Here is a 72,089-nt window from a genome sequence, read left to right as displayed (position 1 = left end):
AAAAGGTGGGAAACTGCCATTTTCTGAGTTGCGCCTATGCCAGGTCATTTGTGGTAAGTAAAAAATAAATAAAATAGCTTAACTTTTTTTCGTTTTTATTTGTTTGGGGCTTATCCAAATGACAATTTGTTAAGTAATTCAAATGTCACATCAGTCGTAACAAGGAATTCTTATTTGTTTCTTGTAGTGATCAGAAGTTTTAAGTTAGCAAAAACAATGTTTTTTTGCATTCACATGTCAAATGTTTGCACAGATTTCTTATGATACAAGGGACCTAAATGTGATAATTAATCAACTTTGGTCCATCTTAGGAAAATAGAAGACAACTGCAAAGTATGTTGCATGCATAGGCTAAAATATAAAACATTTTCCTTTTTAATCTGATGTTTTGATGTTTTCTCTTTAGATGCTGTCATCAATACACACAGTACCACACAATCAAAAATATTGGAGACCATGTCCAGATATCTAAAATATGCACCGGAGAGAATAGGTGGTGGTGGCCGCAGGAAGACTCTTCCCTGAAGACAAACTTTAGTTTGTTTGTTTAAAAAAATAAAAAAGGTTAAATAAATTGAGTAATACATAAGGAAACAAATACATTTCATTCAAGTTGAGATTTATGTTGACTAATTAATTGCTTAATTTAAGATTATTAGATGATGATATTTGTGTGTGTGTGTTTAAATGATACTTGAAATAATTATTATTTATTTAATTATCTTATTTTATCTGAATAAGAAATAAAGTTTGCACAAATAAATGATATAAATATTAATGTTTTTGTTTTTCTCTTACTGGTACATAGTTATGTGTAACAACTTTCCTTGCCCAAAGTGGATTTAATGTTCCCTTTCAGTCGGTCACTACGACGTCACGTCGTGACCGACGAATTGGGAACCGCTCCGCGGGTGACCTATCTACTTCGAGAAACTATAAAAACGCCAATGAACTTGGCATGCAGGTATTTGCATAATGCCGGCGCCGCCCCGCCAGGTGCGTATATAAGCCGCAGGTGCACAATACCAAATTAGCTTTTATTGCTTCGAAGCCGGCAGACATCTGCTCTCGAGAAGCTTTCTATCTGATCTTCGTAGATCCTGTTCTGGAAGGGAAGAAAATAAGATCTCAGCTTGCTGAAGTTGGTTGGGCAAAGACACCTCAGCGGAGGCTCGCAGTGTTTTTTCTCCACCCTTTCTCTCTCTCTCTCTGTCTCTTTAATTTAGGACTTGAGTTCGAGTGAGTGCGTTGCCTCTCCCTGTGTGTTTCACCAGCTCGCACAAAAGAGTGATTTCCCTAAAAGAGCAGCACGTTTGAGCTTTGTGTCTTTTTAAAGACAGCCACTCATTCGTGTCACGGTCGGGGTCGTCTTTTTAAAGATGGATTTCCGTCCGTGTTCGGTTTCTGGATGCGGTGTGTTCATCGCCCCCCGGGATGGCCACCAGCGTTGTCTTTCGTGTCTGGGGCTCCAGCACGCAGAGGCAGCGTTGCGTGATAGTTCATGCTCCATCTGTGAGGGCATGACTATGGCGGATTTGCGGAGACGGGTGTCGTTTCTCCGGGAACGGCGCCCGCCTTCCAAGTCTGGTGCTGCTAAGAGCGCAGCTACCAGACTTGCGAAGGATGATCTCCGTATAACGGTGCTGGGTCGGTCTGCTGGTTCGTCCAGCAGCTCCCAGCGCCCTGATCCGTTGCCAGCGGAGGTCCCGATGGAGACGAGCGGCCCGTGTTCTACGGTGTCCTCGCGCTCTGTCGAGCCTCCACCCGACGCGATGTCCACCGTAACATCGGAAGGGGGGTTGTCAGCCTCGGACGTCGATCCGGATCCGCTCCCGCCTTCGGGCCAGGTTGCGGCTTCTGCGTTCGACCCCGAGATGGCAGCCATGCTCGCCCGGGCGGCGGAGGCGGTCGGCTTGGAGTGGACTAAACCTCCCCCACCTGAACCGTCCCGCCTCGATGATTGGTTCTTCGGGGGTGCCAGGGCTTCTCAGTCCTCGCCCCCGGTGCCTTTCTTCCCCGAGGTGCATGAAGAGCTGACGCGGTCGTGGAAAACCCCGTTTTCCGCCCGGAACCGACCGTTTCAGCCTTCACCCCTCACCTCTCTCGAGGGTGGAGATGCCAAGGGGTACACTGGTATCCCGTCAGTGGAGCGGCCGGTCGCGATGCAGTTGTGTCCGGTCGGTGTCGCTTCCTCCTGGCGGGACCAGCCTACTCTCCCCTCACGGGCCTGTAGGCAGTCTTCAGCGCTGTCCGGTGCTGCTTACAAGGCTTGTGGGGAGGCAGCCTCTGCCCTGCATGCCATGGCATTGCTGCAGGTCCACCAGGCTAAGGCTCTGAGGGACCTGCACGCGGGAGGTCACGACTCGGCGGAGTTCTCTGAACTGCGTGCGGCTACGGATCTGGCGCTCCGTGCGACCAAGGTCACCGCACGCGCCGTCGGGCGTGCGATGTCTACCCTGGTAGTCCAGGAACGCCATCTCTGGCTGTGTCTGGCGGACATGAAGGATGCTGATAAGACCCGGCTCCTGAATGCTCCGGTTTCCCAGACCGGCCTGTTCGGCGAGACGGTCGAGGAGTTTGCCCAGCAATTCTCCGCGGCCAAGAAGCAGACTGAGGCCATCGCTCAGATCATGCCACGTCGGAAGCGTCCTGCGCCTGCCCCGTCCACGTCGGCACCTCAGCCTGCTCCTCGCCGAGGGCGTCCTGCGGCGGCCGCCTCCGTTCCTCCCCGGGGCTCTTCTAAGAAGCGAGGAACCGGTCGTCAGCAGCCCGCCCCGCCCGCTCAGCCCGCTTCAAAGGGTGGAAAAAGAAAATCGAAGCGGCCCTGAGACGGGCGACCTAGAGATGGAGGGGATCGCTCTTCGGGAGATGGTGAAAGCACCACTCCCCCCACCGGAGGAGGGCCGGTTGGGGAATCCTTTGTTTCAATTTTCTGTTCCGCCGACTTTTCAGTCGGCACCCACAATTCCACAAAAAGAGCGAATTCCACTTCCATCTCTAGGTCTTCAGATGAGCGCCGGAGACACGAGCGGGCTCATAACCCCCCCTCGTTCTCCGACTCATCAGAGGAGTACGAGAGCAACGCACGGGCTCATAACCCCATCGCGCTCTCTGACTTCTCAGGGGAAAGAAGACAATCACGGGCTCATAACCCATCGTCTTCCTCCCCCTTCGCCAGAGGGTGCATCGAGTGGCGTGAGGTGTCTTCAGCAGAGCCTCCCTTACTCACCCACCCAGCAGCGGACTCAGGTGAGTGTTATCATGCACAACACTGCTGTCGGTGCGGCCAATACGCACACACCGGCGATCACCTCCGTTGCGCCCGCCGCGGGTACACCGATCGTGCCTTTAGTCCCTCTCGCACGGTGTCTGGGGGCGTGGGAACAGCTTCCCAGCCCGTCGCGTTGGCTTTTACGCACGATTCGTCTCGGCTACGCGATCCAATTTGCCCGGCGTCCCCCCAAATTCTCCGGCGTTCGTTTCACTGCGGTGAGAGCTGCCGATGCGCACGTCCTCCGTGCGGAGATCGCTGTCCTACTGGCGAAGGACGCGATCGAGCCGGTCCCTCCAGCCGAGATGAGGTCGGGGTTTTACAGCCCTTACTTTATTGTACCCAAGAAAAGCGGCGGCTTGCGACCGATCCTGGACCTGCGTTCGCTGAACCGTGCACTTCACAGAATGCCGTTCAAGATGCTGACGCCCAAGCGCATATTTCCATGCATTCGTCCAAACGATTGGTTCGCATCCATCGACCTGAAGGACGCGTACTTCCACGTATCGATTCTCCCCCGGCACAGGCCGTTTCTCCGCTTTGCGTTCGAGGGGCGAGCATACCAGTACAAAGTCCTCCCATTCGGGCTCTCTCTGTCTCCCCGTGTATTCACCAAAGTAGTGGAGGGGGCTTTAAAACCCCTGAGAGAGAAAGGTGTGCGCATTCTCGCGTATTTAGACGATTGGCTCATAATAGCTCAAACACGTCAGACGCTGTGCGATCACAGAGATTTAACTCTAAAACACCTCGCTCGTTTGGGTCTTCGGGTCAACTGGGAAAAGAGCAAGCTTTGCCCCGTGCAGAGAATCTCTTTTCTCGGGATGGAACTGGACTCGATCAATTTGACAGCTCGTCTAACAGAAGCGCGTGTACAGTCGATTCTGACTTGCCTGAATACATTCAAGAGCAAGAGCGCGGTCCCGCTGAAACAATTTCAGAAGCTCCTGGGGCATATGGCAGCAGCCGCAGCTGTAACTCCGCTCGGACTGCTTCATATGCGACCGCTTCAGCATTGGCTTCACGATCGAGTCCCGAGGAGAGCGTGGCTGCGCGGCATTCACCGTGTTATCATTACACCTGCGTGTCGTCGCACTTTCACTCCGTGGTCAGACCGTGCGTTTCTCCGAGCCGGTGTGCCTCTGAGACAGGTCTCCAGGCATGCAATAGTATGCACAGATGCTTCGGACACGGGGTGGGGGGCCACGTACGATGGGCTTGCGGCTTCGGGGGTCTGGACGGCACCCCAGCTGCATTGGCACATAAATTGCCGAGAAATGTGGGCTGTATATCTTGCGCTCGTCCGTTTCAGCAACGAGTTACAGGGCAAAGATGTATTAGTACGCACAGACAACACTGCGACCGTGGCGTACATCAATCGTCAAGGCGGTTTACGCTCGCGTCACCTGTCGCATCTCGCCCGTCATCTCCTCACTTGGAGTCAGAAGAATTTGAGGTCTCTTCGTGCCATTTACATCCCGGGCACGCTCAATGTAGAGGCGGATGCGCTCTCTCGGGCTGCGCGTCCCGGCGAATGGCGACTCCACCCCATTGCGGTTCAGCAGATTTGGAGACGTTTCGGCAAAGCGCAGATAGATCTGTTTGCTTCCCCAGAGACGACCCATTGTCGCCTGTTCTATTCACTAGCCGACGACTCGCTCGGCGTGGATGCATTGGCACACAGCTGGCCGCGAAACATGCGCAAATACGCGTTCCCTCCGGTGAGCCTCATTGCGCAAACCCTATGCAAAATCCGGGAGGACGAGGAGAGCGTGCTGTTGGTGGCACCGTATTGGACAACCAGGAGTTGGTTTCCAGAACTCTCTCTCCTCGCGACAGCCCCTCCTTGGAAGATTCCCCTGAGGAAGGACCTTCTTTCTCAACAAGAGGGCACATTATGGCACCCGCGCCCCGACCTGTGGAACCTCCATGTGTGGTCTCTGGACGGGGCACGGAGGATTTGAGTGATTTACCGCAAGAGGTATCTAACACTATTGCTGCAGCGCGAGCGCCGTCTACGAGACAGGCTTACGCGCTTAAATGGAACCTGTTTGTCGACTGGTGTTCTTCCCAAAGTGAAAACCCCCGAGAATGCCCGATTAGTGTTGTGCTTTTATATCTCCAGCGCCGTTTGGAGAATAGGCTGTCACCATCCACTATTAAGGTCGATATAGCTGCGATATCAGCTCACCATTCACCCGTAAACGGTAGGACAGTGGGTCAGCACGACCTGGTCATTAGATTTCTTAGAGGCGCTCGAAGACTGAATCCTTCGCGTCCTCCCTCTATTCCTCCATGGGACCTGTCCTTGGTGCTGAAATCACTCCAGGAAGCCCCATTTGAGCCTCTGCATAGTGTGAGTGTTAAATTTCTTACTATGAAAACATTAACTCTCCTTGCTTTGGCTTCTGTTAAGAGGATAGGGGATATTCATGCATTTTCGGTCGATGAATCGTGCCTTCAGTTCGGGCCGGCTGCATCCAGCGTAACACTGAGACCCCGGCCCGGCTTTGTGCCCAAAGTTCCCACCACTCCTTTCAGAGATCAAGTGGTGAACCTCCAAGCGCTGCCTTTGGAGGAGGCAGACCCAGCCATGGCTTTGTTATGCCCTGTTCGTGCACTACGTGTGTATATAGACAGGACGCAAAGTTTTAGGACCTCAGATCAGCTCTTTGTTTGTTACGGTGGTCAGCAGAAAGGAAAAGCTGTCACCAAGCAGAGGATGTCCCATTGGATTGTGGATACTATAGCCCTTGCATATCAAAAGCAGAATGTGCCTTGTCCATTTAATTTACGTGCTCACTCTACACGCAGTGTGGCATCATCTTGGGCACTGGCTCGCGGTTCCTCGCTAACAGATATTTGTAGAGCTGCAGGCTGGGCGACACCTAATACGTTCACAAGATTCTATAGTGTTCGTGTCGAACCGGTTTCCACTCGGGTTCTTTCTACTAACTAGTTAAGAGTGCCGAGGGTCGGCTCGTGTGTCGGCTTGGAGCCTCTATTTTGGTGCTGCACATCTGCACCAATATGGAAGGCCATCGGGGCAAAAACGTCAAAAAAACTGTTTTTGCCTCTCCTCCACCGCCCTGATAGCTGGTGTTGCGGAGCATCCGCTGTCAACCTATCACTGATGTATTCTCTGTAAACCTGTGTAGGCTAGGCGTCCACATTTGTCCCCTACGTGGGGTTCATTTGTGTGTATACTCCGTGGGGTACTAATCCTCCACGTTTTCCTTAGCAGAGCCTGCTCTGCATCTCTCTGCATACTATGTTTTGTTCAGAGACTTTTTATGAGCAACCTATCGGTTGTTTCATATTTTTATGTCATCCATTCAACCTTCTTAGGGGATGGCTTCCGCAGTGTTCTAGCTCCGCTCAGTTTAGACGCTTCCCCAGTTCGCTGCTTCACTATCGTGGGTTAAGGAACAGGTAGTGACCGGCCTTCTGCATTTCGCCTTAGGTTCCGCCCCCTATGTGGAGGGCGGAGGGCTTTTACAGACACTGGAAGGGTTCAGCTGCAGTGGCGTTTTGGTAGGGATTCCCAATTCGTCGGTCACGACGTGACGTCGTAGTGACCGACTGAAAGGGAACGTCTCGGTTACGTATGTAACCCTCGTTCCCTGAAGGAAGGGAACGGAGACGTCACGTCCCGTCGCCACAGTTTGCTGTTCCATTGCTGTTTTTCAGGCCGGGCACTGTTGCTCGGCTTCTCAGCAATAATATAGCTAATTTGGTATTGTGCACCTGCGGCTTATATACGCACCTGGCGGGGCGGCGCCGGCATTATGCAAATACCTGCATGCCAAGTTCATTGGCGTTTTTATAGTTTCTCGAAGTAGATAGGTCACCCGCGGAGCGGTTCCCAATTCGTCGGTCACGACGTGACGTCTCCGTTCCCTTCCTTCAGGGAACGAGGGTTACATACGTAACCGAGACGTTTTCTTTTATTGATTTAGGGTTTAATGAGAGAAGTAGAAGTAAAGCATATTTATATACCGTATAGATATTTATGTGTTTATTGTGGCATATATTTCTAGCAGAGCTTTTTCCTCATACAATGTGGAATATATTTCACCCCTGCACTACATTCTTCCATAGAATTATTTTTTCCATTTAAATTATATTTAAGAGATATTGTCTTACTGCCAAGGTCGAGTTGCATTCATTAAAATGCTTAGAAAAGTGGCATACGGAAAATGGTGTACAGTGAAAACAAGCTTAATAATTCAGTGTTGTAAAGTAAGATGTTGAAATGGTTGCAATTTCAGTGTTGTTTCGTTTTGCAAAATCAATTAATTTAACGTTTACTGGACATACATTTCTGACTGGAATTCACCCACGTTGAAAGGTAAGACGGTGAAACAACGTAATTCAATCTTGGTTCGTGACGTTGATTCAACGTTGAAATGCCGACTGTAATTCACCCATGTTGAAAGTGTGACGTTGAAACAATGTTGGGAAATCAACGTTGAAATATTTTGCAAATCCGAAAGGTAATTCAACGTTGATTCACGTTGAAATGCCGGCTGGGTAGTTAAATAGCTATGTGGCTATACTGCACTGAAGCGGCAGTTTAAAATATAAATCCAGAAATCAGCGAACGTCAAGAACAAGAAAAAAGAAACAACAATCAGACCGAGACGCGGGATTTACAAAACGTTACACAGACCATGTTTACATTTCTATCTTTTTGGCCAAAAATACAAAATTTTTCACTTTGTTTGGTATTAATAAGCTGCTTATTGGAGTGCTGGATGCTCGCTGCGGTGCTGAAGACCCGCTCGGACGGAGTACTGGTGGTACATATGCATAGATATTTACGTGCAACCTATTGGAAAGTACAGAACCCTAATATATATATGTACGATGGTTTAACGTAACAAGGTATTTTAATGTTTCGTTATTATAAAATAATTATTCGTTATTTTACTTTATTACTTCCACTTAAGAAGAATTCTGCACTTTTTATTTTAATATATCTATTTAATATATAAATACTATTTTGTACTTAAAGTTATAATTTCGTTATTTTACTAACCCAACTTGACTCTTCTGCGCTTTCCAATAGGTTGCACGTAAGAGGATAAAGTATAGCTTTTTGCCACTTAAGAAGAGTTGTGCACTTTTAAACACTTTTTTTTTATTATTATTTTTACATAAAAACTTTATTCTTCTATTTAAAAGCTATAATTTTGTTATTTTACTAACCCAACTAATGACTCATCTGGGCTTTCCAATAGGTTGCACGTAAGGGGATAAAGTAGGCTATAGCTTTCTTCCACTTGAGAAGAGTTGTGCACTTTTAAACACTTTCTTAAAAAAAATATCTCTTTACATAAATACTTTATTCTTCTTAAAAGCTATAATTTTGTTATTTTACTAACCCAACTAATGACTCATCCGTGCTTTCCAAAAGGTTGCACGTAAATATCTGTGCATATGTGCCACCAGTACTCTGTCCGAGCAGGTCTTGGTCTTCAGCACCAGCAAACATGGTCTGTGTAACGTTATGTAGGCTAAATCCCCGTCTCGGTCTGATTGTTGTTTTCTTGTTCTTGACGTTCGCTGAATTCTGGGTTTATATTTTAAACTGCCATTTCAGTGCAGTATAGCCACAGAGCTATTTAACAATGAGCCTGATCTCCCGAGACACTATGCTACTAATAATTCATTTATAAGGGCTGTTTTCTTGTACTAAATTAAATATTTTAAGTTAAATGTACAGTGTTAAAACATGTAAAAAAGACCCAATCTAACAAATTTATGTTCCGAGAACGTTTTCCTAACGTTCTGTTTTGGTTGTGGGAACGTTATGTGGAATGTTCCAAAAATGTTGAAATGTCCAGTTTGCTTAACGTTGCTAGAACGTTATTTAATGATTAGAATAACGTTCCTACAACGTTCTTAAAACCTAAATATAACAAAAATATAACATTTTATGAACGTTTATTTGGAACATTCTAAGAATGTTGAAATGTCCAGTTTGCTTAATGTTGCTAGAACGTTATTTTATGGTTAACAGAACGTTCCTACAACGTTCTTGAACCCTAAAGCTAACTAAAAATATAACGTTCTATGAACGTTTATTTGGAACATTCAAAGAACGTTAAAGTGTCTAGTTTTTCAAGGTTAGCATAACGTTCCTGCAACGTTCTTCTCACCTACATTTTATCAATATAAAATTTCAAGGCCGTTTATTTTAAACATTCTGTCAACATTAAAATGCCCACATTTTTTTATATTTATCTTAAAATAATGTGTCTGAACCATTCTTTCAACATATTTTATTAACAAGGTACAAAAATGTACAAATTAATTACAAAAAGTAATTATTAACTGACAGGGCCGGATTATCCAATGTGCATTATGGGCACGTGCCCAGGGGTCCACGCGCAGTCAGTGCCCAAGCGACGGGAGAAAATAAAATGTAAAATCTAATTGTTAATTATTTAGATGAACTATTTAAGCGCAAATAATCCCGCGATGAATCGAGCGGACTGTGGGTGGCAGTAGTCTTCATAGTTTAAGTTAGGAATGAGTGAGAAAAGCAGCAGTGCACATCAGTTGATTTATCAGACAGTTCATTACTTTTCTTCATTTATCCTGAATATGTGAATGTCCTGTAAATGACGCGAATCAGTGCTGCTCTGACAGCCTGGTAAAGTAATCGTTTGTATAAGAAATCATTTGTACCCCGTATGTGTCGAACGGAGCCGTCCGCGCTTGTCCGTGGTTTGGAAGCTGCGCGGGAAAGACAGACGGGGAAAGTTTGTCGTATTTGCCCAGATTGCCCTTCCTCCTCTGCATCTGTGCGCAACAGTGAAACACACATCGCCAACAGACAGACAGGTAGGCAGGAGCTCTTCACACAGGTCGTATTCCAGCTGTGTTTTTCTTGACTTGTGGGAAAGTCAGTGGAGATCAAATGACATAACTACCAGTACCTCAGTTTTACAGCTCATTATCCAAAATACAATTGTTGTCTTGCTAAAATGACTCATAATACGTTTTCTAAAGTGTAGATAAGCCAATCTTGGCCTGAGCTGTCGACACGACAGATCTCGTCACAGTTATATTTGTTATATTTGTTGGTGCGTCCTAGAATGTGAATAGAGGCCAATCCTTGACGCACATGACTGGCCACAGATGTCGCACAAAAACTGGGTAGATGTTGTTCTAGGTTTTCTAGATGTTAAGGCTTTGTCCTTTCTGCGTCTTCGTTTGTCTACTACAGTATCAATGCGGCTGCGCTCAAAGAAGTGTATGGCAGTTTGGCACTGTGCTCGCCATGATGTCCTGTCTGCAGCCATCTCCTCAAAGTCATTTGGGTCCATGTTGCATCGTTTCAAATTGGCTTTGAGGCCGTCCTTGTAGCGTTTTAGTTGCCCTCCTTGAGTGCGCATGCCGCTCTGGAGTTGTCCATAGAATGCCTGTTTCGGGAGGCGTGAATCTTCCATGCGCACAACATGTCCAGACCAGCGAAACTGCGCAGCAAGCAGGAAGGCCTCGATACCAGTGATGCCACAGGTCTGGAGAACCTCAGTATTTGAGACCATGTCTTGCCATTTTACATGTGCAATACGACGGAGACAACGCATATGGAACTGATCAAGTTTGGCGATCTGGCGGCGATAAATAGTCCAGGACTCAGATCCATACAACAGCACTGTGAGGATGGCTGCCCTGTATACTGCCACCTTTGTGTCCAGCCGAATGCCGTGCTCATCCCATACTCTCTTGGACAGTCGACCGACGGCGAAACTAGCTCTTGCAATGCGGGCACTGATGTCGGAGTCCGCTGTCGTATCAGCTGCAAGAATACTCCCGAGGTAGCAGAATTTGTCAACGGCTTTCAGCACTGTTTCACCTGCGGTAATTACTGGTGGATTGGAATTTGACATGTTCACTGCTTGAAGCATGACTTCTGTCTTCTTTAGGCTGATTGTCAGCCCAAACCTAGAGGCTGCAGTTCTAAAACGATCGAAGAGTGACTGAGCTTCAGTAAGGGTGTGCGCCATCAGTGCGCAGTCATCTGCATATAGAAGGTCACGCAGAATTGCTGAATGTGTCTTTGTACGAGCCTGAAGCCTGCGTAGATTGAAGACGCTGCCATCTGTACGGAACTGAATTGGAATACCCATGTCACAATCCTTAAAAGCCACAGACAGCATCATGGAAAAAAAGATGCTGAATAACAGTGGAGCAAGCACACAGCCCTGTTTGGTGCCAGTGGAGATGCCAAAAGTGCCAGACAGTTTTCCATCATCCAGAACCTGACCAAGCATGCCATCATGGAATGAACGAACGATATTGATGAATTTCTCTGGACATCCAATCTTATGCAGAATGAGCCAGAGCCCGGTGCGGGGAACTGAGTCGAAAGCTTTCGTGAGGTCAATAAAGATCATATAGAGATCACGGTGTTGTTCTCTGCACTTCTCCTGAATTTGCCTAGCAGTGAACACCATGTCCATAGTACTGCGGCCTGCACGAAATCCACACTGACTTTCCGGGATGATGTCACTGTCATCAATGTGTTGTTGGAGTCGGTTCAGCAGAATTCTTGCCAAGACTTTGCCTGCAATAGAGAGCAACGAGATGCCACGATGATTGTCACAGCAGGCTCTGTCTCCCTTGCGCTTGTAGATGTGAACAATCAATGCGTCTTTGAAATCTTGAGGCACAGCTTCCTCGCTCCATATTTTACAAAATAATGCATTGAGTGCGGCGAGAACAGAGAGTCCTCCTTCCTTCAGCACCTCACTTGGGATGCCATCGGAACCCGGGGCTTTACCAGAGGGCATCTGCTTAATGGCACGTGCGATTTCCTCTTGAGATGGGATGTTGTCCAGCTCTGAGGCCAGTGGCTGCTGCACTATGTCGCCAAGCACAGATTCGTCAAAAGCAGCAGGCTGGTTCAATACCAATTGAAAATGGTCGACCCAGCGTCTGAGAATCTCAGCCTTGTCAGTAATTAGGGTTCCGTCAATAGCACGCACAGGTGTAGAACCAGCTCTCAAGGGCCCATGGACTGCCTGAAGACCGTGATAGAATGCCTTCATGTCGTGTCGATCTGCAGCAGACTGTAGTTCCTCAGCTTTTGACTGCCACCATCTATTCTTCATTTCACGCAGGCAAGCTTGTGCTGTATTTCTTCCCCGAGTATATGCCGATTTCTTTACAGTGCTAGGTTTATCATTGACCCATGCCAAGTGAGCTGTGTGCATGGTATTCAATAGGGCTTGCGCTTTGACATCCTGCTCGTCAAACCAGTCCTTATGTTGGAATGTGGTAAAGCCGAGGACTTCAGCAGCTGTGTTGTATGTGAAATCCCTGATTTTGGACCATGTCTCCTCAGCATTAATGGCAACTTGATTGTCCAGGGTGCTGAGCCTGTCTGAAAGAGTCTGACAAAAATTAGTGTGGCAGGAGTCAACACGAAGCTTAGAGACATTAGTAACAGGTTTTAGTTTAAAGTTCAATACTTTTGGAAAAAGTTTCAGTTGCTTTATTTTTTATTTTGTCAATCTATCTGTAGTTTTAATTTTTTGCAGCATTTTTCCTGTGAAATTAACAATATAGCAGCAAGCCTCCTTTTTTAGTTTAGTGTAAAGATGTGTTATTTTAACACCAAAAGAATTAAAAAGATTTACTACCACGTGCAAAATAAAACACATTATTAGTGAAACTGTACCCTCTCCTTGGCGCAGTCATTTATTCTAAATATATTTGAAACTAGTAGAACAGGAAAAATGCACATTGTTGGCAGTATCATTTGCTGTCTTCTGTTCTTGTGATAAACACTTTGTGTGAACTGATTATTTTGTAGAAATCTGTAGAGTATGAAACAGTTGGGTGTGTGTGAAGGAATTAAAATAAGGAAGTTGTGTCAATATATTTAATCTTTTGTTTAAAAAAGAATTAGGCCTAAGAGAAGTGCCCTTTTTTCACTTGAGCATCTGCCCCCTGTACAGGTCTCTGTGCAGGTCCCTGCTTGCAACAAAAATATCTACATGTATTGATATTGTCCTACAGGTAGTGATCACCGGCTGTAATGTAAATCCTGTAAAAGTAGAGGTGCTTCTAACAAAAAGAACCATATAATATATATATATATATATATATATATATATATATATATATATATATATATATATATATATATATATATATATATATATAGTTTGATTGTGTGCGTGGGGGGGCCTACAAGAAATTGTGCCCAGGGGCCTCCGAATTCTTAATCCGGGCCTGTTAACTGAACACAAAAAAATTACAAAATTAAAACTAATTAGTCATAAAATCCATAGGGATAAGTAAAAACTTGGAACAAATTCTTAAACATAGGCTTATACAGGAAACTCTTTTTTGTTTTATTACAGTTAATCGCTGGGAGTTTGTGGTGGTGCAGAACTAGGTCCGGTGTCTTCATGCTCCATCTGAAAAGTGAACAGATTAACTTGTGTTACTAATGTTGATTATTATTTCTTGAGCATTTAATAATCTACTCCCTAAAACCGCACCCAAACCTAAATATAAAATCAAAGTACCACAAAAGCAATTCCATAGCACACAGCTGTATGCTCTCTAATAGCTCTAGCAGTATTTGCCTGCGCAGCATCACTTCACAAGTCGAAAACACCCGTTTAATCATTTAACCTATTCATTTAAACAGTGGAATGTGCAATAGTTTGATCTTTTTTGGAACTCTTTATCATCAGGCTACTTTTCCTGTCAGGCAAGTACATTTGTTTTCACTTTCCTTTTTTGGCCCGCCAACACCCCACCCCCCTTCGGAGGACAACTTTATTTTTTAATAAAGTAAATTATTTACACAATATATCACAATACAGACAATAGTTTTACTCATAAACAGTGCATTAATTGTCGTACCGTAACCATTTAACCAGTATAGTGAGACCTGGGGCACATAAGGGGAGGCAGACTAAAGCACCACGTACAGAGTGTAACACATTTTTTTCACTTTCAAAATCCAATTATAAAGGAAAAACGTTACTGTTGAGCCCTGCATACATAAATATATCATTCCTAGAAATGCATTGCCAAGTCGACATAGATTGACCAAATTTATTAACTTGATGGGTACACAAACCATTGGCGGTCGGTGACGACTTTTTCGAGGACGCTTGACGGGAAGCTCATCACAACATGCATTTAGCTGTCGTGTGTGGCTCATCATTTCAAAATGTGTGTTTGCCGCCTTGTGTGAACCATGTGCATTATGTGTCTTGACAAAATAAGTGCCTGTTGCACATGCGTCTAAAGGGTTTATTATAAAAGAGACGCTCGAGTTTGCCAGATACTCGCTTAATCTCATGTGTAATCAGAGTTTAGTATTTTGTAAGTGTCTTTTGCACAACTAACTGCTTCAATACGGCGTGACATGGAGGCGATAAGCCTATCTTCAAATATTTAACTTGTGCGCAAGGAATCTTGCATATACAAAATTATTATATATTATATATATTAGCTTTTTAAATAAAACTATATTTTTAATATACAAATTTTTGAGATGCACCTGTAACCAGTTTGAAGTGGAACTCCATTACACTTCCCCCACGTTTTCTCCCCCTTTTCTATTGGCTTGCAGTAGGGCTGTCAGTGTAAACAATATGGTTATTGTTGCTCGAGCAGGACATCTGATACTTGCAGGGCATGATCCACAGGCCATCCTGCGCAGACTGACTGGGGTGTGGCATAGTTACACAAGTGCCTTTCGAAAAAGGAACCAGAGTGCATTGCAGAGCTGTGACATATTGTGCAGCAACTACTCCGCAAACAATGACCTGATGATATTACTAAGAATGACTGCGTTCCAAATTTGTAAGAGACCCATTTCATGTTGGTGTGTGCAACAAGTTATTCGATCTACGTCATCAATGTTCGCGGCGGCCATATTGTTGACATAGAACTAACTGTCAGTCTGTCAATTGACAGGCGAGGCAGCGTGGGTATTATCCATGGTATTATCGATGTAATTTTTTTAAAACCACGCAATGGTGTGTGGTGTAATACACAGCTGTTCTAACAACAGCAAAAAGAACCCCGGAATTAGTTTTTATGCGACACCGACTGTCAGAAAACATGAAAGGAAGGAGACAGAGGAGTTGAACCAGCGAAGGAGAGACTCCCAACAGCAAAGTCTGTCCCCATCATTTTACCACAGGTAACGTTAGGGATATATGCCTCACAGCCAAGTCTGTCCCCATCATTTAACCACAGGTAACGTTAGGGATATATGCCTCACAGCCAAGTCTGTCCCCATCATTTAACCACAGGTAACGTTAGGGATATATGCCTCACAGCCAAGTCTGTCCCCATCATTTAACCACAGGTAACGTTAGGGATATATGCCTCACAGCAAAGTCTGTCCCCATAATTTGATCACATATGGTTAGCTGTAAGCAGTTGCTGAAACTGCTCTTTCAAATAAGCTGCCATAAATTGAGACAGTTATTAAATTAGTATTAATAACTATATGAACATAATAGGTCTGGCATTGATACTAGGTAGGGAATTAAGGGCCGTTCACATTATAACGATAACTATAAAACATATAGTTTTGAAAATCGTTTTAACTTAAATCAAGTGAGTGTTACAAAATGTAATACTTACGAATGATCACGCTGCAAATTTCAAGGTCTTCGAATGGTTTTTACCCCTTCCTCCCCTTCATGCTGTACTGCGACCAGACACAGTTTTCTCCGACTGCCCGCAATACCCTGCGTATGGCATCTCCTGGGGTTCTGCCTCCAAGGAGGCTCAAGTAATGGACCTGTAATAAAAAAAGCAATTATTACTGTGGGACAGACAGCTGGTTGGCTAATCATTCACATTTTGTCCAGGTTTTTTTCTGTTTAATTAATGTATAGGGTTGGGTATTGAAAAGAAGATTATGCATTGTTTTTTCAAAATTTTAATTAATTTCTGTACCAGAAATGTGGTTTAGTTGTATTTATGTATTCCATTTGCAAATTAATTTGTTTGTTTCTATTTTATTATTGACTGTTTACTTGTCTTTAACACTTTAATATTTGAAATTTATATAGTGTTTTGGGGTGTGCAGCGGAGTCAGTATTTGTATCTGTATTTGTATTTGTAACAATCTCAAAATTATTTGTATCTGTATTTGTATTTGGATGGAACCGGAAGTTTGTCATATTACATGAAAATGGCCTTTTAAATGCATTTTTGCTTTGTATTATAATTATAACTCAAATAACTGTAAATATGTATTAAAACTAATAATACAAAATTTTAATCAAAAAGACAAATAAGTTGATTCTCATTATTAATACGCATGGAAAACAAACTTCTCATTTTCAAAGCCTCATACAGCTTGTGCCTATGTGCCAGACATGGGGACTTGTGACTTGGTGACTTGGACTCGAGTCGACTTGAGTCGCTATTTTTGTGACTTGTGACTTGACTTGACAAAAAATAAAATACTTGAGACTTGACTCGGACTTGGAAGTTAAAGACTCGGGACTTGACTTGACTTGAGACACGATGACTTGAATGACTTGAATGTGTTAATCACATCATGTTTTCAGTTTTAATATAAAATATATTAACTATTTAAAAAAATAAAGTTGACCCAGTTGGAGCTCAGGCTGAGAATGGCGTTGTTATGACTGAATCACGACACTATCATCAGTCATGCCCTCTCGTATTTTACGTACACCACACACCACAGAACAGATATCAACATGTCAGCCGGAGGGGTAGCGAGGGTTATCGCTTTCGGCTTCAACAAGATGGCAAAAAACGAACAGTCTGTTGCAAGACATGCAACATTAAAATCACGGGCAGCCAGACGACAACCTCCAATTTCGTCCGTCATTTGAAGAGCCATTCTGCCCAGTAAGTGCTTGTCAATTTGTTAATATCTGGTTAGTTAGTTGGTAGTTAGCTAATGTAATAATAGCTTAAGTAGCCATTAACCCTCATCATACCGTGTTACGGGACAAATAGGCAAAATAAGTTTAAATTTTTTTTTAAATACTTCCCTTGATCTGAGCAGTACGAGACTTGGCTACTTTTCTAAGTTTGCCACCTGAACACACACACACAGAGAAAAATGACTGGATTCTACAATGTTAGGGCCGGTTTACATATCGCGTCTTTTGCACGCTCAAGTTCGTTATTTCAAATGTAGGCGCATGAACGGAAGAGATTACAATTTTGTTTAATTCCATGATGTATTTTACTGAACATGAGTATTTCTTTATATCTTTATATTCTATATGTCTTTATTAAGATCAGATTCTGCAGGTAAAATTACAATAATAAGGTGACTTGACTTGTACTTGACTTGACCTACTACAGGACTTGACTTGACTTGACATAGCCTGTGACTCGACTTTACTTGACTTGCCCAAGAAAAAAAAACTTGGGACTTACTTGAGACTTGAAGGTTCAGACTTGAGACTTACTTGAGACTTGCACATGTGTGACTTGGTCCCATCTCTGCTATGTGCTATGCATCATTGTCTTGTAGCATTAAAATAACAAACTTGAGAGCACGTTGACAAAATGGTAGGTTACATCACATATAAAGTTTATTGTGTCTGTCAGCACAGTTCCATGTGACCCATTCTGTATAAATGAGTGGGAAGTTTTCATAACAATAAGTAGCCTACATTAATCCCTCATCTAGTGATTCAAATACTCTAGTAATTAAACATCTAAAATTATCGTTATTTGTACGTTTTCTGAGAGTGAAATAAATAGCCTAATACTACTTAGATGCATGTCGATCCACGTCTGACATCTTGGTTTCGGTTTAAAAACCATGCAGGAATTTGAAAATAAAATGCAGGACTTGCTTGATGTTTAAAGAGTTATTTACGGAGATACATTTCGGGGAAAAGTTATTAAGATCGACAAGACTCGCGCTGACTGACAGATTCGCAACGCACAGACACGCAAGTGCGCACTGACAGAATAGTTCAAAAACATCTGTTTTGACAAGAATTTACGAAAGCATATTAAGCACAAACTTGCTGAGCTCATTATTATTTATGTCCATACAGCGTTTGCGCGAACTAGGGATGTCAAATTATGCAATTTCCCATATTCGATGATCATTTAAATTAACGATCAATCAATCGAAAAATCGTTACCAGTAATAGTGCAATAAGCCATTACAGCAGTGGCATATAGTAAATGACTATGTGTGTAAAAGGGTGTATAAAAATGCCAGCTTCCTCACGTGAATTAAAATATTTTATTTTGTATAAATAACATGCTAGTGGGATTGTAAAATGAGTCAATGTAGTTGGTGTTTTGATAAAAATAATCATCAATTTAATCTCGTTATGAAATATAATGACTTGTAGACACAGTCAACATAACGGGCACTCCGCACAGTCGGATGAAAGTCTGTGCGTCCATGACAAAATAAAAAAGTTTCATTATCATCAAGTATTATTTTTCTAGTTGTTCATCTCACTTTCTGAGTCGTCGATACACTGCTTGTTGTAATTATATCCAAGAAGCACACGAAGCACACTTTTCCCATCGTCACCTCAGCTTTAGACCTGCGGCGTACTTTCAGCAAAGATGCTTATTTTATGAAGATTTCAACCTTCCATTAGAAAACCCGCAACAGTGTTTAGCGTGTAGCGCCTCAGCCAGTCAATAATAATGATGATCAATGATATATGTTGCGGGCGATCAGAGTGTAACGACAGTTTACATTTTAGTTTCTTGCCAGAATTTAAGTTTTACATTTTAATCTGTTTATTAAAAGCGGCTTCTGGTCTCCTTCCCTGTGTATAGCACCGTTAGCAGCATTGCTATGCTAATCTTGTAGGCTTCCCTGTAGAGGGTCTTTGCTTTCAGTATCCTTGTTTGCATTTTCGTCATCAGACCCTCTCAGATCCACTGCGGATGCCATTTCGTTGCGTTAGCAGCCAGCCTCATCTCGAATGAGGTTAAAAAAATCCAGGTGTGTGTTTGGTATCGAGCATAGTGATCATGGCTAAGTTAAGTTTTATGAATTTAATTCCTATCGACAATTAATCGAAGATCAATTAATTGTTAACATTCCTAGCGCGAACATAACGAATTGTTAAAAAAAACTTTCTTATTAATCTTCATTTAAATAAATAAATAATCAGATAGGCCTATTCGTTTACAATTTCAAATAACAGTATGCTCTATTATTTAAAAATCAGTTTTGACTTAGTTCAAAACAAGCAACATGACTTAGATAAGGTACGGTAATTAGAAATATTTAATTCAAATGTTTCAGTTGTTATTTACTTACTTTATTTTTATGTTAATTGCAATTCATGTCATAGTAATCTTCAGTTTAAATTTTGCTTTTAAAATGTTACATTTTCATACTTTTATCTGTTTACTTATATATTTTATATTCACCTAGATTGAATGAAGTATTTAAAAGATCACCTGCGACCGAAGTCACACCAAGAAACAGAGTTATTTTATTATCAGAGTGCAGAATTTTATCAAGGTTTTCTGGTCTTGTGTAATAAAAAATAAAAAAACCCTTAAAGGGTCATTTTTTACAGTTGGGTTAAAAGAAGTTTGATTTTAGCAGTGTTTTTAATATTTTAAACTTATTCCAAAACAGCTTGCGTTTCTCAATAAGGGACGCCCAGAACATGTAATTTAATGATCTCAAATTGGTCGCACTTTCGAGCCCTGCATTAAAGGCAAATAATTTTTTTAAGTATTTTCTCCCTTTCTACTGCATTCAATCTGTTTGAAGCAAAACCGTTCGTTCAATAAATTTTGAGGTTTAATGCAGACTGCCAGAGCAAGCCTCAATGAAAACAGAAAGACTTGCTCCTTATTTGTAACTTTTGCAGAGAAGGATAAAACCGTAAAATTAAAGTTCTGCTCCTTGTAATCATTTCGCACATTAAACACACAGATCTGTAAATGCCCCTGACAGGACGAGCTAAAACATTTACACCAATGCATTAGCTTAAAGTTTAAAATAAAGCATTTGCATGTTTTGGGTAGCTTAAATCACGCACAAATCACTTGGTTGTTTCCATTATTAAATTTGTCTATAGAAATGCGTTATTCCATGGTGTCATTTAACATGAATGGCGGAAGTTTCCTGTGCAAGGTGGGCATACACAACTAATCGATAATGACACTCATTATTCGATTATTATCAATTTTTTGGAATAGCTGTTGCAGCCATATATGTTAGTATATCAGATATTAGTATATCAAGTATTTACCACTACTCAGATGTCTACTGTATCTAGCTGGAGGTCGTACTGGTCTCCGTGGAGGTTCCTCGTCGCTTTCCAGGTTTGAGGTCACTGTAGCCTGTTTGGCCTTCAGTCTGGCTTCCTCATAGCTATCTGGAAAGATCGTGGCAGCTTATTGTCACCAGAAAGAGAACAGTATTAAAGGATAAGTTCACATCCAGAATAAAAATTCCCTGATAATTTACTCATCAAATATGTCTTTCATTTTGCAAAGAAATAAAGTTTTTGGAGGAAAACGTTACAGGATTAAAGTTTAAAAATGCTCTTTCAGTGTAGCTTCAAAGGGCTCTACAGGATCCCAGCTGAGGAATAAGGGTCTTATATATATATCATATATGTCACAGGTCGGGGCGGACCACAGATGTAAAAAAGTCGCTCCCCTTCCTAGTTTCCACCTCGAGGAGGTCCCAAAGTCAACCCAATGACCAGACAACACAAGCGAAAGTATAATTTAAAAAGTAACTTTATTTAATTTATTTAAAATGTATAGGGAAAAGGGGGCAAGGGTAAGTTAAAATAAAAGGTATCTCTGTCTGCTCTCCAGGTGGGCCGGGTAAAAAGGGGGAGGGAGAAATGGGGACCAAGTGCCGGGGATCCAAGGCACCACTGACGTCAAGGGGGGCAGCGGGGCAGGCTCCTACGCCTTGTTTTCTTGATCCCGTGGCGCCCTCCTTTTCTCCTGGAGGCAGATTAAAACGGTAAAGTAAGTGGTAGTTCAATGCTATGGATACCTGGGGGTCTTCCCGGTGACAGGCCGGTATGTTCCTTGACGCTACCCTAGGGTGGTATCAGGTAGGTTTCTCTCTGACAGCTAGGTTCGCACCCTCTTCGTCTTCAGACTCTCCACTGTAAACACAGAGTATTTCTTGTCAATGACCAAGGCTCTTTCTCTCTTCTAGGTACCCGTGGCAGGGTACACCTCCAACTCTCCACCGACGTCGGACTCTCTCCTTATACAGACTTCCCACGGTAAGTATCTCCAGGTATTGAATTCGGGCTCTCTCCTTCTGCAGGCTTTTAGCTGTAACACAAAGGATTACTTGGCAGACACTGGGACTTTCTCTCTCACCAGGTTGGCTCGTGGCGACAGACAGGTAAGCACTTCGCAGGTATTGTACTCAGGTTCTCTCCTTCTGCAGGCTTTAAGCTTGACACAGAGGATTACAATTTCAGTTCCAGGAACTTATACTGGTTAGTCGGGCAGCTCCTTACATAAAGCAGAGGCGAGTTAGCTTTAGCTACTGCATCTCTTCAACTTTCCTTCGAATTGTAGTAACTTTTGGTCATTCAACAAATACTGACAACATTGAATACTGCTCGTGAATGGTGGACTTGCGGTGACTGCACTTCAATCGGTTGCTAATTATACTCCAAACCTTGATATGGTAAGGCGTCGTGGTACAGCCTTCCCAGAGGCCTCTGGCACTGCAAAGGGGGAAATCTAACACCATCACGCCGAGCCTAATGCTGCCCTCTCCTCTCTTCCACTTCAGCTACAGAGAACTGGACAGGGGCGCAACTTTGAAGAGGCTCCGTAACAGGTGAGATATGATCTTCGCCGCCCTTCCTATAACAGTACGATGTTCTTCATACACACAAACACTTGTTAATATTGGTTTTACTCACAGCAGTCTAGGAAGTCGATGTCCTTCACCACCATTCCACCGAGTCAGGCCGGATCCAAGGGATGACCAAAACGGGTACTACACTTGAAGCTCCGATACAGGGACACACATAGCATATACAATGGTTGTTTAACTGGCTTCCACAGCCTCTCGTTTTCCCACGGCGAATTCATTGAAGGGAGGGGGGCTACCGACAATACAAACACAGCATACCACTGCACTAATTCAAAGTGTATTCTCACAGCAAAGGCACAGACTCACCCACAGCACTCTATGTGAACATTAAGGTCACAGCCCCGTCTTCCTTGAATTGAACCTGGGACCGGTTGGCGTTGTAAGTGTAGGCCAGCAATATAAACGTCGCTGCTGCGGCCCCGTGCTTCTCCCAAAATCGTCACTACCCGGCTCTCTCACCACTCTGCTCCGTGGCAGGGCCGTCAACCTATTTACTGAAGACTCACAACACACGTTGGACAAGATATCTCCACAATACACACTGTATCAGACACTGAGTACTCACAATGGTTTAACGATGGCCTCCTTTGTCTCCTTCTCCTATAGACTGATGTAATCCTCTTCACCCGTGTTCAAATACACCGCTCTAATCTTCTCCAGCAGCTCTTACGGTGAGTCGTTCCTCATCAATACTCAAAACACAACAGTGATGCACATAAATCCATTCATTTCTAAAATCTTCATAGGTATCACATACTCAGCCTCTGGCTCTGTTTCCTCCTCTGCTTCGTTTCCAGTAAACAACAACTCCTACCGCTACCAGCGTGACTGTGCCCAGGTCCTTACTCTTCAACACCGAAACGGTTTGTCGACACAACACAGCTACCACAGCTCCCAAAATGAACACTCTCTTTGTGTTTAAGGCCGTCTTTTGTATCCCTATCCGTCTTCACATCGTCCAATCCCCAGCCGCTGCGTTTATCATCCACACCTGTGTTTAATCAGGCTTGATTTCGCCTCGCGGCATTTACCGGAAGTTCCGGTGTTTCTACTCTTCCGTCCGGGCGGAAACGCTTCCGGGCGGAACCAATCTTCCCCATCTTTGGTTCCGCCCCCTTAGAGATCGTCACCGTATCCCCCAGAGTTAGATAAGTCCATACATACCTCTCTTATCTCCGTGCGTGCCGTAACTCTGTCTGACGCAGCCCCCCGCTAGCTTAGCTTAGCACAAAGACTGGAAGTGAATGGCTTCAGCTAGCATACTGCTCCCAACAAGTGACAAAATAATGCAAACATTTTCCTATTTATGTGTTGTGATTTGTATAGTCACACCGTGTACAAATAACCAAAAAGGTCATATGAGACGCAGCCATCTTTTAACAGTATACATACTGGGAACTATATTCTCAGAAGGTGAAGCACTGAATCTTGGGCGGAGTGTTGCACAACTCTGACCGAACTCTCTGCTCCTCACCAGGGAGCTTCTCGTGTGTTGTGAGCAAATCACTCCGCCCAGTAGCAGTGCTTCGTCTTCTGAGAATATAGTTCCCAGTATGTTTACTGTTAAAAAATGGCTGTGTCTCATGTGACCTTGTTATTTGTACAAGGTGTGACTATACAAATCACAAAACATAAATAGGAAAATGTTCGTGTTATTTTGTCATTTATTGGGAGCAGTATACTAGCTGGAGCCATTCACTTCCAGTCTTTGTGCTAAGCTAAGCTAGCGGGGGCTGCGTCAGACAGGGTTACGGCATGCACGGAGATGAGAAAGGTATGTATGGACATATCTAACTCTGGGGGATACGGTGGTGAATAAGCTAAATTCCCAAAATGTGGGCGTGTTCTTTTAAAAAATCATGAACAACCTGCATGACATAGGGGTGAGAACATTATCAGGAAATTTTTATTTGAAAGTGAACGTATCCTTTATCCATGACAGGTAATAAATATAAAACTTAAATACATCCTAAATACCTGCATACACCAGAACCACTGCAACATGTTTTGACCAGAACTTAGTATCCGGAGTGTCTCTTCTTTTTGCTTTGGCAGTAAAAAATGTTTTTGGCCAGTAGCAATATATACCCTGTTAACAGCAGATATTCATGTTAACTCTCCATAATAGACATTAGCTGAAAAAAGATGGGTTTAGTAAAGGGTCTCTACAGATATGAACAAGTAAAATCTAAGACATTTTAACCCCTTTGCAATCCTGCTATATTTTGCAAAAACGCCTAAAAAAAACATACCCAAAGTAAATTGCATACTGTTCTTGAAGTATTTGGAGTATATGCATGATTTTGATGTCTTTTGAAAGGTAAGACTCTGAAGTTTGTTCCTATACAGTCAGATTCACTTTAAGTCTTACTGTTATAAAGTAATAGAATTTTAAACACACTGAAAGAGGGGAAAAAAATATTCCGCCTACTTTTTTTTTGTAAACAGTTGCCTGCAGATGACTAATAATGGGGAGCTTTTAGCTGGAAAACACATTCAGATCATAGCATGAAGCCTTACAAAGCTTTACCAAGCAAATTTGATTACAATATCTTAGAAAATGTGTCTTTTTCACATGTTTATCCAAGTTTATGTCTAGGCGGCCTTTTATAAAGGGCACTTGGAGACACCAAATGGCCCTTTGTAACCATTGACATAAAATGCTGTTTTTCTTGAATGCTTCAATGTACAATCATATTTTTGGGCTCTAATGAAAGGTTACACTTAGAGCTACTCTATTTCATGTCCAAATTTACTGTCAATAATTGCTGACACATAGTAAATGAAGCATAAACACTTTATAGTGTTGAAAAAACTAAATTCTTGAAACTATACTTGTAAAAATAAAGATACAAAACAAGTTCTATAGTAATAAAATACTTTTAATATTAGAAAAAACACAATCTAAATATATCAATGTATATAAAAAACTATTTAGAAATTTTACAATAATATTACAGGTTATTGGCAACATGCCACTCGTTATTACACTCACGGCTTTTCAAAAAGCACAAAGGCACATCACATGAAGAACATTTTACAGTTGTCTTTGCATGGCAGTGCCTGCACCTTAGATGACCTGTGGTGCTGTCTCCACTAATATGCCAAGGCTTGTGATGTGCTCTGTGTGAAGTGGGCGATGGAGCGGGCATGTCAGCAGCCGCTACCAGCAACTCACTAGTGTCTCACTAAATGCCTTCTGGTGCATTGGCACCTCCCCTTTACCTTTAGGTATATGCTTGTAAATCAGGAAGGCATTCACAATGGCAATGTCTAAGAAATGATAAAAAAGGCCTTTACCACTTCTGGGTTTTGTGGATCACTTTATAATAGCTGATTAGGGCATTGGAAAGGTCCACACCACCCATGCACCTGTATGGACAGATAAGACAACATTGAGGCACATATTTTTTTCATTTATAATCTATATTCTACTATTTTACTTGCATATGCTACTATTTTACTTGCATAAAGTAACGCAGAATCACACACAGACACACACGCAAATACGGGCACAAATACCTGTGCATGGGCGCATACAAACACACTCGTGCATGAGATCACAAAACACGCACAATATATCACAACACGCACCCAAACATAGCTCTATTTTACTTGCATAAAGTAACGCAAAAGCACACACAGACACACACGCAAATACGGGCACAAATACCTGTGCATGGGCGCATACAAACACACTCGTGCATGAGATCACAAAACACGCACAATATATCACAACACGCACCCAAACAAAGCTCTATTTTACTTGCATAAAGTAACGCAAAAGCACACACAGACACACACGCAAATACGGGCACAAATACCTGTGCATGAGCGCAAACAAACACACTCGTGCATGAGATCCCCAAACACGCACCCAAACACAAACCTCAGTACCAACAGTAAAATATGTTTTATAATACAATAAAACACTTACTTGTCGAGAGTGAAGTCTCCCCCATCCAAAATATCTCTTCCTGCTACCGAGTCGACGGCGGAAACGCTCTCTTCGTCTGAAACGTCTTCCTCCAACAAATCACTTTCACGCCTGGTACACTGCTCGACAACTTCTTCAAGTGAAAAGTTTCTTTTACTTGCTCTTTTCGACATTGTAAAACTTTTTAGACGCTCAATGCTTTCCTAGCACAGCATTAGCAGCTTTAGCGCACGGCCCCGAGTCACCACTGGGATTTGCGCACAGCGCGCAACCCAACGAATGATTGTTTGTGCACGGCCAATCGGGTTACAGGTTGAATCTTTCTAGTCAAGCGGCATGTCATTCTTTTCAGAATCTTATTGGCTATCAGATACGCCTGTCATTTGCAAACTCTGACGCGACAGGATCGATCTATTGTCAATCAAATAGAGGACGGTCCCATCCTCGCTCAAGGGCGTTCCTTGTGTATTTCTCCCTGTTGTCACCTATGAGAAGCACCTATTCGCTCAAGTGAGGTGTCAATCAAAAGGGCAGAGTTCAGCGGCCATTTTGACATCAACACATCTGCAATGTTTACAAGTGAAGAGACGCTACACGACGGAATGCGTCGGAGATTTGGTGGCTTTGTTGGCTATTTATAAATGATACTACTATGTTCCTTGGATGTTTATTGACTTATACATGTGCTGTGGACTAAATATTTCACTGAATTGGATTTACTGGACCCTTCAGAGTGTAACTACACCGTTTTTGTTGGAATTTTATGGATCTTTGGACTACAAGAAGGCGTCATAGGTCAGTTTTTTCATTTTCATACATATTTTGTAGCTGGTTTTTTGGTTGTTGGTTGTTTGACAAACACTCTGATTGCACTGACTGTGTTGACTGGATCTTAATATGGTTTACATCGTTCGAATCACAAGAATCTCAGCTTTTTAATGATATATGATATGTTTAGGTTTGTCTTTTTTAAGTTGTTGTATTTCCCAATGTTATCAACCAAAACACATGCAGTGTGCCGCCGGCGGTACAGCGGATTCGGATCAGGTTTTAAGACCTTTTTAATACCTCCTTTTATGAAATTTAAAACCAAAGTTGCAAAGCTGGAAATACACAAAGTGGCAGTTCTGGGATCTCATTTTTAAAACTGTGCATTAGGGTTGTTGCAGTGACAGAATTTTCCCACAACTTAACCAGCGCGTGAGGGGCTTATAAATGCGGATGTGCACATTTTACTTTCACTTTTGAATTAGACACAAATGTTTAAATGCAGCGCTTGCGTATGCTGCGTTAAATCTCGTATGAATGCTCCCCATGTCGCCTGTGCCTAAATCTGCCTTTAAGTGGAAATGAACAAGCCAAACTGGGCTGTTTGTTGATGGCGTTTTATACTGTGTACAATACACCACAACAATGTAGTGACAGGTGATGATTCAATAACAATCATTTTCACAATATATTCCCCTTCCCCCCAGTCGGCGCAAGCGCACAGCCAATGTTGCCAGCTTTGCGTATCAAAACCATCCCAGAAGCATTGCAAATAACTTTTCACAGCCCAAATACCAATACCTAATTAACGAAATCCTTTCAAAATCCTTTTGGCTTAAAAAAAAAACCTGCGGAGAATTTAAACAGTAGCCCATATCTGAACTCGAAAAAAAGCTGATGACTTTGCAACGCCACCCAGCGCACAGCATCTTTTGTGGAGTTCACGGTTTTTTGTGATTAAGTGGCATAATCTTAATTTTTGGGTGTACTATACCTTTAAGATACTCAGATGTATTAGGAATTGCAAATACCTCTTTTGTCTTTTCAAGCCAGTTGGAAGGCACTACATCAACTGTATTGTCCTTTGGGAATTTTATCACTGCATATCTCTGAAAGAGAAAGCATACTGAGGGTTTGGAGCCAAAGAGGCATAAGTGCGATTAAAGCAATCTGCACTTGAAACCCCTTTGGCTCCAAACCCTTGATAGCTGAGATACTTCACATAAAAACATATACACAAGTATATAGTTCAGTGTCCCCAGTTCCTTATAGCATACTACCTATATTGCACTCCAACCCATTACCTTTAGCTTGCATTCTGCTATATACATACTATGATTCTAAACAATTAATCGTGATTAATCGTTAGCAGAATAAAAGTTTTTATTTACATCACATATGTGTGTAAACTGTGTATAATAAATATGTATATATATATAAATATGAGAACATGCATGTATAATTTTAAGAAAAAAAAATGTATATACTAAGTATTTATATTTATATATAATATAAATTATAAATAAATATACAAATGTATATACACATGTAAACATTTCTAAAACATACATGCATGTGTGTACATTTATTTATACAAAGTTATTATACACAGTTCACACACATATATGATGTAAACAAAAACTTTTATTCTGCTAACGATTAATCACGATTAATCATTAAGCATCCCTAATACATACATACATACATACAAAGTGCTATTACATTTTTCAATCATTTACCATTTAACAATTAACTAATTACAAAACAAAACATCTTTGAAAATGAAACTTTTTATCATTAAAGAACCCTTGTGCTTCAAGACCTTCTTCTATTTAGCATATAAATAGATAATTTGAAGAATAGCCAAACTGCTTTTTGTCACAAAATGAGGTAGGGAGAAGCTTCATAGAAAAATTTTATTTTACCATAAAATACTATACTAGTATTAAAGAGTACACAAGGGCTCAAGAATGAGCATTACCCAATGGCTCGTTGCCAACAGCAAAGATGCTTGGGACAATTGCTTGAAACACATCTTGGTGAGAGCCTTATAAAAAAGCTGGGCCACTAGAAAAATATCCTTAGCGTTGAACCCTGGTACACTATACCACATTATCTGAAGCAACATGAGATTTTTGCTTTAGCAACAGACCAAAACCAGTAAGGAGCAAACGAAGTCCAACTCAAACCATGGTGTTTATTAAATGATTTTGACACACAATATGGAGGAAAAGAATTCCCCAACACAAAGCAACCAGCCTCCACTTTTGAGTCTGTGCTTCTAGGTACTCTATAAACATAAACCATATCTTGGTTTGACTAAATTATCAACCTCGTCCAATATTATTTACCCCCATGTTATCCAAGTTTTTTTTAGGTTAACATTCATGGACGTTTCTCCATTTAATGGATTTCAATGGTGGCCACCAGTTTGAAGGTTAAAATTGCAATTTCAATACTACATCATAGGGGTCTAAAAAATGCCAGTCAAGGAATAAGGGTCTTATCTAGCAAAACAATCATTTTCTATAAAACTTTTTTTATATTTACACACTTTAACCACAGGATTATGTAATGTGTGAAGATGTGCATCGCAGAGCTCTCACCACAACCTGACCATACACGCGAACCCGTTTGACTAAGGCCAGAAGCCCCACTGTCGTCGTTAATGCAGGTTCAGTGGCAAACGGTTCTGTATGGCATACACAAGACCACAAAAAAACACCAAAATCGCAACCCAACCGTATGCGCCAACTCGTTTGACTAAGGCCAGAGACCCCACTGTCGTCGTTAATGCAGGTTCAGTGGCAAACTATTTACAGCAATTACCCAACAACACCGGTCTATTGTATAGGACTTGATGTTGATATCCATTAATACTTACCTGAGGCATCGTTGAGACTCCGTGGGATGGTCAGTTGAGTGATGGCACCCAGGGCTCGACATAAGGGACTGCCCGGTTGCCCGGGGCCAGTGTGAGAGAAGCTCGGGCCAGTAAATCCTATTGTCACTTGCCCGATCGGGCCAGGGCTTCACCCTCAGTCACTAAAATATATTTTCAGTCTGCGGCTATTTGTCTGTATGTACTCTTACGCAATGTTACCATCGAGACGCATTTTAAGCGGCGCGAACGTAAACTTCTTAGCAATATCATCAAGTTTCTCTTACCTTATTGGTTGTTGTGGTGACTGTTGCGTGTTTTGCGTGATACTCAGCTGGTAGAGCAAGATACGTTAAGATGGCGGAGGCGCCGGCGCCCTCCGATTATAAGGCCAAACGTAAACTTTTTTTAGCTTAGCTTAGCTTTTTTTTTACTTAGATAAAACACGACAAAAGGAACGATGCGATGTTTCGACCAGTTTTCCGTCAATTTCCAGGTATAGCAGACAAGTCGGGATCCTTTTTCGTTATGACCAGCAACTACCGCAAACAAAATGTCGAAGCCAATGAAAAAAGTCTGATAACGCTTCACCTGGAGAGTTCATCAGAGAGAACATCTTTCAGCACAATTTTGCCTGTGTAAAGTGCAAACTGTCGCAGTTCAGTAGCTTTCCACCGGTCAATGTCTTCTAGAGTGCGTGGCTTCCTTGCAAACAGGTCTGGAAAAAATGGTCTCAAACCAAGAAGCCTGGAACTGATCTCTCTTACTTGGCCAGAAGATAATCTGGTTCCAAGCTATCCACACAACCACAACACAATCAGTTTTCGCATCACTCCAAGACAGAACTGATGCATGTAATCTGCTGGAAATTGCTTAATCATGTCTATCTGGAGCATGCAAAAAGGAGACACCCCAGATGGCCGGTGGTGCTCCTCCTGAAGCTGATCACAGAGAGACGCATCTGTTCTCAGAGTAACATTTGTCGTCTCTGGGTATATAACCCGACTGCCATCCCAGATGCCTTTCTGTGTGCATTTATCACATCCAAAATAGCCTGAATATTGCTTTGTGCATTTAACAAGTGCTTTCGCAGGAGCATCACAACTGATACAGCGAAGATGTACTCGTAAATGTCCCCTGTCACTATCTAATCTGTTTAGTAGAATGTCCCTTAGGTCATGTACTACATCTGTCAAAAAAATCAAGATCTGTATGCTTTGAGACACCAAAACACAAAGCAAGAGGAAAGACAGTGGAAGGAGCCAAATTGATTTTGCACAAAACTGGCCACAGTGACTGATTGCTACTTTTGAATAGTGGCAAGCCATCAATATTCAAGGAAATGTCCAGACAGTCTAACTGGCTGACAACATCACTGGGGTACACATTTAAATACATACACAGCTGTTCTTTGCATCCAAAGTAAAAGTATTGCATCCCAGATTTCATGCCTAAGTTCACGTTCTCACATGTTCCCGGTAATGTTCTAGCAGTTCTTGGGAGCTCTGCGTGATGTTCACCAAGAATTTTAAGAAGGCCATCCACTGCATTGTGTTTGACCTGAAATTCATTGGCCCATTGTGCAAGTCTTACTCCTAAAGAAGGCCTGTCATCAAAGTCTGCATCATCAGAATTTGAGTCAGAATTAGAATATGCATTTGAATGAGCTCCCTGCATTTCAAGATCACACTCAAATTCACTATTTGTTCCCTCAATGGGCTGCGCATGCTGGAGAGGCTGACTAAAGCTCTCAATACTAGTAGAGCTGGTGTGTATCTCAATGTTGTCTACATGTGGCAAATCCAATTTCTGTTGATCTCTTTTCACCCTTTTCCAGAGTGTGTTGTATTTTTGTTTGGCACACATTGTTAATCACATCCCTCACAAAAAGAAACAAAGTCATCAGCATACCTTGTCAGGCTCCATCTGCACTCCTGTCTCCCTGTGGATGAAAATAAAGAGAAATTGTAAGCAAAAGTAGCAACAGTTGTCATACTGCGTTCGGCAGTGGTCAGAAAGGTAAACAATCTATTTTAAATCCATTTCTTCCCATAAATGCAGTGATACAAAAGGCAATTAAATTAACACACGACCTTCCGTTTTTAAAACGGGTGGAAAATAGGGCACATCTTTTAATTATTTATTTATATCAACACACCACTGACTTCCTTACAAATTTATTTTAATACCCTCACACTAATTTTGCATACTGTACTTTTTAGTATATGGTTTAAATGTTGCCATGACACGCGCGTCCTCACTATGGCACGCCCAACATTGTTTATGCGTCATTTATCATTTCTTGATAACTGCTTCAGTCTAGTTTGCAACATTTCTCGTCGTGAATGTTGATCTGCCTGTAAATCTCTTGTTTTAAAGAGCTGAACCATAACTTCTGTTGTGATGACAAGCGCATCATCACTAGGACACGCCCATTCCGGCATGGTTTCGGCTTCTTGTTCACACAGAGGGTTTTCCGGGTATCTTACTGTCCTCTTTCCGGCAACGATCTCAGAAGATTTACGGGACGTGTTTGCGTTCAAACAGAAGCTTTTATGGCAATTTTACGGCTATTTGAAGAGTTTCTTGCAAAAAAAACTAACTTTTTAACACTTTTGTCAAAACATGTTTATTAATATGTTATCATGTTATTATTTTGTTTTATGGTGCTACTTAGCTGTATTTTTTTAAGTTGTGAAGGTTTAAATCCAAACAAATCAACTGCAGTTGAATTGATATTAAAGGGACACCAGGCAAGTCTGAGTATTATTTCTCTACGAGCTCCCCCTAGTGTCTGGAAGTAAATGCTTTCAAACACACTGTCGTAAAAAAGAACTGTTGTCCCTCCCCCATCGCAACCCAGTTTATCAGCTTATTTCCAATCCAGGTATGTCGAAGTTAGGTAGGTAATATTTCCTTTCCAACTGATTTTTTTTTATTTTGTTGTCATGCATAATAGTATTTTCACCGTGAACGACCGATATGAATGAGGCAAACTACTGCTTTCGTGTTTTTTTTTTTGGTAGAGTGGGCATGAGAATAATATAATAATAAAAAATATATATATATATATATATATATATAACCGTCATTCTTCCAGATGAACTTATAGACCTTACTAATATAACTTTAGACAAATATTATCCTTCTACATCCATCCATCCATCCATCCATCCATCCATCCATACGTGTATATATACGTGTGTATATAAATATAGGGTGACCATACGTGCCATTCTTCCCGGACGCGTCCTGGCCAGGATTTCGGTGCGCCTTCCAGAACTCGTATTTGTTGACCGCATATGCCATTCAGTTAAAACATAAGACATACAATCGTAGTTTCATTCTTACCTTAAATTGTAACTGTTGCTTTCCTGTAATAATAATAATAATCCTCTATGACAGGGGTCGGCAACAGGCGGCCTGCGGGCCAAGAGTGGCCCGCCAGCAATATTTTCTGGCCTGCCGGATTATTTTGGAAGTCCGTTTTTTTATCAGACTATTTTTATTTTACAATAACAGTTTACAAATATGGCTCCTATCATTCCTTCATTTGTTTTTTTCAAATTTAAACCAAAAAGAAAACAAAGAAAAACGACTTGTTTTTCTATTATTTATTTTCTGAACTAAAATGAAAAAAAAAACAAATAGGCCTAACGACTCGTTTTCCGATTTTCTGCTTGTGCGCTCAGATCAAAAATAGAAAAAAATAATGAAACGGGTTAAGCCTTATTTTTATTTAACACCTTAGCAGACATATACCAATGAAATAATTTTAAACAGATCAGGTACTATTGTGGTAACAGATTACAGCCGTTTTAATAATGGTTTGAATAGCAACCATGCGCCAGTTTTATTCGCTTACAGTCCGACTTTTGAAGTTTTTTAATTATTATTTATTCGTAATAAATAATATGTATTACGTGATAAAACATATTTGCACTAAATGCTGCACAAAACTCTTCCACTAGCCTACTTGAGAAAAGCCGTAGCCTCGCGGCGATTTCCCCGGCCGCTGCATAGTGTATGAAACGCCCAAAAGGATTCATGCGGTGCATAATGAAATTTTAAAGTATAAAGACGGTAGCGGAACTCTGGGGTACCTATACTTTTGACGGAGCCTGTGGTCTGACTGACAACAGCCCTCTCTTGACAGCGTATCCGCACTTCATTCTGACCACCTGTACAGCTTTAGGAGCTATTTGGTACTGAAACCATTGTCAGCCAACAACATTATTTTTGTGCAAGTATGTTTGAAATTGTTTGGCAGAAAATAGCTTACTTCCTTTGTCAGTAGGGCAATATGGTTTCAGTTTATGTTGGTTAGATATTTGAGTTATTGGCCTATTTAATTTATGTTATTTATATTTCATTATTATGTTGGCTTGAGAAAGCCAACATACTGTTGTTGCACTTAAACTTATTTTTATTCTTCTTTTTCTTCTGACCTAAAAATTTCTAACTCTAACTCCTCCTAGAGCTTTCAAGCTACATCCACCAAACTTTGCACAGACCTTGAGTCTGATCTGACTTGAGTTGCTATATCTTTTTGAAGGGATCGGACGGTTTAGGAGAATGTTTAGGCTGAGTGTTTATTTTCAAATTCTAACTGTCAACTCTCATTCATAAAAAATACATTACATCATCTCTCAACCTCTTTCAGCCTATCTGTGTCTCACAAAACTCACTCAATAGCACAGACAAACACAACTACACACATACACACACACAGACACACAACCACACACAACTACACACAGACACACAACTACACACAGACACACAATTACAAACACAAAATTATATATAACATACTGTCACAAAAACAAAAACATGCACGCACACACACACACACACACACACACGGGTTTTATGTGTATTACAAGGACACTTCAGCCCAAACCAGTTTTTTGGTGTATTAGGGGGACACCCCTTTCCACTTGCTCTACAGAGTTGTGGTGCATATCAAAAAAATTTGTTTTAGCCACACAACACAGATTTCACTTCAGAATTCGTTTACACTCAACACAAGTGATATTGTAACAACCTGACAAAATACATAATTATGAGGACATATTATAATTACATGCAAGCCCCGCCTGTGACACAAACCTCTATTATGAGGACAGTAGCTATAATACACACACACATGCCATTATCATGTATTGAAGGGACACACATGTATTAATAGGACATATCTAAACGTACACAAAATTAAGGCATTGAATATTAAAATAACATTGCTGACCTTAGGATAAATAGTATAAACTTTAATATATTTGTGAACTTTTATGAGACTACTGTCAGTAAAACCCTTCTGGTCACAAAGTTCTGGTCTGTTAATAATGCCCTGAAAATAAAAACTTTAAAAGGTAGTAAACAGTTTTCTTATTTTGCTCCTAAACTTTGAAAGCCACCACAGCCTTGTTCAGAATTTAGACACACTTGATCATTTTAAGTCTACAAACTCATCTCTTTAACCAAGCATACACATAATTCAATGCAAAAACAATTTAATGACGCAATAATTAACTCAATCAGAATCAAGATTAACTATTTTTCTGTTTATCTTTTACACTGAGTGTGAATGTGTGAGCTTCACCTTCCAATGTCTTATCCTTGGACAACCATATATTTTTATATGCACCCCCAGGAACACCTTTAATTGAAATATTGAAAAACCCAAACACAAGCATGAAAACATTGTGTATTATAAGGACAAAAGTGATCTATGAGGACAAACGGTTTAACACAAACACAAGCCTGAAAACATTGTGTATTATAAGGACAAAAGTGAACCATGAGGACAAACGGTTTAACACAAACACAAGCCCGAAAACATTGTGTATTATAAGGACAAAAGTGATCTATCAGGACAAATGGTTTAACACAAACACAAGCCTGAAAACATTGTGTATTATAAGGACAAAAGTGAACCATGAGGACAAACGGTTTAACACAAACACAAGCCTGAAAACATTGTGTATTATAAGGACAAAAGTGATCTATGAGGACAAATGGTTTAACACAAACACAAGCCTGAAAACATTGTGTATTATAAGGACAAAAGTGAACTAGGAGGACAGATGGTTTAACAAAGTGAAAACAACATTCTCAGGTCTGTTGTAACTGCAAACACAAGCCTTATCCAGGGACTGCAAGTCACTGCGACTGGTGCAAATTAATGACATTTATTAAAATAATAATACATCAAAATATTTTGATTTTAAATGGGCAAAACTTATTTCAAATCATAGTTTGTTTTCCTACATATATATATAAAATGCAAGAACATATAACAGTACACCAAGTATGGTAACAAGTAGCAAAGTTTAATGTGTACTTTACTTTTTCAAATAAAAAAATAAAAAATAACCAAAAATGCCTTGAGGTACCATTTACCTTTGATGAACCTAAAATTAACAAAGCAATGAACTTTAAAATTAACAATGTATAACCTTGCTCATACATATAAAACCAAAATTACCACCATCAGAACACTAAATGTTTTGTGCCTGTCTCTTTCTCTTCTCTGTCAGACCCCTATTTCTTACGAAGTCTCTAATATTTTGTAAAGACCGATTAGCCAATGCAGGATGCTCAGCATTCTTGCACTGCTGACAATCAATTTTAGTAGCAAGTTTTCCCTGTGTAATATGTTTTTTAAAGTGTCTCATTACTGCTGTGATTTCAGTTGGAGACCATTGCTGTTTTTGTTTCCTTCTGGCATTCTTCTTTTCAGCAGGATTTACAGGAACGACTACAAAAGAGAAAAACAGATTCCTACGATAAACACATTGCCTAGATCTCATCTTTTATTCTTCCAACCAGTCTAATAATTATCTTTAGTCTAGCCAAGTGGTTCCCAAACATGAGGTGACAATAGGGGGTAGGCGAATAAAATGCTAGTTAATTTTACTCTAAAATAACATTAAAATCAGTACTGTCAGTATTTACTCTATTTTGCAATGAAATGATAGTTCTAATGAAAACCACAGCAGAACTACAACACGCATATGTGTTTCAAGAACAATTATGCAGCTAATATTTAAAAGTTTTATTTAGTTTTACCATCATTGCATTTTTCTCTATTTAACATTTTTCTTTAAAACATTAATTATTTTTTATTTGTTTTTTAAAAAGGTAAACAAAAATGCAAATATTGTCCCTTAATGGTAAAGGTGTGACTGCAGTTGAAGTGGAAGAGAGGGGGTAGCCCTTCAGGCTAAAAGTTTGGGAACCACTGGTCTAGCCCATAGATATATATATATATATATATATATATATATATATATATATATATATATATATATATATATATATATATATATATATATATATATATATATATATATATATATAAAACTAGATGCCGCCTTCAAGCGCTCCAGGCACGTAGATTGTTATAAGCTTTATAAATTATTGCATTTTATGTCGTGTTTGCTAACGTTCCTGTTTAGCAGTTTAAAAAAACATCAACCAAAAATATTTAAAAGGGTTTTTACCACTATTTTTATTAGCTTGTGTATGAATTTTTTTAACATTAAAGATAACCATAATCATATAAAAATCATTTGCTTTAACTCTACGGCAGATGTAGACCATTATACACAGACATAGCTACCCCTGCAGACTCATTCAGCAGCTCTGTGCACAGACCTGCTTGGCGTGGTTTCCAGAACGCTGTAACATTACATAATACAATTCTATTCTCAACACTATAACCTTACATTTTTATTTTAAATCTTTATTATGCTTAAGACAGCTGGCAATTTTTTTTAACCTTTAAACCACAGAAGAAAAATACACTGCAAAAGTTTAAAAGTAGTGTAGTTTAGTGGGATGTCATGGACTTTGACTGTTCTAATATGAATAATGGCGTATAGCGGCTCATAGAAGCAGATACTAAAGTGGCTCGATCTACACGATTGTCTAATAAAGTGTTCATTGTGCATTTTTGTTGGTGTTTTTACCAGCTTGTTCATTCTCTTCCCTACTGCTGGACGACTTCTTCTTTTTACTTTTTTGGTAAAAAGCTTAAAAACAAAACAGAAACACATGAACATCTAATTTAAATCAATCAGGCAAATGCAAAAAGTCATCCAGACCAAAATCTAGATTATATACAGTGCTCAGCGTAAATGAGTACACTCCCTTTGAAAAGTAACATTTTAAACAATATTTCAATGAACACAGAACAATTGTCCGAAATGTTGACAAGACTAAGCTTAATATAACATCTGTTCAACTTATAACATGAAAGTATGGTTAATAATTTAAGTGAACATACAGATTTTTCAGTTTAACTCAAATCAGAGTAATGCAAAAATGAGTACACCCGACTGAAAGTGTTTGAAGCAAAGCAAAATTTTAGACTACAAATGTCTAATTTAACAAGAATTCAAACACAGGTGAGTCTAATTATTCATTACACAGGTGTCCAGCAGACAGTTGACTATAAAAAGGTGTTAGGCTACATCCCATTCCATGCTGTAAGCAATGGCACCACATGGAAGAGTATTTCCCATGACACAATATGGCGTACACTGCACAGGAATGCCATGCATGGGTGCCATCCATGAAAGAAACCTCTCCTAAAGGCCAGGCACCCTTGGTTGTCATGAAAATGACAATGATCCTAAACACACATCTAAGGCCAATGGTGGATTCTGAAGAAAAACAGGGTAAAAGTGATTCAGTGGCCAAGTATGTCTCCTGATCTGAATCCAATCAAACACCTAATTCTGAAGAGAAAAGCTGAGCATCACTCTCCATCCAGCATCCAATTTCTAAAAGAGGTCATTCTTGAAAATTTGAAAAAGATGGATGTCGCAAAATGCTGTCAGCTTGTCCATTCCATGCCTAGAAGTCTTGCTGCTGTCATTAACAATCATGGAGGCCATACAAAGTACCAGATATAGTCTACTTGTTGTGGGGTGTATTCAATTTTGCATCACCCTAATTTAAGTTAAATTATTATTTTTACTTTCATGTTATAAGTTAAAAAGATGCTATATTAAACTTAGTCTTGTAAACATTTTGGACAATTGTTTTGTGTTAATTGAGATTAAATGTTACTAATTAAAGAGGGTGTACTAATTTATGCTGAGCACTGTATGCCACTGATTTTTAGATTCGACTAGCATTTATATATCCTTAAAATGGATTAGTTAAAAACTTTCCGTCTTGTCTTACCTGCAGCTGTGCTTTCTAAGGCAGGGTCATCATCTGTGAAAGGGATAATAAAATACTATAACATACAGAAGGTACTGCTTGGTCTACATGAACTGAATCAAACCTTGCTAAACATGCTAGTCAAATAAGATAAATGTCCATACCATCTGAGGTGCCTGGAAGATCCTCGACAGGTCGCCTAACTCGCTTTAGTGCTGTGGTATGAATAATATAGTTTACTAGTAAGGTTTTGGTGTCACATGTTTATTTATATACAAGCATAAACTAGAGTAAAAACCATGATGACTAGATCTCATCTCACTATTCTTTCAACTAGTCTAATAATTATCTTTGGTCTAGTCTTGTTAGAATGATTGCTAGTCTTGACTAAAGTGCTGAGTGGCTGTTTTGGCCTGCTTGTGTTTATTAGGGAAGCAAATATAAAGGTAAGATTTTACAATTTTTGTAAAGGAGTTTAAATATGATCTACATGACTGTCTAATAAAGTGTTCATTGTGCATTTTTGTTGGTGTTTTTTACCAGCTTGTTCATGCTCTTTCCTATTGCTGGACTTCTTCTTTTTACTTTTTTGGTAAACAGCTTAAAAACAAAACAGAAACACATGTTCATCTAATTTAAATCAATCAAGCAAATGCAAAAAGTCATCCGGACCAAAATCTAGATTATATATGTCACTGAATTTTAAATGCGACTAGCATTTATATATCCTTAAAATGTATTAGGTAAAAACTTCTGTCTTGTCTTACCTGCAGATGTGCTTTCCAAGGCAGGGTCATCATCTGTGAAAGGGATAAAAAAAATACTGTAACATACAGAAGGTACTGCTTGGTCTACATGAACTTAATCAAACCTTGCTAAACATGCTAGTCAAATAAGATAAATGTCCATACCATCTGAGGTGCCTGGAAGATCCTCGACAGGTCGCCTAACTCGCTTTAGTGCTGTGGTATGAATAATATAGTTTACTAGTAGGGTTTTGGTGTCACATGTTTATTTATATACAAGCATAAACTAGAGTAAAAACCATGATGACTAGATCTCATCTCACTATTCTTTCAACTAGTCTAATAATTATCTTTGGTCTAGTCTTGTTAGAATGATTGCTAGTCTTGACTAAAGTGCTGAGTGGCTGTTTTGGCCTGCTTGTGTTTATTAGGGAAGCAAATATAAAGGTAAGATTTTACAATTTTTGTAAAGGAGTTTAAATATGATCTACATGACTGTCTAATAAAGTGTTCATTGTGCATTTTTGTTGGTGTTTTTTACCAGCTTGTTCATGCTCTTTCCTATTGCTGGACTTCTTCTTTTTACTTTTTTGGTAAACAGCTTAAAAACAAAACAGAAACACATGTTCATCTAATTTAAATCAATCAAGCAAATGCAAAAAGTCATCCGGACCAAAATCTAGATTATATATGTCACTGAATTTTAAATGCGACTAGCATTTATATATCCTTAAAATGTATTAGGTAAAAACTTCTGTCTTGTCTTACCTGCAGATGTGCTTTCCAAGGCAGGGTCATCATCTGTGAAAGGGATAAAAAAAATACTGTAACATACAGAAGGTACTGCTTGGTCTACATGAACTTAATCAAACCTTGCTAAACATGCTAGTCAAATGAGATAAATGCCCACACCATCTGAGGTGCCTGGAAGATCCTCGGCAGGTCCCTAACTGGTTTTATTGCTGTGGTATGAATAATATAGTTTACTAACGATACCCTCAGGAATACCAAAATCTCGAAAAACATGATTAAAGAGGGCCTCAGGTGCCTCAAGGATGGTAGGAAGTTTGGGCAGAGGAATTGATTTGCATCCTTTGGAGAATCGGTCCACAACGACTAAAATGCAGGAGTCTTCTGGGGGTGTTGGTGATGGCGCAGACAGAGCAATCCTTGACATACCGTGATACATCCTGAGAGAGGGAAGGCCACCAGTACCGATGACTGAGGAGCACGAGGGTACGCCTGCTACCTGGATGTCCAGAGCCCGGAGCACAGTGCGCTGAGTCCAGAAGTTCAGTACGTAGGTGTTGAGGCCTTCGGGGGTCTCCGGCAGAGTGGGATGGTGTAAGTTTTTCTGGTTAATCTGTTCATTGATATCCCAGATGATGGGACTCAAACAACACGGTGGGAGGTAATATGGGTTCAGGTAAGGTGTCTTCAGAGGAGGCACTATGGATGCGAGAGAGGTTATCAGCTTTGACATTCTTATTACCAGGTCAGTAGGAAACAATCAAATTAAAGCGGGTGAAGAAGAGGTCCCAACGTGCCTGTCGGGGGTTTAGTCTTTTGGCTTCTCAAAGATATTCCAGATTGCGATGGCCCTTGATAACTCCAAACTGGTGCTTAGCTCTCTCCAGCCAGTGCCTCCACTCTTCGAGAGGAGTTTAATGGCGAGCATTTCTCTGTATGTCATAGTTCTGCTCCGCCGGAGACAACTTCCTGGAGAAGTAAGCACATGGGTGAAGTATAGGAGGATTCCCCTGCTGCTGATATAGGACAGCTCCAACTACGGTGGAGAACGTGTCAACTTCAACAAAGAAAGGGCGATCTGGGTTAGGGTGGATCAGGACTGGTGCAGATTGGAAAGATTCTTTGAGGAGATCAAATGCTGAGATGGTTTCTGGAGACATGGTTAGCGTCTTGGGACAACCCTTTAATGCAGAGGTAAGGGAGGACTGATTAGACTATAGTTATTATTGAATCTTCTGTAGAAGTTGGCAAAACCCAGGAAACATTGTAGATCTTTCACAGAAGAAGGTGAGGGCCAGTCCTGGATCGTCTCTACCTTACGTTGATCCATCTGTAATCCTTGTTGATTGAGTATATAACCCAGTAATTGGACGCTGGTGGTGTGGAACTCGCATTTCTCCAGTTTTAGATATAGTTGATGTCCAGGTAGCAGGTTAATGGCGCAGTCCCATGGCCGGTGAGGTGGTAACTTTGTAGCTATCTGCTTACTGAACACATCCTGGAATGCCCAGTAGTCGATGGGTATCTCCGTTTGGTGTTAAACTGAAGGACTCTTCACAGATGTGTAATAGACGGGGTAGAATGTTTCAGCAGAGTTGAAGACAGAATATTTTAAAAATTTCTGGATGGGAATAAGACAGGATTGGAAGCAATAATTTCCCCAACTGAGGACCTCACCGGTGCGCCAGTTAAATGTGGGTTGGTGTTAAATAATCCAAGAGCATCCCAGGATGACGTCAGCAGTGGATTCATCCACCATCAAAAAGGAGATCTCCTCTTTATGTAACATCAAAACATCCAGTCTGAAGAGTCATGTTGGGATGCGACCCTGGCCCAGCGGTTTCCCTTGTATTGTTTGTACCTTGAGTTTCTGCTGACAAAGCTTACGTATGTTCAATTCTTGAAGGAGTTGTGTGGAAATGAAGTTGGCCACTGAACCGGAATCGATGAGGCCTTGCACGGAGACACAGACACAGTAGGTTAACAGATGTACAGTGGTACGATTGAGAGTTTCAACTCTAGGGAGTATTTGAATGGAACTTACTGCCGGGTGCAAAGGTCGAATGGGGCATTCACGGATGAGGTGTTTGTCTCCACTGCAGTAAAGGCAGAGCTTGAGCTGGATGCGATGGAAGCATTCAGTGGCAGACAGGTGAGTAGAGTCGATCTGCATAAGTTCCAGTGCTGGAGGAATCTGGAGGGGAGCTGAGGCGGATGATTAGCAATGGTAAAGGATTCGACACAGGCTGTAAGACGCTGAGACACTCTTGATAGTTTTCTGGATCAGATTTTCCAATCCCATATTGTCGTTGTAAACCACTATTTGTTGACGTATCTGAGGACTGAGACCATGACAAGAGGCGGTGATCCGAGTTGACTCATTCCATAATATTCTCATTCCAGATATCCATGTAGGATATCTTCGGGTACCAAAGGAGGGTTTATTGGAGGTGAGGGTAAAAGTGACAGACGGACTACCTGAACCAACTCCGCGAAAGGACTCGGAGGAATCCTGCATCGTTGGTCTGGTCTTCTGTCACACACACCATCTGACTGTCTGTCTCTCCGTGTGTAAGTTTGACAAAGTTTATTAAAACACAGATGTAATCAAATGGATAATGGTAAGCAGTATGAAACAGTTCTTCAGATGGTGACTTAGCTGTAGCTTATAGTGTCTCTGTGGTTGTAGTGGTTGTAAGTGGTGAGGATCCGAAGATGAAGAGAAAGAATGGAACGAGGGACAGATGGCGGCGAGGGAATGACAGGTAAGTCCTGAAGGTAAGTTGAGAGGTTTAGTCGTATCATCACTGACAAGACCAGACAAAGGAGTGGCAGTGAGTGAGCTGAATATAAAGTGTAAGGGTGATGAGGTCCAGGTGACGATAATTAAAACTCAGGGAAGTGAGAATTAGTGGGTGGAGTGAATGAGGATGCTGGTGATGGAGATGCAGTCCTGACACTTTGAAGGATAAAGTACATTCATAACAACAAGTGCAATAAACATGAAACACGATAACTATGCTAAAAATAACAAGGTAAAAAATACAGAGCAGCCTTGTGAGAGAAATGGCCCTGTTTCACTTGGTATGTCTGTATTCTGTGGATAGTGCTGTTCAAAATATCTGTTTCATTTCATAGTGACATTTGCTATTTCCAATCTCACTGCAAATCAAACAGAAGGGCTTTGTGCTAAATTTGGGCAAAATAAACACATACTTGTCTGTCCAGTCTTCTTTAAAAACTCTATTTTCTCCGTCAACTTTTCTTTTTTAGAAACTAGCATCCTCAACCATCTGAATGCTCACACCATAAGGAAGTGGCGGTTCCGCTCTCATTACGTCAATGGTCAGTATGTCACAGGCTTACTGGGTGTCATGGCTACAGCTTCACACAGGAAATTTTTTAATAACTCGTTTTATTTTTGGACCAGGAATACTCTTATTAAATCTAAAAAGAAAACTAAACTAGACAAATTGTTTAATATGCGTTTTTAACGTAGCAAAAAAACACATTTAATTCATCATACTGTATAGAAATTAATGCACTTGAAATATGAAGTGCACGCAGGTCCGGAACAAGTTCACTTCGGGTCCGGACTTGAGTCTAGACTTTGAGATCCCTCACGATTGTCTAATAAAGTGTTTATTGTGCATTTTTGTTGGTGTTTTTTTAACAGCTTGTTCATGCCCTTCCCTATTGCTGGACTTCTTTTAACTTTTTTGGTAAACAGCTTAAAAACAAAACAGAAACACCTAATTTAAATCAATCGAGCAAATGCAAAAAGTCTTCCAGACCAAAATCTAGATTACATATGCCACTGATTTTTAGATTCGACTAGCATTTATATATCCTTAAAATGGATAAGTTAAAAACTTCTGTCTTGTCTTACCTGCAGCTGTGTTTTCCAAGGCAGGGTCATCATCTGTGAAAGGGATAAAAAAATACTGTAACATACAGAAGGTACTGCTTGGTCTACATGAACTGAATCAAACCTTGCTAAACATGCTAGTCAAATAAGATAAATGTCCATACCATTTGAGGTGCCTGGAAGATCCTCGACAGGTCCCCTAAATCGCTTTAGTGCTGTGGTATGAATAAAGTTTACTAGTAAGGTTTTGGTGTCACATGTTTATTTATATACAAGCATAAACTAGAGTAAAAACCATGATGATGACTAGATCTCATCTCACTATTCTTTCAACTAGTCTAATAATTATCTTTGGTCTAGTCTTGTTAGAATGATTGCTAGTCTTGACTAAAGTGCTGAGTGGCTGTTTTGGCCTGCGTGTGTTTATTAGAGAAGCAGGTATAAAGGTAAGATTTTACAATTTTTGTAAAGGAGTTAAAATATGATCTACATGACTGTCTAATAAAGTGGTCATTGTGCATTTTTGTTGGTGTTTTTTACCAGCTTGTTCATGCTCTTTCCTATTGCTGGACTTCTTCTTCTTTTTACTTTTTTGGTAAACAGCTTAAAAAAAACAGAAACACATGTACATCTAATTTGTGATCTCTTATTTTTCATTAAATGTATAACTATATACAGTCTTGTTAAATACTAATAAAACAGATTTAAAATAAAAACTTCCGTCTTGTCTTACCTGCAGCTGTGCTTTCTAAGGCAGGGTCATCATCTGTGAAAGGGATAATAAGTAAGGGATAATGTAGAGGCAGCCGGTAGTTATCGGGAAATAAGCCCCGACAGTGTGATCAGGACCCGACGCGAAGCGGAGGGTCTTGTATCACACTGAAGGGGCTTATTTCCCGATAACTACCGGCTGACTCTACATTATCCCGCTTATTACACGGCTACTTGTTACATAAGAAAAAAAACTGGACATGAATATGAATTTGAAACATTTTATTGGCATATTTGTTTTAAATTAACATTTTTATCCTTCCGCGAAACTTTGCACAGATGCATAAAATGATCGTAATACCTTATTAAGATCCTCTGCTTCATACTTGTCTGTCTCCATTTTTTTCTCTTTTAGCCAGTCTTTGAGAAGTTTTAATGCCCATTCTGTATTTTTTTGTGTGTTGGCTTCGTAGCTGTCATGCTCTATTTTGTCAAGTTCAGTCTCAGTAAGCTCTCTGTGTCTTGTCGTGGTTGTCCAGTGTTTGTCACAAGATGGCGCCAAACAGACAGTAATCTTTATTGATCTTTATTGGCGCGGAGCGATCTTACTCGTAAAAGGAGTACCGGCTATGCGTTATTTTTTTGGAGCGGTTATTATTCGAAAAGAACGAACCTGCAAATGTCTCAACTGACCAATCAGAATCAAGCATTCCAGAGAGCCGTGTAATAAAATACTATAACATACAGAAGGCCCTTCTTGGTCTACATGAACTGAATCAAACCTTGCTAAACATGCTAGTCAAATAAGATAAATGTCCATACCATCTGAGGTGCCTGGAAGATCCTCGACAGGTCGCCTAACTCGCTTTAGTGCTGTGGTATGAAAAATATAGTTTACTAGTAAGGTTTTGGTGTCACATGTTTATTTATATTCAAGCATAAGCTAGAGTAAACACCATGATGACTAGATCTCATCACACTATTCTTTCAACTAGTCTAATAATTATCTTTGGTCTAGTCTTGTTAGAATGATTGCTAGTCTTGACTAAAGTGCTGAGTGGCTGTTTTGGCCTGCTTGTGTTTATTGGGGAAGCAAGTATGTAGGTAAGATTTTAAAATTTTTGTAAAGGAGTTTAAATATGATCTACACGACTGTCTAATAAAGTGTTCATTGTGCATTTTTGTTGGTGTTTTTTACCAGCTTGTTCATGCTCTTCCCTATCGCTGGACTTCTTCTTCTTTTTACTTTTTTGGTAAACAGCTTAAAAAAAAACAGAAACACATGTATATCTAATTTACATCAATCAAGCAAATGCAAAAAGTCATCCAGACCAAAATCTAGATTACATATGCCACTGATTTTTAGATTCGAATAGCATTTATATATCCTTAAAATGGATTAGTTAAAAACTTCTGTCTTGTCTTACCTGCAGCTGTGCTTTCTAAGGCAGGGTCATCATCTGTGAAAGGGATAAAAAATTACTGTAACATACAAAAGGCTCTGCTTGGTCTACATGAACTGAATCAAACCTTGCTAAACATGCTAGTCAAATGAGATAAAAGCCCACACCATCTGAGGTGCCTGGAAGATCCTCGGCAGGTCCCTAACTCGCTTTAGTGCTGTGGTATGAATAATATAGTTTACAAGTAAGGTTTTGGTGTCCCATGTTTATTTATATACAAGCATAAACTAGAGTAAACACCATGATGATGACTAGATCTCATCTCACTATTCTTTCAACTAGTCTTATAATTATCTTTGATCTAGTCTTGTTAGAATAATTGCTAGTCTTGACTAAAGTGTTGAGTGGCTGTTTTGGCCTGCTTTTTAATAGGGAAGTAGAGTTTTTACCATTCTTGTAAGATTAATGTTTAATCTGATCAGGTATATACTGCAGAGCTGCAATTTTGGAGGTGAACTGACCCAATTGTCTAGTCATCACAATTTGGCCCTTGTCAAACTCACTCTTTATACTTAGTAATTTTTCACAATTTTAACACATCAACTTTCTGGACAAAATGTTTACTTCCTGACAAATATATCCCACCCATTAATAGGTGCCATGGAGAAGAGAAAATCAGTGTTATTCACTTTACCTGTCAGGGGTCATATTGTTATGACTGATCAGTGTACATAGTGTTGCATCATATGGTAAACTGTACTTTAATAATTTGCCATTGTATATTAATGCACTTACCAATTTCACTTTGTGTTAGCTGATCTGCCTCCTCAGCATCACTGTCATCACTTGAATCAGTTAAGTCTAGGGTTTCTAACAAAAACAAACAATTTGAGTCTTAAGTATAGCAAATGTTAGGAGCAAATAAAAGTATCAAATAATTCTGAAACTATTACTTTGGTTAATATATATTGTCTGTATGTACCTTAGCATATACACTTGATAACCTTTACAATAAAATATACTATAAACCATGCAGCAAAAATCACAAAAATCAAATTTTAACTTTAATAGACTTACCTTCAATGTCAATTTCTTCAAGTGATTTGCCTTGAAGACTTGTAAGAGAACCTTTTTCCATGGCAAGAAGAAGTTTAGAAATTTTTGCCAGCTGGGTTGTAGCCTCTGGAAGCCTGTAATATTCCCTGTGGACACGTATATCATGGCCCAAGAAGTCTGCCACTTGATCCAACTCATGGTTTTTTAAGTTCAGGACCTGTGATAATGTTGCTACATGCTTGCGCAGCTGTGTTGACCGGAGGAGCTCAGGGTTCTGGGCACCACACTCTTCTGCGTAAATCCGTAGACTGTCTTGACCTCGATATGAAGTCAAACATCTGGGTCTTGCAAAAAGAAATGTATTGTCTTGTGGAACTCCACACTCTTGTCTTTTGCTTATCAGAAGTGTTAAAGCATCGACCATGTCTGGTGATAGCAAAATTGCTACTTTACGCCCCCTTTTCCCCCTAATTTCTACTCTACTGAAATGTGAGCAAAGTTTCTGCTCAAATGCTGTAAGGCCAACAGCAACATCTTTGTGAAGAGGAGTTGTGTCCCTCTCCAGGAAACATTTTAATTGCATCCTTGCAACTTCTCCTACACGTCGTCGATTGAACAGAATAATTTTGGCAAGAGTCGATCTGCACAGTTCTCCATAGACTTTTGTTGAAGCAGTCTTCTTCAAGTTGTCAGTAGCTAAATCAGCGACTGTTTCGAGATGTTGATGAAGACGCTGAACATCTTCTGTAAACGGAAGGGTGGATGGTTTATTAAAATGACCTTCATGTAAAGTGGTTAAAGCACCATGAGACACAAGTTCCGACCATTTCGAATTAACCAACTTTTTGAAAGTCTGAGTTGACTTAATCCTTGCATCATCTTCAGCCATTAACGCTCTACAGCAGGGGTCTCCAACCTTTTTATGAGCAAGGGCTACCACAATGGATAAAACAATCTGGAGGGCTACTTTTTGATGTAGTCTACTTAAAACTTTTTTGTTTTACTTGTTTATTTAATTTAATTTGACTTGTTTATATGTTTTAGTATTGTTTAAAATTTTAACATATGTAAACCAAGCCAAGCTAATATAGAAAAATATGTAATGAATAAATATTACAGTTGAGACTATTAATAGAATGTGCTTTGGCGGGCACCTCACAGACTCTGTGCGGGCTACCTGGTGCCCGCGGGCACCACGTTGGTGACCCCTGCTCTACAGTGTATGATGTCACATAACTTGTTCAAAGAGTGACCAAGCTTAAGAGCAAGGCTTGGAGTCTGGTAAGTGTGTTTTGCTGCATCATACCCAGATACTCTTTTGACAGCCTGTATAATCATCTCAAAATTTGCAGGCTTAACAGCATCCTCAATCGTATGCAATGAGAATTGCTTTCTCAGGACCAACAAAAGTCTTCCAACCTCTCTTAGCTTCTGCCGAATGTAATCATGTTTAGACGGATCTTGGCCATGTTTATTGAAAAATGATTGTGCCAGCTGTAGGATGGTGAAATCACTCCGCACAGCAGCAGAGATGTCATCATCTTTCATTGGTGTTAGGAGTTTCCAAACACTCTGTGACATTTGCTGACAGAGAACTGAATCAGACATTGTCGCTAAAGCCAGTACCTTATTTCTTCCTGGTTGTTCCTGATCCCCTGACTTAGAAGGACAGTTCCGTACATGTCTCCACAATTCTCTGCGTAGGAACATTGCATGGCAATACATGCAATTCACATAATCATTTGGATTGTAATTTTTCTTCGGTTTACGTTTGAGTTTTAACTGCCCCGATCCACTGGCTAAAACACTTGCATTATGTTCATAATTTCCTTTATTTCTTAGTTTGTCCAGCAGTTTCTTACGTTCCTTGGAATGCTTCGGCAAGGCCAGAGCCCTAGCAACATCCATATTTGTGTTTTCATGAATTTTTAGGTGTCTTGTGAATTTCGATTGGGGCTTTCCACAAATATAACAGTAATTCTTATGTCCTGAAGTGGATATTTCAGAGGATGGTACTGATGGACCTTCCCCACATTCTGTGGTATCCTCAGACCCTATATTATCAATCCCTGTTTTGTTGGGTACCTGCTCGCCTTTCCTGCATGACTTTTTCAGTTGTGCTGTGCAGACTGCATCTTCAGGTAGGGAATCTTTTACTAAGACGCTTTCTTGGCAGTCTATGTTGGAGAGTGGTTTAGGGCACTCTAGTTCTAAAGACACCATGTCCGACTCCGAATCCTCTGAAAAACTACTGGGAACATAGTCCTTATCTGAGTCCTCCTTAAATAATTCTTCTTCAGAAATCTATAATAGAAAACAAATATTTATTAAATTAAAATATAGATATTACATACTTTTAAAAAGTATTATTAGTGAACTATTATTTTAAAGATTATTTGATAAAATTCACTTACTGGTTCAAATGAGTCAAGGTAAGGCATCACATTCTTGTTGTAGCAAGATTTATGCCAGAAACATGAGCAAACTAGACAGAATAGTAAATACAAGTTTAGATCCTGAGATTTGCTCTAAATTAGATCGTATCTACCAAAAGGGTTGGGAAATTAATAAATCAATAGAGATTGGTAACACATTACTGTACACATTAGAGTATCTTAGTTAAAACATGATACTTACTCTTACACTTTACACCAATCCATTTTAATGCAGAATACGGCCCACTACAGCTGGCACAATTATCCAAGCTTGACACGGTTGAAAGAATGATGTCATGTTTGCAAATCTGTTGAAAAAAATAATAACAATAACAAAATCTATTAAAAAATTGAATTAAAATGAATCTGATTAACCCATCTAAAGTGAAGTAAACTTCAAAAAGATGTTAAAAGTTTAACTAAAAGGTTTGGGGTTTAAATTAATTAAATATCATAACCAATGTAGGTTTTATCAGTAAATTATAAGTAAATATAACATCCAGTCTGACTGTAGTAAACTAAACCTCGATCTTCAACCAACCCCCACAACATGACATTTACAGTAAATATAAGGACATAAAACACCACACATATTCCAATCTGGCTGTAGTAACCCAAACCTGGATCTTCACCCAACCCCCACAACATGACATCAACAGTAAATATGAGGACATAAGACACATCACATATTCCAATCTGGCTGTAGTAACCCAAACCTGTATCTTCACCCAACCCCCACAACATGACATCAACAGTAAATATGAGGACATAAGACACATTACATATTCCAATCTGGCTGAAGTAACCCAAACTGTATCTTCACCCAACCCCCACAACATGACATTAAGAGTAAATATGAGGACATAAAACACCACACATATTCCAATCTGGCTGTAGTAACCCAAACCTGTATCTTCACCCTACCCCCACAACATGACAACTACAGTAAATATGAGGACATAAAACACCACACATATTCCAATCTGGCTGTAGTAACCCAAACCTGGATCTTCACCCAACCCCCACAACATGACATGAAGAGTAAATATGAGGACATAAAACACCACACATATTCCAATCTGGCTGTAGTAACCCAAACCTGTATCTTCACCCTACACCCACAACATGACATCTACAGTAAATATGAGGACATAAGACACATTACATATTCCAATCTGGCTGAAGTAACCCAAACCTGGATCTTCACCCTACCCCCACAACATGACATCAACAGTAAATATGAGGACATAAGACACATTACATATTCCAATCTGGCTGTAGTAACCCAAACCTGTATCTTCACCCAACCCCCACAACATGACATCAAGAGTAAATATGAGGACATAAAACACCACACATATTCCAATCTGGCTGTAGTAACCCAAATCTGTATCTTCACCCTACACCCACAACATGACATCTACAGTAAATATGAGGACATAAGACACATTACATATTCCAATCTGGCTGAAGTAACCCAAACCTGTATCTTCACCCAACCCCCACAACATGACATCAAGAGTAAATATGAGGACATAAAACACCACACATATTCCAATCTGGCTGTAGTAACCCAAATCTGTATCTTCACCCTACACCCACAACATGACATCTACAGTAAATATGAGGACATAAGACACATTACATATTCCAATCTGGCTGAAGTAACCCAAACTGTATCTTCACCCAACCCCCACAACATGACATGAAGAGTAAATATGAGGACATAAAACACCACACATATTCCAATCTGGCTGTAGTAACCCAAACCTGTATCTTCACCCAACCCCCACAACATGACATCAACAGTAAATATGAGGACATAAAACACCACACATATTCCAATCTGTAGTAACCCAAACCTGGATCTTCACCCAACCCCACAACATGACATCAACAGTAAATATGAGGACATAAAACACCACACATATTCCAATCTGGCTGTAGTAACCCAAACCTGTATCTTCACCCAACCCCCACAACATGACATTTACAGTAAATATGAGGACATAAGACACATTACATATTCCAATCTGGCTGTAGTAACCCAAACCTGTATCTTCACCCAACCCCCACAACATGACATCAACAGTAAATATGAGGACATAAAACACCACACATATTCCAATCTGGCTGTAGTAACCCAAACCTGTATCTTCACCCAACCCCACAACATGACATCAACAGTAAATATGAGGACATAAAACACCACACATATTCCAATCTGGCTGTAGTAACCCAAACCTGTATCTTCACCCAACCCCCACAACATGACATTTACAGTAAATATGAGGACATAAGACACATTACATATTCCAATCTGGCTGTAGTAACCCAAACCTGGATCTTCACCCTACCCCCACAACATGACATCAACAGTAAATATGAGGACATAAGACACATTACATATTCCAATCTGGCTGTAGTAACCCAAACCTGTATCTTCACCCAACCCCCACAACATGACATCAACAGTAAATATGAGGACATAAAACACCACACATATTCCAATCTGGCTGAAGTAACCCAAACCTGGATCTTCACCCAACCCCCAAAACATGACATCAACAGTAAATATGAGGACATAAAACACCACACATATTCCAATCTGGCTGTAGTAACCCAAACCTGTATCTTCACCCTACCCCCACAACATGACATCAACAGTAAATATGAGGACATAAAACACCACACATATTCCAATCTGGCTGTAGTAACCCAAACCTGGATCTTCACCCAACCCCCAAAACATGACATCAACAGTAAATATGAGGACATAAAACACCACACATATTCCAATCTGGCTGTAGTAACCCAAACCTGGATCTTCACCCAACCCCACAACATGACATCAACAGTAAATATGAGGACATAAAACACCACACATATTCCAATCTGGCTGTAGTAACCCAAACCTGTATCTTCACCCAACCCCCACAACATGACATTTACAGTAAATATGAGGACATAAGACACATTACATATTCCAATCTGGCTTTAGTAACCCAAACCTGGATCTTCACCCTACCCCCACAACATGACATTTACAGTAAATATGAGGACATAAGACACATTACATATTCCAATCTGGCTGTAGTAACCCAAACCTGTATCTTCACCCAACCCCCACAACATGACATCAACAGTAAATATGAGGACATAAAACACCACACATATTCCAATCTGGCTGAAGTAACCCAAACCTGGATCTTCACCCAACCCCCAAAACATGACATCAACAGTAAATATGAGGACATAAAACACCACACATATTCCAATCTGGCTGTAGTAACCCAAACCTGTATCTTCACCCAACCCCCAAAACATGACATCAACAGTAAATATGAGGACATAAAACACCACACATATTCCAATCTGGCTGTAGTAACCCAAACCTGGATCTTCACCCAACCCCACAACATGACATCAACAGTAAATATGAGGACATAAAACACCACACATATTCCAATCTGGCTGTAGTAACCCAAACCTGGATCTTCACCCAACCCCACAACATGACAACTACAGTAAATATGAGGACATAAAACACCACACATATTCCAATCTGGCTGTAGTAACCCAAACCTGTATCTTCACCCAACCCCCACAACATGACATGAAGAGTAAATATGAGGACATAAAACACCACACATATTCCAATCTGGCTGTAGTAACCCAAACCTGGATCTTCACCCTACACCCACAACATGACATCTACAGTAAATATGAGGACATAAGACACATTACATATTCCAATCTGGCTGAAGTAACCCAAACCTGTATCTTCACCCAACCCCCACAACATGACATCAACAGTAAATATGAGGACATAAGACACATTACATATTCCAATCTGGCTGAAGTAACCCAAACTGTATCTTCACCCAAACCCCACAACATGACATGAAGAGTAAATATGAGGACATAAAACACCACACATATTCCAATCTGGCTGTAGTAACCCAAACCTGTATCTTCACCCAACCCCCACAACATGACATCAACAGTAAATATGAGGACATAAAACACCACACATATTCCAATCTGGCTGTAGTAACCCAAACCTGTATCTTCACCCAACCCCCACAACATGACATTTACAGTAAATATGAGGACATAAGACACATTACATATTCCAATCTGGCTGTAGTAACCCAAACCTGTATCTTCACCCAACCCCCACAACATGACATCAACAGTAAATATGAGGACATAAAACACCACACATATTCCAATCTGGCTGTAGTAACCCAAACCTGTATCTTCACCCAACCCCCACAACATGACATCAACAGTAAATATGAGGACATAAAACACCACACATATTCCAATCTGGCTGTAGTAACCCAAACCTGTATCTTCACCCAACCCCACAACATGACATCAACAGTAAATATGAGGACATAAATCACCACACATATTCCAATCTGGCTGTAGTAACCCAAACCTGTATCTTCACCCAACCCCCACAACATGACATTTACAGTAAATATGAGGACATAAGACACATTACATATTCCAATCTGGCTGTAGTAACCCAAACCTGGATCTTCACCCTACCCCCACAACATGACATCAACAGTAAATATGAGGACATAAGACACATTACATATTCCAATCTGGCTGTAGTAACCCAAACCTGTATCTTCACCCAACCCCCACAACATGACATCAACAGTAAATATGAGGACATAAAACACCACACATATTCCAATCTGGCTGTAGTAACCCAAACCTGGATCTTCACCCAACCCCACAACTTGACATCAACAGTAAATATGAGGACATAAAACACCACACATATTCCAATCTGGCTGTAGTAACCCAAACCTGGATCTTCACCCAACCCCCAAAACATGACATCAACAGTAAATATGAGGACATAAAACACCACACATATTCCAATCTGGCTGTAGTAACCCAAACCTGGATCTTCACCCAACCCCACAACATGACATCAACAGTAAATATGAGGACATAAAACACCACACATATTCCAATCTGGCTGTAGTAACCCAAACCTGGATCTTCACCCAACCCCCACAACATGACATGAAGAGTAAATATGAGGACATAAAACACCACACATATTCCAATCTGGCTGTAGTAACCCAAACCTGGATCTTCACCCAACCCCACAACATGACAACTACAGTAAATATGAGGACATAAAACACCACACATATTCCAATCTGGCTGTAGTAACCCAAACCTGGATCTCTACCCAATGATTCATTTTTCATAAACACTCACCGGCTGTGATGTTTTACGCCCATCTCCACGGACAAATGAGTCAGGTTCTTTAGTCTCTGAAGTTACCTGTTCAGATTAACAAACAAAGTAATAACAAATTAAATTCTCAACACGATTGATAAACCATTTTAACAGAAACCTGTGTGTTTGAATGAGAATATATAGATTAAATGATTCACTTTTCATAAACACTCACCGGCTGTGATGTTTTACGCCCATCTCCACGGACGAATGAGTCAGGTTCTTTAGTCTCTGAAGTTACCTGTTCAGATTAACAAACAAAGTAATAACAAATTAAATTCTCAACACGATTGATAAACCATTTAACAGAAACCTGTGTGTTTGAATGAGAATATATAGATTAAATGATTCACTTTTCCTAAACACTCACCGGCTGTAATGTTTTACGCCCATCTCCACGGACGAATGAGTCAGGTTCTTTAGTCTCTGAAGTTACCTTTGTAGATTAACAACGAAGTATTAACAAATTAAATTCTCAACATGATTGATAAACCATTTTAACAGAAACCTGTGTGTTTGAATGAGAATATATAGATTAAATGATTCACTTTTCATAAACACTCACCGGCTGTGATGTTTTACGCCCATCTCCACGGACGAATGAGTCAGGTTCTTCAGTCTCTGAAGTTACCTTTGTAGATTAACAACGAAGTATTAACAAATTAAGTTCTCAACACGATTGATAAACCATTCAACAGAAACCTGTGTGTTTGAATGAGAATATATAGATTAAATTATTCACTTTTCATAAACACTCACCGGCTGTGATGTTTTACGCCCATCTCCACGGACGAATGAGTCAGGTTCTTCAGTCTCTGAAGTTACCTTTGTAGATTAACAAACAAAGTAATAACAAATTAAATTCTCAACATGATTGATAAACCATTTTAACAGAAACCTGTGTGTTTGAATGAGAATATATAGATTAAATGATTCACTTTTCATAAACACTCACCGGCTGTGATGTTTTACGCCCATCTCCACGGACGAATGAGTCAGGTTCTTCAGTCTCTGAAGTTACCTTTGTAGATTAACAACGAAGTATTAACAAATTAAGTTCTCAACACGATTGATAAACCATTTTAACAGAAACCTGTGTGTTTGAATGAGAATATATAGATTAAATGATTCACTTTTCATAAACACTCACCGGCTGTGATGTTTTACGCCCATCTCCACGGACGAATGAGTCAGGTTCTTCAGTCTCTGAAGTTACCTTTGTAGATTAACAACGAAGTATTAACAAATTAAGTTCTCAACACGATTGATAAACCATTTTAACAGAAACCTGTGTGTTTGAATGAGATTATATAGATTAAATGATTCACTTTTCATAAACACTCACCGGCTGTGATGTTTTACGCCCATCTCCACGGACGAATGAGTCAGGTTCTTCAGTCTCTGAAGTTACCTTTGTAGATTAACAACGAAGTATTAACAAATTAAGTTCTCAACACGATTGATAAACCATTTTAACAGAAACCTGTGTGTTTGAATGAGAATATATAGATTAAATGATTCACTTTTCATAAACACTCACCGGCTGTGATGTTTTACGCCCATCTCCACGGACGAATGAGTCAGGTTCTTCAGTCTCAGAAGTTACCTTTGTAGATTAACAACGAAGTATTAACAAATTAAATTCTCAACACGATTGATAAACCATTCAACAGAAACCTGTGTGTTTGAATGAGAATATATAGATTAAATGATTCACTTTTCATAAACACTCACCGGCTGTAATGTTTTACGCCCATCTCCACGGACGAATGAGTCAGGTTCTTCAGTCTCAGAAGTTACCTTTGTAGATTAACAACGAAGTATTAACAAATTAATTTCTCAACACGATTGATAAACCATTTAACAGAAACCTTGTGTTTGAATGAGAATATAGATTAAATGATTCACTTTTCATAAACACTCACCGGCTGTGATGTTTTACGCCTATCTCCACGGACGAATGAGTCAGGTTCTTTAGTCTCCGAAGTTACCTGTGCAGATTAACAAACAAAGTATTAACAAATAAAATTCTCAACATGATTGATAAACCATTTTAACAGAAACCTGTGTGTTTGAATGAGAATATATAGATTAAATGATTCACTTTTCATAAACACTCACCGGCTGTGATGTTTTACGCCCATCTCCACGGACGAATGAGGCAGGTTCTTCAGACTCAGAAGTAACCTTTGTAGATTAACAACGAAGTATTAACAAATTAAGTTCTCAACACGATTGATAAACCATTTTAACAGAAACCTGTGTGTTTGAATGAGAATATATAGATTAAATGATTCACTTTTCATAAACACTCACCGGCTGTGATGTTTTACGCCCATCTCCACAGATGAATGAGTCAGGTTCTTTAGTCTCTGAAGTTACCTGTTCAGATTAACAAACAAAGTAATAACAAATTAAATTCTCAACATGATTGATAAACCATTTTAACAGAAACCTGTGTGTTTGAATGAGAATATATAGATTAAATGATTCACTTTTCCTAAACACTCACCGGCTGTAATGTTTTACGCCCATCTCCACGGACGAATGAGTCAGGTTCTTCAGTCTCAGAAGTAACCTTTGTAGATTAACAACGAAGTATTAACAAATTAAATTCTCAACACGATTGATAAACCATTTAACAGAAACCTGTGTGTTTGAATGAGAATATATAGATTAAATGATTCACTTTTCATAAACACTCACCGGCTGTGATGTTTTACGCCCATCTCCACGGACGAATGAGTCAGGTTCTTTAGGCTCCGAAGTTACCTGTCCAGATTAACAAACAAAGTATTAACAAATAAAATTCTCAACTTGAATTGATAAACCATTTTAACAGAAACCTGTGTGTTTGAATGAGAATATATAGATTAAATGATTCACTTTTCATAAACACTCACCGGCTGTGATGTTTTACGCCCATCTCCACGGACGAATGAGGCAGGTTCTTCAGTCTCTGAAGTTACCTTTGTAGATTAACAACGAAGTATTAACAAATTAAGTTCTCAACACGATTGATAAACCATTTTAACAGAAACCTGTGTGTTTGAATGAGAATATATAGATTAAATGATTCACTTTTCATAAACACTCACCGGCTGTGATGTTTTACGCCCATCTCCACGGACGAATGAGGCAGGTTCTTCAGTCTCTGAAGTTACCTTTGTAGATTAACAACGAAGTATTAACAAATTAAGTTCTCAACACGATTGATAAACCATTTTAACAGAAACCTGTGTGTTTGAATGAGAATATATAGATTAAATGATTCACTTTTCATAAACACTCACCGGCTGTGATGTTTTACGCCCATCTCCACGGACGAATGAGGCAGGTTCTTCAGTCTCTGAAGTTACCTTTGTAGATTAACAACGAAGTATTAACAAATTAAGTTCTCAACACGATTGATAAACCATTTTAACAGAAACCTGTGTGTGATTCACTTTTCATAAACACTCACCGGCTGTGATGTTTTATGCCCATCTCCACGGACGAATGAGGCAGGTTCTTCAGTCTCCGAAGTTACCTGTGTAGATTAACAACAAAGTATACTAAAGTATCACAAATTTACAACATGATTAAAGCTTATGTTTGAATAATTGTTTAGAGCAAAATAACATTGAAGAAATAACTGTTATCTATACCTGGTGTCTCCATGGCCATTCAGAATCCCCATAGTTATAACAGATTTCTTCCCCAGGACTAATGTCCTTTCTAGCAAATAAACACAAATGGGGCTTTTTGTCCACTGTGATAATTTTCAATTTGCTGTTGGGGTTCACGTGATCATCATTCACAAGACGTCCTAAAGATCCATCTTCTTTGGCAGCATCAACCCTGAAACATTCAAAAAACATAATGCTACTATAACTTAAGTTATAATAACAGATTCAATTACACACCACATAAATGCAAGTCAGTAGTTTTCTATAACTGTTGCTATTACTTGCAGTAATACAGTTTGACTTATAACAGTATATTCATAAGACATTGTACATTAAATAAAACCATATACATACCATAATTGTTTTCCATTAAAACGGAATTCAAATAAAAACACTTCGAGTGAACTGTCATATAATTTGAGTCTTCTTTCATATTCCTCTTTTTTTATGACCTCTCCTCGGTATTCAAGGAGAAAATCTCCTCTATGAAAGTGAGAAGTGGTGAACACTCCCCGACCTAACAAAGAATTAGTCTGATTAGTCACAGAAAAGTTTTAACTAAAGATTTAGAGCATGGTTGAAAATCCATGACTTAACCATAGGTCTGTGTTACTTACTGTACCTTTGAATGAATTGATATATTTTGCTACAAATCCAGCATTGTCTTTACACATTGATGCATAATATACTGCCTCCTCTTCTGGTTTTTTTTTTACATCTCCTGGGCCTTATTCCTGCCATTTTCTACAAAGGTCCAGAAAAGCAAGTCATTTTGTTTGTGATTTATTGTTTTATACCTTAAGAACATAATTAATAACCCATAGTGATCTATAGGCTCAAACTAAGTAAAATTACAACATTAAAGTAATCATACAGTTATAAACATAAACATAACATTTCTTGAGGGCAATTTTTGAAGGGGACACAAATAATACAGCCAAATTTTACATATAAAGGACATGTAATGTTACACAGAAGAAAACCTTACTACTATTATTAGTGTAGCATGAAGACTGTACCATATGCTCATTATTTCTCTTTGGTTCAATGAAAAAACTGACTAAATGGACCAACATTTTCTTCTTTTAAACTATTTAACTTATTTACTGGAATATTTTTGAAGTTGTTTACAACCAAGTCACCAAAATAAGATAAAAACACACTGAACAAAACCCATCACACAACAGTAAATCTATTAGCCTTATTACAGTTCACATATGCTTATCACAATGATATTGTAGTTGGTATGGGTGACTTGGTATACGTTACTGTAAACAAGCTACCAGACAATCTAGGTAAATTTATAATCACTAAAAAGCTTACTCACGGAAAAAATCATCAGTTAACATTTTTTTTGTTGATATAACTAATTACACAGCATCGTCAGTATTAAACACAAACTAATCACTTCGATGTTTTTGAATAAAATAGCCTGGAACTCCTCTCAACCACTGTCTATAGAATAATGTGATCTTGAACGACAATAACTGAAATCGTTATAAACTAAAACAGATTTTAACATAAAGAGTAGCTTTATGCTTATCATTAAACTTACCTTACAGCGATGAGTGATATCGTCGTCGTCTGACATCCACGGAGAAAATTCATCGGTCAGATGGGAGAAAAGGGTTCAGTGTGCAGTGCTTTTTATATATAACTTTGTAAATGTAACATATGGCTATTATTTTATACTTGGATTATATATTTTCCAATACCGTCGTTGTCGTAGATCAGTGTTTACATCGCTTGAGGTTGACAAATTCCGACATTATGAAGACTTCTGGCGGTCAGCCAATCAGAAGCCGCGATTTCATACACACGTATTAATAATCAATGAGGAGGCGCAGTACCAAGTCCGGCCTACAGAGGCGCACTTCCGATACACACGTCATACACAAATTCAGGTTTATGTGAATTATAAAGACATGTGGAGAAAATTTGGATTTCAGCTCCACCTAGCTGTTGGAGGACTTCTACATTGCCCGAATTATGAGGACACAGGCCATGTCCTTGTAATCCAAAATGTCCTTATAATGTGGCGTGTATTCATATGAAATGTCCTCATAAATCACAAAGACCAACACACACACACACACACACACACACACACACACACACACAGAAACACAACCACACACAACTACACACACACACAGACACACAACCACAAAATTACACACACAAACACAATATTATACACCCAATCATACTCACACAAACACACACATGTGACGGGTCTCTGGCTTCCCCGCTGCGGCCGGCCGGTGGGTGGAGCTACCGATACATCATCTGCACCTGTTGCTTGTTATGTTTCATTATTTAAGATCGGCGTTGATTGTTTTGGAGAGAGATCTCCGTTTGGGTTGTTCGTTTGGTTATTTTGGGTTTTGTTACTTCTTTATTTTGTAAGTATTGATTTGTTAATTTTGTGGTTCCCAATACATTTGTTTTTTAATTGTTAAAAGCCTTAGCAAGTTCCGTTTAATTATTATTTCCCTTAAATAAAAGATTCAATGTTATTTTGGGTTTCACTGCGTCCTCCTTTTTTGTCATAACTTGAGCCGGTTGTGACAAATTTGGGGGCTCGTCCTTTTAAGTTTTGAGTAATAATTTAAGTTGATTAATTTCTTGATAATTTGGCTGATTATAATATTTGGTTATTTGTTGAAATTTTAGTTTTGGAGGGCTGCAGTGAATTAGGTTTATTCGTTTACTTTTGTTGTTGTAAACATTTGTGCGGAATTGAATTTAGTAAGTAAGCTATTTTGATAAGTTGAATGGGTGATAGTTTTGAAGTGCATTTCCCTAGTTAGGAATAAGAGGGTATCCTTAACGGGATGCTCTGTTTGTTATTTTAATTTATTTTTTTTGTATGGTGAAAGCGGTTAGAGCAATAGCTCGGGAACACGTCCGTGTTTGGTAATAGCAACTAGTCAATTGGTTGTTGTTGCAAACACTGGTTTGTAGTGTGTAAATACCCGCCGCAAGTAACTATATGAAGACTAGGGTTCAGTTTAGTTAGTTTATAATTTAGTTAGGGGGAGCTGCGCTTCAATCTTGTTACCTATGTATTAAAATAAGCTTACTTTGTTTTGTTATGGCGTCTGTCGAGGAGTTTATTAAGACTCCATCAGATGATCTTTTGGATGACTTTTCGAAAGACCAACTTTTAGAAGTTGCGGATCATTATGAAATTACGTTATCTGTCCAAGATAAGCGTTTAAAAGATACAATTAAAACGGTCATAAAAACCGAGCTGAATGAACGTGAGATATTAAAGTCGCAATCAAAACCTGTTGCGGCTACATCTAAAACGTCTGAGTTGACGTTTGAACAGCAAAAAGAACTGTTGTTGATTGAAGCTGCGACAAAGGAAAAAATATTTGAAGCCCAAAATCGTCTCGAATTATCTAAGATTCAGTTGCAACAACAACAGATAGACCTAGAACGTTATCGCTTGGATTTGATTAAAGTTGGAAGAATTTCTGGCACAAATGGGTCAGAAAGTGAACACGACTTGCGTGGATTTGATATTGTGAGTAATTTGAGACTGATTCCAAAATTTGATGAAAAAGATGTGGAACGATTTTTTGTATTATTTGAACGTGTTGCTGAGGCAAGAAATTGGCCAGATGACGAACGCACTTTGATGTTGCAATGTATTTTTACGGGCAGGGCTCAAGAAGCATACTCCTCTCTTAGTACAGAGGATGCGGCAAATTATCAGACTGTGAAGACCACGGTTTTAAAATCTTATGAATTAGTTCCGGAGGCATACAGGCAAAAATTCAGGTCTTGGAGAAAAGGGGAGAAGCAGACACATGCTGAGTTTCTACGTGACATTTCGATGTACTTTAATCGCTGGTGTACGGCTTCTAAGGTTGAAACACTAGACGACTTAAAAGATTTGATTGTGCTTGAACAATTCAAAAATTGTATTTCTGATCGTGTAGCGACTTACATAAGCGAACAAAAAAATCTCACTGCTTATGAAGCAGCTGTTGCCGCGGATGAATTTTCGTTAATTCATAAGACGTCGGCTAAGATGTATGGAGGAACTAGTCGTAGTGAGCCGTGGCGTAAGTCTGCACAGCCTGGTAAATTTCAACGTGAATTTGTTGGAGGACAAGATAAAAATAATGTATGTATTTATTGTCATACATTTGGTCATTGGAAAAATGAATGTCCGATGTTGAAAATGAGAGAAGCGTCCAAAAACAGTTCAAAATTTCCACCTGCGAAACCTGTTGCTTTGGCTGTTTCGGCATTTAATCCTCATGAGAAAACCGTTTGCGCACCCTGCGATCTGGCTTTTAATGCCTTTGTTACAGAAGGTTATGTAAGCTTGCTTGATTCTGAGGAAAAGGTGCCTGTAAAAATCCTGCGGGACACGGGTTCATCTGAATCCTTTATTTTAGAGTCAGTACTGCCCTTTTCATCAACCTCGTATACAGGAGATAATGTGCTGATACGTGGCATCGGTATGGATGTTATGACCGTTCCCCTCCATCAAATTGTCCTGCAGTCTGATTTAATTCAGAGTGAAGTGGAAATTGGTGTTCAACCTTGTTTGCCAGTCGGAGGAATACAGGTTATACTAGGGAATGATTTGGCAGGAAACCGCGTTTGGAAAGATTGTTCGTCAAACCTGGTGGTGACCCCGTCTCCCGTTCTTCACGAATCGGGGAGTGAAGATCATTCTTCGGTCATCACCACAGTTTTGCCGTCCTGTGCCGTAACACGAGCTATGACAAAAAACCAAATAGCTGATCCAAAGGAGATTAGTACTTTGGAAATTCCGTCAATTTTGTCAGTATCGAAAAATGATCTTGTGATGGAACAAAAATTGGATTTGACCCTAAATGAGCTGTTTGATCGGGTTGTTCCGTGTGACGCGATTGCCAATCTTCCTTCTGGTTATTACCTAGATGACGGTGTGTTGGTTCGAAAATGGGTACCACATGGAGATTTTGCAATCGGAGACCCTATGGTACAAATTGTTGTTCCTCAGAAATTTCGGAGCATTGTGCTACAAACTGCACATGATACATCTGGCCACTTGGGTGTCAAAAAGACCTATAAACTGCTCTTAAAGCGATTCTTTTGGCCAAAATTAAAACGGGATGTTTCTAGTTACATTAAGTCATGTCATACTTGCCAACTTACGGGAAAACCTAATCAAGGAATAAAACCAGCACCTCTTTATCCAATTCCTGTGATAAGTCAACCTTTTGAGTATTTGATAGTGGACTGTGTCGGCCCTTTGCCGAAGTCAAAGTCAGGCAGCGAGTATTTATTCACAGTTATGTGCCAGGTAACACGTTATCCATCCGCTTACCCGCTTCGTTCTATTACTGCGAAAAATGTCTTGAAAGCACTTACGCAGTTTATTTCTGTCTTTGGAATACCACAGGTTATTCAGTCAGACCAAGGTAGTAATTTTACATCTAATGTGTTTGGTCAAATATTAAAGCAACTTCACATTAAACATAATCTTTCCAGTGCTTACCATGCGCAGAGCCAGGGAGCTCTGGAAAGATTTCACCAAACACTGAAGTCTTTACTACGATCGTACTGCACTCAGATGGGGAAAGATTGGGAAGCGGGGTTACCCTGGATGCTGATGGCTGCTCGTGAGGCTTCACAAGAGAGTACAGGTTTTAGTCCTAACGAGCTTGTGTTTGGGCATGATATCCGAGGTCCTTTGGATGTTTTGGCTGATGACTGGAAAAAATCTGATCCGCCAAAAAATGTTCTGACTTATGTTAGCGATTTCCGTAGGAGAATTTTTGAGGTTGGTCAGATAGCAAAAGCGCGTTTAGGCAAGGCACAGGACCGAATGAAGCGCTTCTTTGATCGCCGTACAGAAGTTCGTTCGTTTCAACAAGGTGATCAAGTTCTTGCGTTGTTGCCTATTGTGGGTTCGCCTTTTCAGGCTAAATTTGTTGGACCTTACACCGTTGCCCGTCAAATATCAGATCTAAATTATTTGATTGAAACTCCCGATCGAAACAAAAAGACCAGAGTGTGTCATATAAATTTGCTAAAACCCTATTATGCCTGCCGGGAGGTTAATAAAATCATTACTGGTACTGACATGAAAGAAATAAAGGGGTCGGATATTAAACCTGTTCTTTTGACACAAATTGTTGGACCTGATGTAACCCCCTCTGAAGATGAGTTTTATCCTGGTGATTCGGCTTTGCAAGGCCGTTTGCAAAATTCAGAGGCTCTTGCAACGCTAGGTGATCGGCTCAATTATTTGGTGGATGAGCAACGTACTGACTTGATTAATTTAATTACGGAGTACATCTCGCTGTTTTCCGATATTCCATCACGTACTCATTTAATCGAGCACGATATTGATGTCGGGGATTCTATTCCTATTCGTCAGCGCTACTATCGTGTTTCAGCAAATAAGAAAAAACATCTGGATGCTGAAATTGACTATATGCTTAAAAATGGTATTGCCGAACCCTCATTTTCTAGTTGGGCGTCCCCGTCGTTGTTGGTGAGTAAATCTGATGGCTCCTTTCGATTTTGCACGGATTATCGAAAGGTAAATGCGGTTACCAAACCGGAATCTTTTCCTTTACCCCGGATTGAGGATTGCATTGATCAGGTGGGAAGTGCCAAATTTGTGACCAAGTTTGACCTTTTGAAAGGGTATTGGCAAGTACCCCTAAGGGAAATATCTGCCTTTATTACACCGTCTGGATTATTTACTTATAAAGTAATGAGCTTCGGTTTGCGAAACGCGCCTGCCACTTTTCAGCGATTAATGAATCGCGTCATCTCTGGTTTAAAGGGCTGCGCGGTATATTTGGACGATGTGGTAGTTTACAGCCACACATGGGACGAGCATTTACAGCATATTCGGGCTTTGTTGGATCGCTTTGTTGAAGCCAATTTGACTGTAAATCTATCAAAGTGTGAGTTTGCAAAAGCTACTGTTACCTACCTTGGTAAGATTGTGGGTCAAGGTCAGGTGCGGCCGGTTCGTGGGAAAGTAGACGTCATTGATAATTATCCTACTCCAACTACAAAAAAGGAATTAATGCGTTTTTTGGGCATGGTGGGATTTTACCGTTGTTTCTGTCGGAATTTCTCTGTGGTGGCTGCGCCTTTAACAAATTTATTACGTGGGACCGTAAAATTCCATTGGAATCATATTTGCCAAGAGGCTTTTGAGAAGATTAAAATGTTGCTTACAGAAGCTCCTGTATTGGCGGCTCCGAAATTTGACCAGCCTTTTCAATTACAAGTAGATGCAAGCAACATAGGCACGGGTGCAGTCTTGATCCAGAAATCCGAGGAAGGTATTGACCTTCCAGTGGCTTTCTTTTCCCGGAAATTTAACTCATACCAGTTAAATTATTCTGTAATTGAGAAAGAAGCACTGGCTTTAATATGGGCATTGCAACACTTTGATGTGTACGTGGGGGCGACGGAGGGTCCTTTGGTCGTCTATACTGACCATAACCCATTAACTTTTTTGCGCTCCTTACAAAGCCCAAACCAGCGGCTTATGAGGTGGTGCCTATTTCTCCAGGCTTATTCATTAGAAATTCGCCACATTAAAGGGTCGGAAAATCTAATTGCTGATGCCCTGTCGCGTATTTATACGGTATGAACGTTCTGCTGGTGCACCCGTATTCTTGTCTCTCTTTTTTTTCCCCTTTCTTAGATTTTGCTTCCTAGGCGCCAAGGTTGCTGGGAGGTGATGAAGAACTGAGGGACTGAATTTATGAGTGTGTCCGACATGGCCTAATACTGTTTGGGAAACAGGGTGATTTGTTTTTTTGTGTGTTATTTTATTTATTATTGGTGGTCTCTTCTTTTTAGGAGGGGTGTGTGACGGGTCTCTGGCTTCCCCGCTGCGGCCGGCCGGTGGGTGGAGCTACCGATACATCATCTGCACCTGTTGCTTGTTATGTTTCATTATTTAAGATCGGCGTTGATTGTTTTGGAGAGAGATCTCCGTTTGGGTTGTTCGTTTGGTTATTTTGGGTTTTGTTACTTCTTTATTTTGTAAGTATTGATTTGTTAATTTTGTGGTTCCCAATACATTTGTTTTTTAATTGTTAAAAGCCTTAGCAAGTTCCGTTTAATTATTATTTCCCTTAAATAAAAGATTCAATGTTATTTTGGGTTTCACTGCGTCCTCCTTTTTTGTCATAACTTGAGCCGGTTGTGACACACATAAATGTCCCAACTGCCCTAAATGCCCCATTATGCCCCAAATGCCTCATCTGCCCCAACCGCCCCATTTTGCCCCAAATGCCCTATTTGCCCCAACTGGCCAATTCTGCTCCAAATGCCTCATCTGCCCTTAATGCCTCATCTGCCCCATTCTGCCCCAAATGCCTCATCTGTCCCAGTCTGACCAAACTGCCCTAAATGCCCCAACTGCCCCGTCTGCCCCAAATGCCCTGTCTGCCCCAACTACCCAATTCTGCCCCAACTACCCTAAATGCCCCATCTGCCCCAAACACCCAATTCTGCCACAACTGACCCAAATGCCCCAACTGCCCTAAATGCCCCATCTGCCCTAAATGCCCCATCTGCCCTAAATGCCTCATCTGCCCCATTCTGCCCAAACTGCCCTAAATGCCCCAACTGCCCTAAATGCCTCAACTGCCCTAAATGCCCCAACTGCTCTAAATGCCCCAACTGCCCTAAATCCCCCATCTGCCCTAAATCCCCCATCTGCCCTAAATCCCCCATCTGCCCTAAATGCCCCATCTGCCCTAAATGCCCCATCTGCCCCAATTATCCAATTCTGCCCCAAATGCCCCAACTACCCTAAATGCCCCATCTGCCACAAATGCCCCATTCTGCCCAATTCTGCCCCAACTAACCCATTGAGAGAGGTCCTGCCTCAGTTCCATCAACATGTCTCCATACCAACCAGGGGGAACAACACGCTGGACTGTGTGTATACTAACAGACGGGAAGCATACAGAGCGGTGCCCCGCCCCCAATTGGGTTTTTCTGACCACATTTCCATCTTGCTGGTTCCAGCTCATCGTCCCTTGCTGAAAGACATCAAGCCTATGGTTAAAACCATCACGGTGTGGCCAGAGGGAGCCGACTTTATCCTCCAGGACTGCTTTGAGCGCACCAACTGGCAGATTTTCCGAGAAGCAGCAACCAGTGTTGGTGGAGTGGACCTAGAGGAATATGCATCTTCTGTTTGTAGTTACATTAGTAAATGTACTGATGATGTTACAACTACCAGGAAGATCACTATCTGTCCAAATCAGAAACCCTGGTTGAATGGAGGGGTGCATTGTCTTATAAAGGCACGGGATTTAGCCTTTAGGACGGGGGACGCACTTGCACTGAGAAAGGCGAGGAGGGATTTAGATGTGGGGATTAGGAGGGCAAAGGCTAAATATGCACAGAAAATACAGGGTCATTTTTCCACCAATGACTCACGTAGAATGTGGAAAGGCATCAAGAACATTACTGCCTATAGCAGGAGAGACGATGGTTGCCCTCAGGATCCATCACTTCCTGATACTTTAAACACATTCTATGCCCGCTTCGAGACCGCAAATGCCACCCCTTTTTCTGGACTTAAACTCCACCCAGGTGAATTGCCTTTAAGTGTGTCCGTTGAGGATGTAAGGAAAACACTCCTGGGAATTAAGACACGGAAAGCAGCAGGCCCAGATAATATCCCAGGCAGGGTTCTGAAGGACTGTGCTCATGAACTGGCTGGAGTGCTAACTGACATCTTTAATTTGTCACTCTCCCAGGCTGTGGTGCCAGTGTGTTTCAAAACATCAACTATTATCCCTGTTCCAAAAAGCTCGGCCGTAACATGCATGAATGATTTTCGTCCTGTGGCCTTGACACCGATAGTCATGAAATGCTTTGAAAGGCTGGTTATGGCCCACATGAAGGATATTATTGATGTTAATGTGGACCCCCATCAATATGCCTACAGAGAGAACAGGTCTGCATCGGACGCAGTTTCATCAGTTATCCACTCTGCTCTCACCCACCTGGAGAATAGGGATTCCTATGTCAGGCTGCTCTTCCTGGATTTTAGTTCAGCCTTCAACACGATTGTTCCACAAACTTTAGTAAATAAATTGCTTTTACTGGGACTTAAGCCGTCACTTTGTAATTGGGTTCATGATTTTTTAACAAATAGGTCACAATCAGTTAAAATCCATGGCATTTCATCTTCCTCTGTCACCCTTAACATCGGCTCCCCCCAGGGATGTGTCCTGAGTCCCCTGCTGTACACCCTTCTAACATATGACTGCTCAGCTAAGTATCCGGGTAGTCATATTGTGAAGTTTGCTGATGATACGGCTGTGGTGGGACTGATATCCCATGATGACGAGTCCTTTTATAGACAGGAGGTGGAAGAACTTGTGGACTGGTGCAGAGCAAACAACCTCTGCATTAATGTGGGGAAGACAAAGGAAATGGTCGTGGACTTTAGAAGGAAAAGCCGCACCCCCTCTCCCCTGTTTATTGGAGGATCAGCTGTGGAAATGGTTTCAAACATTAAGTACCTTGGAACATACATCTCTAATGATCTTACATGGGTAATTAATACCGCCAGCATTGTAAAAAAGGCTCAACAACGTCTTTACTTTCTACGGAGGCTGAAGCAAGCCGGTCTTGGGACTTCGGTCCTGCTAGCTTTCTATCAGTGTGTAGTGGAGAGTACACTAACCTTTTCTATCACTGCCTGGTACGGAAACTGTTCTGCGGCTGACAAGAGGAGATTGGAGAGGGTGGTCAAATCAGCCCAAAAAATTACTTTGAGCAGCCTACCTTCTCTTGAGGGAATTTACATAAGCAGGTGCAGAAGCAGAGCATCCTGTATTATGAAAGATCCCTCTCACCCGGCAAACAAACTTTTTGATCCACTCCCCTCGGGCAGGAGGCTAAGAAGTGTTAAAACCAGGACAAAAAGACTGAAATGTAGCTTCTTCCCAGAGGCTGTAAGACTTACAAACGTATTGCCTTAGGGATTGCTTTTAAATATTTAACTTGATGATTAATTTGATTATTTATTACAGAAGGTGCACTTTTAGTCATTGATATTTTATTAAGTTGTTATTTTAATATAATCTTAGTCTATTAAATTGTGATTTAATTAGTTAATGTACATACTATGTTAACTTTATTACGCTGCTGGTCCTGAGTACATATTTCGTTCTCATGTGTCAACATGTACAGAATGACAATAAAAAAAAAAAACTACTAAACTACTACTACTACTATCTGCCCCAACTACCCTAAATGCCCCATCTGCCACAAATACCCCATCTGCCCCATTCTGCCCCAACTGCCCAATTCTGCCCCAACTACCCAATTCTACCCCAAATGCCCCATTCTGCCCCAACTGCCCTATTCTGCCCTAACTGCCCCAACTACCCAATTCTACCCCAACTGCCCTATTCTGCCCCAAATGCCCCAACTACCCAATTCTACCCCAAATGCCCCATTTGCCCCATTCTGCCCCAACTACCCCATTCTGCCCCAACTACCCAATTCTACCCCAAATGCCCCATTCTGCCCCAATTACCCCAACTGCCCTATTCTGCCCTAACTGCCCCTCTGCCCCAACTACCCAATTCTACCCCAACTGCCCTATTCTGCCCCAATTGCCCCATCTGCCCCAACTACCCAATTCTACCCCATTTACCCCATTCTGCCCCAACTACCCCAACTGCCCCAAATGCCCTATTTTCCCCATTCTGCCCCAACTAACCCAACTACCCCATCTGCCCAATTCTACCCCAAATGCCCCAGCTGCCCTATTCTGCCCCATCTGCCCCAACTGCCCAATTCTGCACTAAATGCCCCAACTGCCCAATTCTGCCCCAAATGCCCCATCTGCCCCAAATGCCTTAACTGCCCCATTCTGCCCCAACTGCCCAATTCTGCCCCAAATGCCTCAACTGCCCCATATGGCCCATCTGCCTCAACTGCCCTATTCTGCCCCAAATCCCCCATCTTCCCCATTCTACACCAAATGCCCCATCTGCCCCAAATTCCCAATCTGCCCTAAATGACCAAACTGCCCTGTCTGCCCCAACTGCCCAATTCTGGCCCAAATGCCCCATCTTCCCTAAATCCCCCAACTGCCAAATTCTGCCCCAACTGCCCAATTCTGCCCTATCTTCCCAAAATTCCCCATCTGCCTGTAAGAATTTACACACACAGACACACAACCACACACAATTACAAACACACCACCACATAAACACACACACACACACACACTTGCACAAACACAGGCACACACACACACACACACATATACACACACAAACACAATATTACACACACCACTCTGTTTGTTCAGTTAATAACAAGTTGGATTGCATTTAGTCTGGAACCTCACCCATAAGCATGCCAATCTAGAGTGAAATACTTCAGAATGATTTCTTATTGGGATCACTGGAAGTCTCAAGCCTTCTACCACGTCAAGGTAGCAATCCTCAGAAGGACCATTCGCTCTCCCATTCATTCTTTATCTAACACACACACACACACACACACACACACACAAACACACTGCCTATGTCTACACATACACACACACATACAGACAGAAGTCACTAGAGCCAGAAGAGTTCACTCTCATTTATTTATAATATGTATTATGTACAACTTATATTATATACTGTATATATAGTGTATATTTTATCAATACTATTTCTTCAAATTAAGTAGTTGTATTACATAAGTGTTAAAGATATGATCCTTAAATAATAATAAAAACATACTGTATTTATACAAAAACACAATAGACAGGGTCATGATAGCTGAAATAAGTCTGTAGAACTCCTGCTTTGATATTTGAGTGTGAGCCACTTATGAATACAGGATCAAGAAGAGTATTTTTTTCTGTTGTCCCTGTGCTGATTATTTGTGTGTATCCTTTTTCTTGAAACAAATTTTGAATAGGTTTGTTGCCATGGGACAGCTGATCTTCATTAAAGTCTCCACATACTATAACTGGCTTGAAATCTATGATCTCCAAAGATGTCAGAAGAGCATTTAGGTTAGTCAAAAATTCTGTTAAATGATAACTCGGTGGTCTGTAGATTACTGCAAGAAGTGCTTGTTTGGGGGCTTCTATCTTCAAAACCAAATATTCCAGGTCTGTAACATTCTGTATGTACATGGATGTGCTTGAACACTACTCTTTACATACATGGCAACACCACCACCATTTTTGTTAGCCAACTGTATGTGGTTTGAATAGGATGCATGCCTGTTGCGCTTGTACATTCTATATCCATTCAACTGA

The 72,089-nt window shown here is 40.4% G+C and overlaps 1 protein-coding gene and 1 long non-coding RNA gene across 2 annotated transcripts; both read right to left on the bottom strand.

The window, feature by feature from the left end:
* Positions 1 to 44,093: 44,093 nt before the first annotated feature.
* Positions 44,094 to 48,310, bottom strand: LOC135718369 (uncharacterized). The gene is made up of 8 exons (XM_073816147.1): positions 47,443 to 48,310; positions 47,161 to 47,235; positions 46,390 to 46,422; positions 46,161 to 46,223; positions 45,785 to 45,835; positions 44,985 to 45,017; positions 44,273 to 44,305; positions 44,094 to 44,113 (listed from the first exon to the last, which is right to left on the bottom strand). Exons 1-8 carry the CDS (start codon positions 48,308 to 48,310, stop codon positions 44,094 to 44,096), a joined length of 1,176 nt encoding a protein of 391 aa, XP_073672248.1.
* Positions 48,311 to 58,783: 10,473 nt separating this feature from the next.
* LOC141282969 (uncharacterized) lies at positions 58,784 to 59,510 on the bottom strand. The gene is made up of 3 exons (XR_012337898.1): positions 59,421 to 59,510; positions 59,153 to 59,315; positions 58,784 to 58,970 (listed from the first exon to the last, which is right to left on the bottom strand). It is a non-coding gene; the product is annotated as an uncharacterized lncRNA (long non-coding RNA).
* Between the last annotated feature and the right edge of the window lie 12,579 nt (positions 59,511 to 72,089).

This window comes from Paramisgurnus dabryanus, chromosome 11 (genome assembly GCF_030506205.2).
Source record: "Paramisgurnus dabryanus chromosome 11, PD_genome_1.1, whole genome shotgun sequence".
In the NCBI taxonomy this organism is placed as follows: domain Eukaryota; kingdom Metazoa; phylum Chordata; class Actinopteri; order Cypriniformes; family Cobitidae; genus Paramisgurnus; species Paramisgurnus dabryanus.
Note: the sequence above shows the minus strand (reverse complement) of the source record. Positions and strands in the feature narration are given on the sequence as shown.

What these genes read in the sequence shown, in the direction of transcription:
- LOC135718369 (XM_073816147.1), bottom strand. Translation starts at nt 48,310, where the DNA reads ATGGCTGAAGATGATGCAAGGATTAAGTCAACTCAGACTTTCAAAAAG. An exon ending in TGAAGAAATTGACATTGAAG is followed by an intron (nt 47,236 to 47,442) that starts GTAAGTCTATTA and finishes TGTTTTTGTTAG; the next exon opens with AAACCCTAGACTTAACTGAT. An exon ending in TCTTCCAGGCACCTCAGATG is followed by an intron (nt 45,018 to 45,784) that starts GTATGGACATTT and finishes TCCCTTTCACAG; the next exon opens with ATGATGACCCTGCCTTAGAA.